Raw genomic sequence first — 72,089 nt, forward strand, 5'->3', positions numbered from 1 at the left:
ATTTGCAACTAGATTGTATATTCTGTGAAGATAGGAGTCATCATTCTTTATGTTATAACCATCCATGGTGCCTCTTCAAACCACTGATGACTGAGGAAAAGCAAGGATCTGGATAAACTACAGACATGAACACAGACCTTTAGCGCTACACAATGTTTCAGCAATTAAGTCATTACCCTTAATTTTATAAATGAGCAAAAAGACCCAAAAAAGTAAATTATTAACTTTTTTTACTTAAAAAAGTAAATTACCAAAAAGTAAATTATTTACTTTTTTTAAAAGTAAATTAACTTCCTAATTAAGAAGTTATCTGTAGGGGCGCCTGGGTGGCTTAGTCGGTTAAGCGTCCGACTTTCGCTTAGGTCNCAGTAAGTTAAATGTCTGAGTCTTGGTTTTGGCTCAGGTCATAATCTTACAGATTGTGAGTTCAAGCGTGGTGTTGGCCTCTGCAGTGACAGTGCAGAGACTGCATGGGTTTCTCTCTCTCTCTGTCCCTACCCCCGCTTACTTGGGCATGCTCTCTCTCTCTCTCTCCCTCCCTCAATCTCTCTCAAATTAAATAAATAAAATTTAAAAAAATAAAAAATAAACCAGAAAAAAACAGAAAGGGAGGGGCGCCTGGGTGGTTCAGCTGGTTAAGCATCTGATTTTGGCTCAGGTCATGATCTCAAGGCTTGTGAGTTCCAGCCCTNTTAAAAACTGAACCATGGGGCACCTTTGATTTTGGCATCATTATTCTATTACTTATTAATTATTAATAAATTATATAATACTCTATTTAGAAAAACCATTTAAAAACTCAGTAAGTTAAATGTCTGAGTCTTGGTTTTGGCTCAGGTCATAATCTTACAGATTGTGAGTTCAAGCGTGGTGTTGGCCTCTGCAGTGACAGTGCAGAGACTGCATGGGTTTCTCTCTCTCTCTGTCCCTACCCCCGCTTACTTGGGCATGCTCTCTCTCTCTCTCTCCCTCCCTCAATCTCTCTCAAATTAAATAAATAAAATTTAAAAAAATAAAAAATAAACCAGAAAAAAACAGAAAGGGAGGGGCGCCTGGGTGGTTCAGCTGGTTAAGCATCTGATTTTGGCTCAGGTCATGATCTCAAGGCTTGTGAGTTCCAGCCCTGAGTCACGCTCTGTGCTGACAGTTCAGAGCCTGGAGCCTGCTTTGGATTCAGTGTTCCCCTCTCTCTTTGCCCCTCCCCTGCTCACACACACTCTTTCCCTCTCTCTTTCTCTTAAAAAAATAAACATTAAAAATATTTTTAAACAGTCAAAAGAAAAACAGAGATGTAAGTGGGATCCCAAAGACATCCAGCAATGCCTGCTCTGATCAGGCAGAAGTACTGTCCTGGAGAAAGAACTTCAGGCCAAAAATAGAGAAATCCAGCAAAAGATAAAATATCAGTTTCCTTTGCTGTTGTAAATTGGATCCACAGTCAGTCATTTCTTCCCAGTTTTCTGTCATTATTTCCTGAAGCGGAGTAAGTTACAGCAATCCACCTCCAGATAGGTGATTTGATTATCTTTAGCATGTGGAATCTTTTACTCTCATAATGCTTATCAGCTCTGGCACAAATTGAACACATTAATCACCAAAAAAAAAGAAGTCTGCAAGAAGGATAGCAACTAGTAAGTTTCACTGATAATGGAAAAAATGTTTTGTTTTTTTTTTAAGAACCACATTGCTAATATTAAGTTGAAAGGAAAAGACAATTTGGGGGAGGGGGAATGATAACTATAATAATGGAAGAAGTGAATTTAAATGGATATTAGGAGAACTGAGAAGCACTCACTCAATCTTCAGGGACAAACAGTATTTAGTAATTATTTACATTTGATTTTAATGAAAAGAATATTAGACTCTCCATTTGGGGCTTTTTTTGAAACACGTAAAATTTGAAAGAGGGCTGAAAAATCTGAGCTCAGAGATCTGTATCTTTTCCCAAATGAACATATGGATGTGTGTCTTCAAATGGTTAACGCTTATCTCGGCACAGCTGGAAATACTGCACAAATCAGAGCCTTTGAACGTTGAAAGCGAGCGTCTAACTAAAGCACCACCGGAGAAGGGGTGCAGGGGGGCGAGGAGCGCCTGGCGGCAGCTGCTATCAGTAGCTCCTTCTTATCCCCGCGCCCAGCCTGCAGGGCTGGGCTCGACCCATCTATCACTGCACAGAACGAGACCGAGGCTTGTCTCTGACACAAATGTCCTTTTTCTGTTACCTTGCTATTATGCCTGGCAGCTTCTGGTCCATGAATTCCTGCATGCACTGGTGTTCCGTGGAACTGCTGAGAAACCTCCGAAAAGATTCAACGTATCTGCTGTGGTCAGAAAACAGGCTCCTCATGGAAGATGCCATGTTTGGTTTCTGGTGGAAGACAGAGAAGGAGGGGAAGCTTTAACTTCCCCTCCTTCTTTTCCCAGTTCCCTTTCTCTCTATTCACCGCCACCAATTCCTATCTCCCCTCCCCGCCCCCATCAGAAAAGCCTGCTTTGAGTTTAACATGCAATGAAGGCTGGTGTGCAAATCTCATTCTTACGTCAGTTATTTGTACAGGACTTTGAGCTGATACTTTAACCCCTACAGTGTTCTTTTGTAAGAAACACTGTTTCTTTTGTAGTAAAGCAAAGCAATAAATCCACTGCTAAAACTTGTTTTTAAATGCCTGAAGTTCAGAAAGTCATAAACACTGACTCCAATCTAATCACTTCCTGTTTTGTTAGCAGTGGCCAGGAGTGAATTCCAAGTGGGACAGTGGCTGCTTTAAGGGCCAAAGGCGACATACACAGGGATAAACAGCCAGTTACAAGGCTGCAAACCACTTTCAGAAATATACCCCTGCTGAAATCTTTGAGAGAAGACTGCCCTCCACCTCCACGCTTTCTACAGGAGAATTTCTTTTCTTCACCCTTCGTATCACATGAACTATTTGCACTCATCCACTGCATTTCTTCAATTGCTGGTTTGTTACGATTCAAGAAGTCTTCCTTAGCAGAAACCATCCTGGAGGGACCTGGAAACTATTATTTAGAAGGTGTGAGAAGCCTGCTCTGCTGTGGGGAAGAATCAGGGGAATGAGAGAAAAGTCTTAGGGCACAAAATGCAGAAGGAAGGGTAAACGCCAAGTTCATAAAAATCATTCCCTAAATTCTTCCGAACATGGGATTTTAGAAACTTAGGGTTGGATGAGCCTCTGGCAGCCCAGTGGTGTCACCCGTCCAAGATCCAAAGTGTTATGTGCTGGAGCTTTTACTTGGGAAATGGTGTTGAAGAAGACCACCCCTTCTCCAGCACAGGATGTTAATAATAGTATCCAACTCATGGAAGAGTTGCAAGAATTAATGAGTGAATTCATATACATCTCTTAGAGATGTATCTGCCTAAGCCATTCCTGTGCTCTGATTCAGTTCCAAAACTGCCCTTAAGCATTCAACACACTCCCAAACCCTCTTTTAGAAGCACTTATGGTCTCACTGCGCTTAGAACTGTGCTTCTATCCTAGGAGAAAGTGGGAAATCCGGAAAAGCAGATTCATGTGGGTGTAGTGTGAAACTATGTGTCCTTGGCTGAAGGACAAGTTTCTGTTTGCTCATCAGTAAAATGGGAACAATGAATTAAATCTAATAGGGTTTTAGTGAGAATTATGTGGATAACACTTATATCATGCTTAGCACATTATCACTGCTCCGATAAGATGCAGGATGGTCCCTTCTGCAATAAGAAAAGAAAACAAACAAATATACAACAACAACAACAAAATACTGAAATTGAGTTTCATATCATTTTCACATGTCATGAAATATTATTCTTCTTTGGATTTTTTCCAGTCCTGGAAAGATGTAAGTTTTCTTAGCTCCTGGGCTGCACAAAAACGAGTTGCTGGGCTGGATTTGACCATCAGGCCCTGACTTAGCAACTAGGGCTACATAGATAGAAATACGTGCTACTCAACTCCCATGTCTGTCCAACCAGCTGTGTCTTCCTCTCACGTGCTTCTGTTTCTTCATTACCACCTTCTGCTCTTCTCTTTAGAACTCAATCCAAATCATTCATTTACATATTCATCTACTAAACAGATATTTAGTAAGGGTCTGCTGTGTGCTATTCCGGTGTGAAGAAATGTCATTGACCTTAACCTCAAAAGTTCCTACTAAAACCTGCTTTTAATTAAAACTCATTTTTCACCTGAGACCATCACCTGCATCGCTTGTCAAATCTTCTCTAACAGTCAACTCTTCATTTATGTTTCGTTAAGGATTTCCTCCCCATTCTCACTGCCTCTATCCTCCTTGAGATTCTGGCTATTGTTGTTGCTTTCACCTACTCTGCTATTTTCTTACTGGCCCTTCTGAAGGCCTTAGGAGTCTCACAGATCTTCACCAGTTTTATTGCCACTGCCAAATTCGGTTTTTTAAAGCACAGTAATGATAAAGTCACTTCTCTCCCTGCAAAATGTGTACTGTCTTTCCACCATACCCCAGGTTAAGTCCAAGACTCACTCTGCCCATCACCCTCTTCCCCTGCCCCAAATCATCCAGACTTCTGTTTCATTTTCCTTTGAACTTGGCCAGTGTGACCCTTCAAACTGCTGCCTCTCTGGATACATTCCTGTGCTTTTCCTTCCCACCTCTCTCTGCATAATAGCCCCTCCTTCAGTTCCTCCTCTTACCCCACCCACTGAAAATATTCCCACTCTTCATATGCTGCCACTTCCATGAAGCCTTCCATATTTTCCCCAAAAGGATTAGCACTTATGCTCTTAATTTCTGAGCCTCTTACAACTTTGATGGCATTTGTCCTCATGTTAGGGTTTATTAATATACTTGCCTCATCCCTCTTGCTGGTCCCTAAGTGATTGGTAGCTTATAGAGACAGGAACTGAGTCACAACTCTCCCTGATGTGTGTTGCCCACAGCAGGCTTTCAGTTATTTTAAATGACTATAATTGTACGTGATCATTTTCACTATTGAGCTACTCTCCACCATCAGATATTCCTCATCCTTTACATTATTGGGAGACTCTAACTGTTAATAATACAACTATAATTCCATTTATCAAGTTCTTTTATGTGCCAGGAATTACATGGATCTTTTCTCACTTAGTATAGGATTTTTCACTTTGCAGCACCTCTGTGGGCTTGCCTATCTTACATGAGAAAACTAAGATTCTGAGAGGTTGGGTTTTTGGCTCACGGATGCCTAGCAAGGAAGAAGCAGGACTGGGAATGTAATTCTAATCTGTCAGATCCCTAACCAGTGCTCTCACAAACTCTTTACGTTCAGCCCAAATCTGCCTCCCTGTAACTTATACAGGGTACTGCTTAATCTAAATGGAAGGATTCTAATTTCTTCTCCATATAACACCTATTGAAAAATTTGAAATTGGCTCATAGGACAGCCCTATTCCCAAAGGGATTTCTTTCTTAGTTCCATAATCCTTAGTCCATTTGGGCTGCTATCACAAAAATGCCATACGCTAAGTGGCTTACATAAGAAACGTTTATTTCTCAGAATTCTGCAGCCTGGGAAGTCCAAGATGAAGGTGCTGGTAGATTGTGTGTCTGGTGAGGACCCATTTCTTTAGATAGTCATCTTCTCACTGCCTCTCCGCATGTTAGAAGGGACAAGAAAGCTCCCTGGAATCTCTTTTCTAAGAGCACTAATCCTATTCAGGAGGACTCTACACTCATGAACTAATCACTTTTCAAAGGCCCCCACCTCCTAATAGTTAACATTGGGGGTTAAGCTTTCAACCTGTGATTTGATGGGTACACAGATAACTGGTCCATAATAGTTACTAATTATTTCCTTTCAAATATAGATTTATATAATTTATATAATCCATTATGCTAGCTTCCCCCTTTGGACAAACTAATTTGTTAAAGTTTCTTTAAAAAATTGGTGTTGTAGGAGCTCCTGGGTAGCTCAATTAGTTAAGAGGTTAAGCATTAGACTTCAGTCATGGTCTCAGCATTCGTGAGTTCAAGCCCCATATTGGGCTGTCAGTGCAGATCCTGCTTTGGATCCTCTGCCTTTCTCTTTCTCTGCCCCTCCCCCCCTCAAAAATAAATAAACATTAAAAAAATTGGTGTTTGGAAATAAACACACATCCCAAAAGTTGCCTAAGCAATAAAGATTATTACTGTCTAAGTTAGACTAGACTAATATTTCCAAATGATACTCTGTCCAACCCAAGTTCTTTCAGATGTTACTACTGCTTTCCAAAAAAAACAAAACAAAACAAAACAAAACAACAACAACAACAAAAACGAATTTGGTAGATTCCTCTGGACAGTCATAATGCACATTAACATTAAAAAAAATGCACATTAACATGGCATTTTGGCATTTCGCTGATTAGTCTTTCAGCCTCTCCAAAAAAGGGAAATCTTGTTGCTTTCAGCATGACTTGCATTTGTCTAAACACTGGTTTCAGCAATCACAACTTCCTTTTAAAATTGCAAATAGAGGGGCACCTGGGTGGCTTAGTCAGTTAAGCTTCTGACTTCCGCTTAAGTCATGATCTCAAGGTTCCTGAGTTTGAGCCCCACATCCAACTCACTGCTATCAACTCAGAACCTACTTGGATCCTCTGTCCTTCTCTCTCTCTGCCCCTTCCCCCCACTCTCTGCTCTGTCTGTCTGTCTGTCTCTCAAAAATGAATAAATATTAAAAAAATAAAATTGCAAATAGAATATGTTTCATAATCCATAGCACATCTGAAATGTCCCTGGAGATTAAAACATTTAGTTGGGTAATTACTAATTTTTGAGAGTCCTCTTTCCGGCTCTTTTTTGAAAATGGGGGCAACAGCCTGGAACACCTATCATTTACCATGACTTCTCAAAGTTTACTGGCAGTAACACCATTACTCTTATAAATTATTTTGGTATATTCTGATGTGATTCTTCTAAGCTGTGAAAGATTATCTTAATTAGAATTCTTAGATGTTCTCTTACCTGTTGGGGTTTCTGTCCTCTGTTACTTACCATATATTAAGCTGTTACTGTGTCAAAGTATCTTTCACACATTATCTCATAAAACTTAATCCTCTGGGAATGGAACTATTGATATGATCAAGCAAGACTCAGAACAAATAAATTGTACAAGGTCATATATCTTATGAAAGAAGAATCTGGATTAAAATTCACATTGTTTAACTACATGGACCATTTTTAAAAATTATATCATACTACATCTTAACACTCTGTACCTTTTCGACATGAAGATTTTTTTCCATATTAGAAAACTCTGGAAGCAACAAAAAGTGGAGCAATTCTGTATTCTTCCTGTCACCTATTAATATACTACTGTCCATGCTAGGTCAAAAAGCAAAGGGTTTCCTTTGTTTATTCTTAAAAAAACAAATTTTTTATTTATTTTGAGAGAGAGAGGGAGAGAGAGAGAGAGAGAGAGAGAGAGAGGGAAAATCCCAAGCAGGCTCTGCACTGTCAGCACAGAGTCCAATTTAAGACTCAAATTCATGAACCATGAGATCATGACCTGAGCCATAATCAAGAGTTGGACACTCAATTGACAGAGCTGCCCAGGCACCCCTGTTCTTTTAAAAAAATTATTATTTTTTTTATTTGAATATAGTTGACTCACAATGTTACATTAGTTTTAGGTGAACAACATAGTGAATTGACAAGTTCATACATTATGCTATGTTCACAAGTGTAGCTACCATCTGTCCTAATATATCACTATTACAGTATCATTCACTGTATTTCTTATGCTGTGCATTTGATTCCCATGACTTATTCTTGCCATGACTTAGAAGCCTGTATCTCCCCTCCCCTTCACTCGCTTTTTTCAACCTCCACCCCCTTCCCTTCTGGCAACCATCAGTCCATTCTCTGTATTTATAGGTATGATTCTGCTTTTTGTTTATTTCCCTTTATTCTTATTGCTCTGAATGTGCTATGCCAAAAAACAAACAAATACACAAAAGAAGAATAAACAATAGCAAAATCCTGAGGACCCATTTTATGGCACATAACATTCTTCGGCAATCGCCTTTCACTCCGTCTGTAGTCATTTGAACACTGTTTTTATTGGCCTTTATCTTATCTTTCTATATATGGCCCATAGCATAACGTATATGTAAATGATAATGGCAATATTATAAATTATCTTAATCAAATAGTTAGAAGAGTCCCATTTTATTTTCTCTTGTCAAACATGGAGGAGGAAGATATTTTATGCCAATTGATTGGCTTATTTGATGTGCTAGTTTACTTGAAATTTAACAAGCAGTTGGACCCAACTGGGGTCTTGAAGGGAGGTTTGAAATCATAGTACATAAAATATTAGAGCTCAATTTGATTCCTAATGTCAGGCACAGATGACAGATATCAGAATCTTACTTTTAGGGGTGCCTGGGTGGCTTAGTCGGTTAAGCGTCCGACTTTCACTTGGGTCATGATCTCGCCGTTCGTGGGTTCGAGCCCTGCGTCGGGCTCTGTGCTGACTGCCAGCTCAGAGCCTGGAGCCTGTTTCAGAGTCTGTCACTCCCTCTCTCTCTGACCCTCCCCTGCTCACGCTGTCTCTCTCTCTCCTAGAAATTAAAAAAAAAAAAAAAATTAAAAAAAAAAAGAATCTTACTTTTAGTAGGACATTTGGCTAAGTTTCTTGTAAGTGTAGAAACAAGCTAAGAAGTGAGAAACTTGAGTTCTATATATAAGCTTAGCCTCTTACTAGGTAAATAACATGAGGTAAATGATGTAACTGCTTTAAACTTCCTTCCCCACCCCCTACCATCTCAGCTATGTATAAATATGGGGGAAAAAGGTAGACTAGATGGCCTCTAAGGTTTCTTGAAGTTCTGATTCGTCTTCATCTTTTAAAAAAGATAAATAACTTCAGGCTTATGAAACTAAAATTAGATGTATTCATAGCTAGCAGAGCCCCTGTATCCAAAGACAATCAATGAATCATAAATGATAACCTGAAGATAATCTCTGGGTAAGCAGCCCCTTGACTTTATGTGAAATATCCCTGGCCACATTTTATCAATAGAAGTTTCTTAAGCTCACACAACTGGTAATAATGCCATATGTCTTGTTTTTAATGGCATAGTTGCTTCAATTGCTCTTTATTAGCCTGGAGTTTATAATGACTTTGTTTTAATTAACTTAGAACAGAAAAATTAAAAAGGCCCAAAATACCCAATAAGAGAGAAGACAAACCAAATGAAATAATGCAGAATAAATATTTGGGGAATAATTACTTGGAAGTAAGAGGGTGGATGGGATAGGTAGACAGATAATATTAAAAAATATAGAAGAGTAACCAGTGATATTCTAGAGACTTAAGAAATGTCTAAGGGTAGGGATAAATAATGAGACAAAACAAAAAAGAAATAGAGAACTTAGTTACTATTTAATAATCCAAGATTTTAAAATCACCTGGAAAGGTCTAGATTCCCTTCCAAAGATAGAAATTGGCAAATGTTTAGAACCTGATATATTATCAGGAACTAGGAAGTTATGATAACAAAGCAAACTTAAAAAGAATGCAATTCATCAAACAACCTTTGCCTGAGTCCATAATATAGATCATCTCAATTACTGTCTCAGTGACTCTAAGAGATAAGCCTAATGTGAATTAGGGATCTGTGAAGGTTAAGGGTTCATGTAAGAGAATGTTTAGAAAGAGAGTGGTAATGGTAAGCAGACTACTCTGGCATTTGGTACAGAGGCATTTGTTCAAGTATATGATGGGTTAAAACATTCTCCCATCTGGGAAGCCTTGCTTGTGCATGATTCAGATACTAAAAGGATACACATGCCCATGAGGCTGGAATATTTCTTAAAAAGAATCAAAGCATAATTTACATATAATAAAGTACACAAATCTCAAGTGCACAGCTTGAGGAAGCTTTATGTGTGTTTACATCCTAGAAGACTAATTCATGTTTGCAGTTAATAATACAGCCCCCCCTTCAGATAACCACCATTCTGATTGTTATCCCCATAAATTACTCATTCTTGTTCTTAACTTCCTACAAAAGGGCCACACAGAATGTATAATTTTGTGTCTGGCTTCTTTTCATTCTATTTTTGAAATATTCCCATAATTTTTGTGGGGTGGGGCATCAGCAGTTAATTCTTTTTATTGCTGAATATTATTATATTGTATTATTTTTTATCTATTTTTCTCTTTATGGACACTTGGGCTATTTCTGTTGGGGCTATTATAAATAAACCTGGTGGAAACATTCTTATACATGTCTTTTGCTGCACTCGTTTTTGTTACCATAAGTGAAATTATGTCATAGGATAAACAAATATTTAGTTTTAGAAGATAGTGCAAAAAATATTTGCAAATGTCCACAATCACTAGCAAAATATAAAGATATTAGGTATGCCACATCCTCATCAATTCTTGATATTGCCAGTCACTTTTGTTCTATCCCTTCTGGGGGTATATGGTAGTATGTTTCAATTTTCATTTTCAACTGATAAGTGACTTTGAGTCAATTTTCAAATACTTGTCGGCAATAAAAAGTGTATAGTCCTTTATGAACAGTCTCTTAAAATCTTTTGTCCATTTTAAAAACGTGTATCTTTTGCTTCTTTTCTTATTTGTTTATATTAGATTTCTTTATATATTTTCTAGATGAGTCCTGTCGTAGTATGCACACGTGTGAGTATGTATATGCATGTACACATTATTTCCATATATACACATACATATATGTAATTTCTCCCAGGTTCTGGCATGCTGTTCATTTTTTGATAATGTCTTTTGAAAAACAGAAATTCATCAACTTACATTTTTAAATCCTTAATCTACAAATGTATTTATTTAATATAATCAGGAAACAAAAACTAACCATGTGCCTTTTTTTTTTTTTAATCTTTATTTATTTTTGAGAGACAGATTGCAAGTAGGGCAGGCACAGAGAGACAGGGAGACAGAGAATCCAAAGCAGGCTCCAGACTCCAAGCTGTCAGCACAGAACCCGATGTGGGGTTCAAACTCACAAATTGCAAGTTCATAACCTAAGTCAAAGTCAGACAATTAACTTCCTGAACCACCCAGGCACCCCAAGCATGTGCCTTTTAGACCTTTAGCCAGTGGTATGGTGGAGTTTAAGGAATTCTGAGAGCTGGTTGATATCATATCAATAGCTTGAAATCAGCCATGGTGAGAATATTTACACTATGGAGATGGACAAACACTGTGAGTCAGGATTTTTTAATTTTTCCTGGAGGACAGATTGTTGAACAGCAGCACACAGATGCTTTTAGCCCTGTGATTATTTGCAAAGCCACTCAAAGGTGGCTTTGAGCCTTTTGGTAAACCAGCTGAACTATGGCAATGTGGCAAAGGTCTCCTTTTTTAAGTCTCTAGTATGACCTTGCTAAAGAGTTTGACCACTCAAATTCTGAAAGAGATGGTACTCTCTTCCAGCATCTCTTAATTAACTGGTTATTCTCTTACTATGATCTAGAAGCTGATCTCACCATAACTCCTGGGTTTGCCACTAACTAGTATGACATTGGACAGGTTATTTATGTTCCTTATGCTTCATGTTTTAAATCTGTGAAATAGGAATAATAATATCTCCCTAATAATATTTTTGTAAGGATTGAATAAAATAATGTGTTTAAAATGTTCAGTATAATATCTAATCCATAGTAATCTCTCTGGAGTGATATAGATTAAGCTTCAGTTCCTTCATTTATAGGATGAGAGCAATAATATTCTATTAGCCAGTTTCAGTCCAAATGGTAGAATCTATGACATAGCTTCAGAGGGTGGTTCAGAGGGAATTTTTAATAGTGACAACCAATTGAAGGTCTTGGAAGAGCTGAAAGGGCAAACAGAGATGGTGAAGCAACGCATCAGGAAGCTCTCACCACCTGTAGGGCTGGAAGAATAAAGGGAAGACATGTGTTTCCAAAACTCTGGAGCCTGGCCTACCCAGTAAGCACTACAACAATGGACAAGACACAGCTACTCTTGGAGATACTGCCTGAAACCGAAGGAAATGGACAGAAATACCCAGCATCTTCCCTCTTTGTATTCTCTCATATTTGCTAATGTCCCCCTTTTCTAATAAAGCTGAGTGAAAACCAAGTTGGCAAGAAAACATGAGTGATGTAACGTGCAGGATGTAGACCTCTGCAATACTGAACAGATCAAGAGAAAGGCCAGAGTGAATTTGACAGCAGCTAGTGACCAGTACAAGTGCTTACTATGTTAGTTTATTGTGAGACTTAAATTTAAAAAAGTATAAAAGTATAAAGCAAAACACCTAGAACATATTAAATGCTCAATGACTGCCAGGCAATCACAGTAAAATAGTGAAAATAAAGGTATTTTCACTGTATCATGATATTATTATAGCTACTATGATATTATATGTTGCATATTATATGATATTATTATAGTTAATATGATAGCTACAGGGTTAAAGGAAAGCTGGTATTCATGAAATCTTAAAGAGGAGAGATGATTGACTATGATCATTAACTCCCCCAGGACATGAGAAAGATTGGCTTTGTTTATGAGGAAGGTATTTACTTAGAAAATATCTCTTGGGAATTCATCAGTGTTCATTAAACTCATGAGGGAGAACCATCATTGGGCACCTGGGACTCCTCAAGCCTCTGAAAGTTCCAGAGTTGGCAATGGGCAGTCAGGAAGTCCCTCTCTCAGACAGTCATAGGAAGTGGAGTAGTGTGTGATGCCCTGGTCCTTCTTCAACTCTAGTCCCTAGTTCCCTGTGTGACTTGGAGCAAGTACTTAACTCAGTAGGAGTTCACTTTCTTCAAATGTGAAGAACTAGATCCTATCATCTCACTTCCTGTTCTAAAATTCTAAGAATACTTGAGTTTAAACCTGTTATTCAGAGAGTAGCTAATATTTCCTGTTGGAAGCAGGATACCACTTCTTAGAAATTTGGCGCTCTATGTACCTCATTCTCTGACTCTTTGGTACCCCCTCTTCTCTAAATCCAAACCTATTTTCCATTTTTAAACATAGATTATATCATCAGAATGCACTCTTTGGAAAACATAAGGAAATCATAATAATTACCCATATGCTCTCAGGCAGTAGAAAATAATTAAGATCTGTTTATCAGTATGGCTAATTAAAAACAAAAAACATATGTGTCAATGTTTGCTTTTATTATTTCCTATGTAGGCCTGTGAGAGTTTTCACTTATACGTATATGACTTGAATAATGAGCTCCTTTCCTAGGATGTTGTGTAAAACAGACGTATACTGAGGGTGTCAGCTATTTTCAGTAGCCAGAAGATGGTCTCCCATAAACACAATTGTCCTTCCATTTCAGAGTTATCAATGGTAAATGCATTTTGTGGAATCAAGTGAAACTTGCAGCCAATAAACACATGGTTAAAGAAGGAGGCAGGATATATGCAAAGTGCCTACAAACCGTCTCTATTTGCCTAGTCCAAATAAATACTTCCGTTGATCCAGTTCTAGTACAAGTGAAATGCAGATTGGGTCAAGGATGGTGAAGATATGTGACAATGGCTTGTTAGCTTTTGAAAACTTGATTTTGGGAATCCTGAATACATACGTGAGCTCTCTTGCCTCTGGAATGTCATGCCACCAAAAAAAAAAAGGTGCAGTGATTTTTGCCTCCCACACATGCCTGCTGCATAAATTACATAGTCTGCTTTTAACTTTGGATGCCAAAGGAAGGTCTGGTTGGAATTTCCAAGTTGGTTAAAACTTCACAGTATTTGCAGTATTTGGCCTTTGCACTCCTTAGATAAACAGCACAAAGCTCACCTGTTTTTCATAATATTGCTGTTAGAATCATTTTTCTAAAGTTCATTTTATCACCTTTTTGTCTCCAGTCAGGATAAGAGATGAATGCATATTGGAATTTAATTTGTTTAGGGAATTCATTTTGTTTAATTTGGCTCTAAAATACTCACAGCAATCCAGTAGTGAGAAGAGATAGCTCAAACTCCTTAATAGCCAAATCCAAAGAGATTTCCATAGTGAAAGTGGAGGGAGATATTGATGATACTCAAACAAATGAGTTTAGAGAACTCATGGAATGAACGGAAACTATGTATGAAAACTCAAATTGGAATTAGAATTCAAAGCAAGTTCTCAGTGAATACAGGGCCCTGCACACTGCTGCTAGGTGGCAGACAGAGGGAAGAATAAATGAGCTCCAGCTTTTGAGAAACTTAATTAAAAGTTATATCAAACCTGGGATTCTCCGGAAAGAATTTGTACTTACTTTAATAAAGGCTGTTTCTCCTTGCGAAGCAATTCTAATTTTATACCAGGGTTGCAATTTCTGTGCTGAAAACGGTCTTTCTATGAGATCGTGTTCATTTTTGCAAACACAATATATCCCCACCCCCAGGACCTTCCTCTGGCACCCAGACAAGAGAGCATTTGCCAAAACAATGATAGGGATGCTTCGAAAACAATAGCTCTTCTTTGAACTTTATTACTATGAGCTACAGTACAACAAAACTCCAGACCAAGGGCGATGCTGAGATAGGAAGAAAACTGCATTTACCCACCAGATGGGAGATTTTCATTTCCGATTTTAAAATTGTGATAGCGACATAGAGCTGGCTCAGTGGTTGACAGGGTTAGAGGTCAGAGGAGGAGCAGACTATAAAAGAGCAACAAGAGGGAGTCCTTTAAAATATTTTTTTAATGTTTATTTATTTTTGAGAGAGAGAGACACACACACACACAGAGCACAAGTTGGGGAGGGGCAGAGAGAAAGGGAGACACAGAATCCAAAGCAGGGTCCAGGCTCTGAGCTGTCAGCACAGAGCCCAATGTGGGACTCAAACCCACAAGGTGTGAGATCATGACTTGAGCCAAAGTTGGTCACTTAACCGACTGAGCCAGGCAGGGACCTCAAAAGGGACTCCTTTTGGAGTGATGGGCTCTGTACTCTGAGTGCCATGGTAGTGGTATGTGTCAAAACTCCTGGAACTCTATGCCAGAAAGAAGAGATTTTACTCTAGGCAAATTAAAAATTAAACAAACCAGCAAACATGATCAACTTTGACATTTTTAAAAAGTGCGTCTGTTTGATTTTATATGTGTGCACCAGTAGACTTGACATTTACCCAGTACTTCTTGGTTACTATTTCAAAGCCTCTTCCCTCCCTCCTCTCCTTAGTTTCTCTTCTTTCCCAGGGTTTGCGATGATTTCCTGATTTCTCTTCTTTTGCAAAACAAAACAAAACAAAACAAAATCTTTGAGGACCAAGGCCTCAAATTAATGATGACAAGAATTCAGACCAGGGCAAGAGCAATCTGATAGTGGAGAAAATGTGCCTCTGGGGAAAGATTTAGAGAACATTGTCAGGGGCAGGGGTCTAGATAGGTTGGCCTGAAGGGGACATCTTGCAAAAACAAAGGGTGGGGAATAGGGAAGAAATAAATAGAAGGATATCATAATAATCCTACCTTCTTTGTAAAGTGTGTCATGGCTTATGATAATCTGAAACTAGCTCCTTTTAATATTCTGTCACCTTGCTAATGTAGGTAGAGTCATTGCCGTCATTTTACAGATGAGAAAACTGTGGCCCAGAAAAGTGAATTGTCCATGGTCACAGAGCTAGTGCATGAAAAAACTTGTACTTGAGCTGGGATTCCTGGTTCTAAGCACTGGTGTCAGACTACAACCAACCAAAGGTAGCCCCTGCTGTCCAGAGCTCCAGACATCAGTGTCACACCCAGTGAAATCCTTGAGGTCCTTGGGGTCTGCTGCCCGAAGGACATGGGTAGAAAGTGAATCAACAATCTCCACTTTGGGCTTGTTGTTTAGAGATGGCATTACAGCTAATTCCAGGTTGATGGGCTCGTTCTTATCCCTTCAGTTGGGTCTAGAAAAGCCACAGAAATAGGTAGCTCAGACATGATAGTGTTTTTCAAGTGAAAGACCACCTCCACAATAAGCAGCATCAACTTGAAAATCCAAATGCAGGAAATAGTGCCTGAGAGCTCATCTCCCATGTGCCGAAAGAGAGAAATTTGACCAATTCAGGGATGAACACGTAAGACAGGTTTTCTCTTATGAGGAAGGAGGTGGTTAACTAGAGATAAATATCTTTATTTATTCTGTGCCTTGTTTCACAAATGGTTGGAGAGAGCTGACTAGGAAAGCACAAATCTAGTCCTATTAACCAGACACAGTTCAAGAAAGATGGGCCCCAGCACTTCCTGAGAAATTTCCTCAAGAGACTGGTTTTGCCAAATGTTGTATGTTTTGCCTTCTGTAGTGGATTCAGTATTTCTCAATATGTTTCAAAGTATAAATAGCAAACCAGTTGAGCAAATGCCCATCTGGTTGTCTGATCTCCTCTTTAAGTGGAGAAAAAGAAATTGTCTTTGACTTGAGAAAAAATGTAGAAGAGTGTTAGTGGCTCCATTCTAGACCTGATCTGGTCCTACTAACTCATCAAAGAGCACTGGAGTCATTTCATCAGAGGGATGGTCCTCGCCCCCCATATTCCAGTCTCCTTCCTGGCCTCATCCAGCCTATTATTCTCTGATATAATTTAGATCTTTTCCTTCAAAGCGTTTGTAAAATCTCCCTCATCAGGCTGAAACGCCAAGTGGGCAAGGAAGCATGTGTTTGAGCTCTGATAGGATCCCCAGCGCCTCTCGCAGTTCCTGGCACATGATAATAAGTTAAATTAATAGACGGATTGGTTTGCTATGGAGTGCCCATCACTGTGTCTCAGAGGAGCTGTGCTGCCTTCCCTTTGTAAGCCAGAGAAAGACTTTTCCTCTCTCTTTTTCATTCCTCACTTTGCTCAGTAGGAAGAATGGATCTCATGTCAGTTAATTCTGGATACATAGGCAGCTCCCCAGGGGTGGATGTAGCATTGGGAAAATATAAAGCCACCCATTTCTGCCTTAAGAAGAAAGACAAAAGGTTTTCTCTCGTGAAACTTGGACACGCTGGAAGGCAAAAAATTTAGGATGATTATTCCTGGAGTTTCCTCCATTTTGGTGTGAGAAACTCAGTTTCCTAAAAGTAAAATTGTGCAAAACATTATGGAAAGAGCACTGGGCTTATTGTAATCAAATCCTAAAAAACAGACCTGGAACTACTTTATAGACCAGTTTAGCCAGTGGTTTTCAATGTTCACTGCATATTAGAATCCCCAGTAGACACTGATATAAATGTATGGATGCCTGGGCCTCAGTGCTAGGGATTTGGATCCAATTGCTCTCTGTAGAATTTTGTCACTTAATTTATCTTTGAAGCCCTACAGGTGATTCATCTGGTTTCAGAATGACAAACATGAAGCAAATGTATAATATGCATGGGTCACTTCATTTCAGCCACCCAGCACAGGATGCCTTCTCTGTTCAGGGACCCCCCACACTCCACCCCAGGTTCACCAGCTTCCCTCACAGCTAGAGCCAAGCCATCAGGGCCTTCAATCAGATGCAGTCCTGGACTCTGAACGGGAACTGGAGACCCCAGGGTTCAAGAGTCACAGAGACTTCTCTTTGCTGGCAATGGCTGTGACGCCAACAATGACTTTGGGGCAGCAGCCAAATCAGGCCCACTGTAGTATGACTCTGGGGTAGCAGCAGCCTTGTCACATCAACCACAGGGCATCATCTCAGGTGTGGTTCTGGCCTGGCTTCTCCAGGTCTCCCTGGGAGACCAGCAAAGAGAGGAGTAAAGTAGTCTTTTTTGCCCACATTAACTAGACCCAATTTGTATTGCTTGTAAAGAAAGACCCTGAATACTGCAAATGTTTTTTTTTTTTCTTTTTCCCTCACTTTATTTCTTAGAATCTTCTAGTTCTGCAGGTATCTCAGGAGCAACAGAGTAAGCCAGGCTTGCAGTTTTCTGGAGTCCTTGTCTCCTTCAACCAGAGCAGCTCAATTTAACACTTTCTTATGAAAAAAGGATTTCTGCAAAAAAAAAAAAAAGTTTGGAAATTACATTTGGGTGGCAGAGAAGTTCTTTAGTCTATCAAATTCCATTAAATTTTCTGGATTTGCCCTAGATACCAAGACAGAGCTATTCTTCCAGATGTGGGTAGAAAATTCTAGTAGTAAAGTGAGCCAAAGTAACTGGCGCTTCTCCTCCAACATTCCAAATCTGTCCATTTCATATTTGTAACCAGGAGTCTGGAGACCCAGTGTAAGTCATATTTCTGCCACTTCTTGTCCTTGTCACCATGGGCAAATATACATTATTTCCACTAAAATTAAATTCCTTCTTCTGTAAGATAGAACAACTAATACTTTTCTGTCAACCACATGTAATACCTCAAATGATATAATAAATTCAAATGGTATAACAAGTAAAATCATTGTATGTACTTATAAATCATTCTGTGCATGCAAGATGAAATTATTATTATCATTATTGTCATCATGAAATCTTAAATCAGTTGGTGAGTTTGTTTTTTGATATGAATGAACTAAACTAGTTTCTCTGATGGAAGAAAGGGCTAGTTCTTATCACAGGGGGATATATAGTCTTCTGACATGGGTCTGTGGTTAAATTTTGAGGTGATACTGAAATCTGATATAATTTTTATACCTCAGTGGCTTGTATCCTTTGAATTACTTACTTGCTTTGGGTATATTATTTGCAGAAATCCAGCATTAATTAAAATGGTTGTAGGACAATATCCCTTATATTTTCATTTGTATAAACTTGTGTATTTATCATTATATACAAATATCAATCAAAGAACAAATTTTATTAAGTATCTTCTAAGCACTATACTATATGATTCCATGGTCATATAAAGGTGGATCAGCATGGATTGTTAGTCTTGATTATTAGCCTGAAATGCATGGATTCTGCTCAGAAGTTAAGAAGCCTTTAGGAGGGGGCACCTGAGTAGCTCAGTTGACTGAGTGTCTGACTTTGGCTCATGTCAAAATCTCACAGTTCATGAGTTTGAGCCCCACATCGGGCTTTCTACTCTCAGCAAGGAGTTCACTTCAGATCCTCTGTCTCCCTCTCTCTCTCTGTCCCTTTCCCCACTCTCTCTCTCAAAAATAATAAACGTTAAAAAAAAAGAAGCCATTGGGAGTATTTGAGATGTTTTATATGATAAACAGTGTTTTCTCAAGTAGTAAAGATTAATGGTAATAACTATTAAGGAATTAGAAGGGTGTAATATAATTTAAAATTCCAAGCTTAGGAAATTGAGAGAATGGCATTACCCATAGAAAAGAATGTCTGTCTGACTGTTTCAGATGAACCTTTAGAACATGTAAAAGTCCTTCACATATGGTCGGATTAAAAAGAGGAAGTAATGAGTATAGTATATTCTTGACTTGTATCCACTTTTAACAACCACTGCCACCTGGTGGCTTGTGACCCTGTTTCCATCGAAGGGAGATCGATTCAGCACACTTGAGTAGGGCTGAAGCCGAATAGAAGCGACACTGACCTGCTATACCAGAGATGTAAGTTTTTGGAGCACAAGGGTTAAGAGCCATGTAATCTTGTTCAATATTATAACATATCTAGACTGTAAAGGCCATCTAGGTATAAATATCTATATTTTAATGATTTCTTACAAAGCTCACAGCCAAAGCTGCAATCCAGCAAGATTTCTGATAGCGGTAGATATGGATTAAAACTGCAGTTCCCATCACATGTGTTTAAATTACTCCTCTCTGGGGGCGCCTGGGTGGCTCAATTGGTTCAGCATCCGATTTCAGCTCAGGTCATGATCTTACAGTTCGTGAGTTCGAAGCCCACATCAGGCTCTATGCTGACAGCTTGGAGCCTGGAGCCTGCTTCAGATTCTGTGACTCATTCTCTCTCTCTGGCCCTCCCCTGCTCATGATCTGTCTCTGTCTCTCTCTCAAAAATTTAAAAAAAAATTTTTTAAATTTTAAATTACTCCTCTCTGTTCCCTTTTGATTCAGTAAGCCTCGTATCTCTCCTGAATTACTGAGTAATGAAAGACATATAGAAACCACAGTAGTTAAGGAAAGAGGAAGTAACAGGTGGGCAGACAGAGTCACAGTGAGAAAGGCAATGAAAATGGCGTAAATAAACAACAACATGATGAAACAGCATCATGGTCTAGGCACGTAGCTGCTGTGCTCTTGATTCTGAGAGTGAAGAAATATTTGTTTTCAGGGCCAACATTCCATCACTCATAACTTCTTTTTATTTCCCAAGACAACAGACCATTTTACGATTTCCTGATACCTCACTTAATGCCACTCTCTATTTGGGAATTCCACCATACTATCTATACATTTCTTTCAGAAACTCCTTGTTCAAAGATTCCTTGTGCTGGAAAGACTTCTAAAACTCTCCCTGAGAAAGATAACATTTCTTTCCTCTGTGTTACAACTCTGCATTCTGTTTTCATGTTACTGTGTTCTCACCAACTCCTCATTATACTCCTATTGAAATAATGTGTATCATATCTGTTTAAGTGCATATGAGTGCCGCCATACTTTGGCCTTTAGATCAGATACTTTACCTTTCGGTTCTGTATCCCAGATATTCTGTTGGTTGACAGCTTCTAGACTACATAATGCCACTTTCCCACATCTCAGAGGAGAACTCTGGGAGAAATTGAATTTTAGACACAGATTCTCTGAGGGTTAGGGGATGAAAACAGAGTTTATATAAATGTCTGCATGTTTGTAACATCCATGAATACTGAGCTCCTAAATAGTTTCTTAGGATCTCACTCAGGGTGCATAGGTAGAGTTTGCCAACAAGTTTGGCTTTTTCATTGAGGTTCCTCTTACTGGTAACATGTAGACATATTTCTAGGATGCTTTCATCTCTCTAAAGAGGACTTCACTGTTGCCAAGGGGTATAGCTCTTGACTGCTAGTCAGTGTTCTGGAATGAAGGCAAGACAAGATGTCCAGAATATGTTAAAACAGTGGGAAGAGGAAGCAGAAGAGGTAGAACCAGAGAAATGACATCATGAGAAAGATTTGCTTGAAAGGCACCATGAGTCAAAGAATGTGGGCAGCTTCTAGAAGGTGGAAAAGGCAAGAGCATGGATGCTACCATAGACCCTCCAGAAAGGAAGGCAACCTGCCAACACTGCTTTTTAGCCTAGTGAGATGCATTTTGTACTTCTGGCCTCCAGAACTGTAAGATAATAAATCCAGGTTGTTTTAAGTCCCTAAGTTTATAGTAATATGTTATGGCAGGAATAGAAAACTAAAAAAGCCAACACTGTATTGATTATTTATTCCCCTTGCTTGGTTGTTTTAGTTTAGGACATTTACTCTGGTCTTGGTGCCCTTGTCCCTAATTTCTGATTCCCAGGAGTCTTCCCTTCCTACAGGATACATTCTCTGCTTTGCTAGAACACCAGTCACCTCTCCATTCTGCACGTGGACCAGTCCTGCTTCCTTACTGGCTTGGAGTCCAAGGACTGCAGAGTGCGCCTGAGTTAGCTCTGGCTGTCCTCCCTCACACTCACCATCAGCCCCTAGAAAAGGGTATCGACAAGGACACCAAACCTCCTGAAACTTTTTGACATCATCCAGGGACAAAGAGGGTTTCACACCGTGTCTTCTTTTCCCCCTTCAGGTTTCAAACACACTTAGGTGACTGTTTTCAGCACATGGATGAATCATAGTTATCTTGACTGAACTCTCCACGCACAGTTTTCAAACAAAAATGCTTTCAATTACCCAGCTCTTCTCTGACTGAATCCTTGATGTCAGCCAGAAAAACAACCTGCTGGGGTCCAGTTCTTGCCAACCCACAAAGAACTATTAAGTAAGGGTGTTTCTCTTAGAGTTGCAAAGTATTGCGGACTGCTGAAAACGGGGATCTTTAGCCAGAGATCTGAGGGGGAAAGAGTAAGAGGGTCTATCAAGAACATAAATAATGACTGAGAGATCCCAAAGCGGCCTGCTGTGTGCAGAGGGCCATTAGTAATGAGGGAGACACCAGGAGTAACAGGAGAGACCCTCCAGAGGCAGGACTGGGTAAGCCAGGTCAAGTTCATTTGAGTTCAGAGTCTAAGTCATATGAGAAAGTGCCTGGCTTGATAGCAATTTGCCCCAATTACCCATTTCCCTCTGACCTCAGACTAAAATCTAATTATACTCTGCATGAGAGGAGGCCTGGTAGGAGTTTAATGTCCACAACCTCTCTCTGATCTCTTTTCCAGAGCACTAAGAGGTGGCCTGCAAATGTAAACGAAACCTGCAACTGGAATTTTGCATTAGGCTGGCAAAACCTCATTTTAGGAGACAACCATACTGTCAGGGAGAAAGAGCAGATTCCCCTGTCTCCTATGATTCTCCAGGGTTGTTTTTATTAACATGGAAATTTCCAAGGCTTCAGGCAGGGCTTACATGTCAATGAAAGAGCTGCCTCGCCAGCAGCAGAGCTATAATTGTCTTCTCTTGTTCCTGAACTCAGCACTTGGCTGTTCATTAATTACCGCCATACCCCATGAGCATAGCATTTCCCAGCCATGAGCTCCTGGACTATTCCTCAGTAAAAACAGTATCACCTGCATTAGCGTTGCGGCTCCTTGCTGTAACAGACTTCTAATTATAATTTTATTCATCTTTTATTTGGCACATCTATATTGAACTTCTGGTGCAATAAGCCACTTTATTAGCTGTTGTGGAGAACATGGAGATCAATGGGCTGGAGTCAATGCCTCAAGGTACTGAAAGCTGGCAGCTGGAGCCACCCTGGAGGAAATACAGAATGTGTGACTATCACCTTGGTATTAAGAATACAACCCCCAAATTACTTGCCTCCAATCTAAGCCTTCTAGCTTTACTATCAACATTTTTTTGTTACTAAATAATTTCAGTTGCTAAATAGCAGATTCAAGAAATGTTTGGGCAATGAAATTAGACTCTGTTGGATACTGTGCTTGGTGGCTGATTCTCATAATAACCTTATGAGGAAAATGACATACTTTCCTGTTATATGTAGTCTGCATTTTCCAAGTTTTCACGGGACTCACAAGTGAGGTTAAAAAATTGTCTATAACCTATGTTTTACATCCCTTTTCCTACACTCACCCATGAAGGACTTCCAGGAACGTGTATTTCTAGTCAGATAAACCATCATTCATGCAAAATGGACTCAATGCTGTCCATTCCTGGTGCTCCCATACTGTGGCCTGTGAAGATGCCCGTGAAGATGAGGATGTTTGGGCTGGATATGTCAGTGAGCTACCCAAGGGCACACACTTTTAAGACAGATGTGGGCCACACTTTGCACTTGTGACTCCAAGTGCAGCTTCTTCCGTGTTAGCGCTAATCCATCTCTTGTCTCAATACAAAAATCATCATGTATTCCCCTCATGTATATTAGTATGTACTCTAACAGTCACACAAGGTAGCAGAGAAGGGCAAAGTGAGGGGGTTGGGCCTGAAAGAAGTCCCAGAAGACCAAAGGGCAGCAGTCCCTGAGAACAGCAAACACAGGGACTCAGTGCGCAGGCCTGAGGAGGAGGCATTGTCAAGCCCAGACCTCACTGTTTGTCTGGGATGCACATAACTTGAATGATATTACGTACTTAAAATCTAGTAGTATCTAGTACATAGACTACAAACTCCATCACTAAGCAGAAATCCATGTCAACATTAACCTGTTGCCCACTCTATGCCAAGCATATGTGCCATTGTTTGATCACTTGCGTGCATTTACACAATCTTCACAACAAGCCCTTAAAGCCATTTGGGGCAGAGAATGTCTCTTGCTTCTTTTACCCCCTAACTACCTTGCTCATGATGCCTAATTAGTAGACTTTGATGTTTTAAATTCCAAAGTGAATGGAAATTCAATGATTATTAACCAAATGGAACCTCCTTGAATAGGGATAGTGCCTTTCCCTAGGATGTAAATCCAGGGTATGTCATTGTAATGAACAACTCTGCAGTCAGTGATATGGTGACTTCAGACTCCCTTCTCTCTCTTGAAACGTTAGTGACTGCATTTTGCTTTTCTTGTTTTGCAGGACTAAGGAAGTCAATCCTGGAAGCTTCTTGGAGAAAGTGCTCCTCTACTGCCCTGAAATGTCTCTTCTTGGAAAGACACGACCTCAGAAAAGTGAGCATTGACTTTTCCTAAGGTAGTGAATATTTCATTCCCCTTACTTTAAGCAGGTATTAAATCACATATTATTCCTGCTTGATGCCTGTCTGTTTGCTCTTAGCTCCTTCCTCCTGCCTCATCTTCAAGTGAGAGCTTCAGATTGCAAAGGAATTCTAACTGCACTATTCTTTTCACTCTTGACATTTCTATGAGCTTTGACAAGAAGAATTCTGTTTCTCTGTGCTTACCAACTGAATTAGTGTGGACAGAAGGGCACATACCACACACCGTTTGCAGGAACTATTTCTTCTGATCAGTAATTTTAAAGCAATACACCTCCTCAGGCCCTTAAATATGTCATCCCGGGAACTGCTGCTTCCATTCTCCCTTCCCCTTTATCATCCATGTGTCAGACAGACATGCCTTGGGCCTGCTGGGCATCTGCTGTTTACCATGAGCCCCTCCCTGCCCCCGCCCCCTTGTAAAGCCCTCGAGGAATGACTTATGGAAAATACAGCAGGTCACAGGGAATATGATTCAAAAATGTTTTCGCTCCCAGCTTGGCAAAAATAGGTAGTAAACTAACTAAAGGTTTGCTCACTGTGGGCTCCGCTCATAAGCATAATATTTAAAATGTAAAGATAGGGGCGCCTGGGTGGCTTAGTCGGTTAAGCGTCCGACTTTCGCTTAGGTCATGATCTCGCGGTTCGTGGGTTCGAGCCCCGCGTCGGGCTCTGTGCTGACTGCCAGCTCGGAGCCTGGAGCCTGTTTCAGTCTGTGACTCCCTCTCTCTCTGACCCTCCCCTGTTCACGCTGTCTCTCTCTCTCCTAGAAATAAATAAAAAAAATAAAATAAAATAAAAAAATAAAATGTAAAGATAAATAACTCCTTCTGCTCTTCTTGGTTTCTAAAGTGCTCAGGATAACTCAAAATGGTGATTTTGTACGTCCTATTTAACCAAACAAAATATTTGAGAGATAGCTGTGGACTGGACATTTTATATCAGCTAGGAGGTATTTTGATGAATAAGGCAAGGACCAGGTAAAGCCATAGACTTTTGCGGGGAGACAGACATATAACAGATAAAGCAGAGTGTGGTTAGAACGATAGCAATGCTGTTTACCAGTCAGAGTACAGAGAAGGGTCACTTGATGCAGCCTAATCGAGTGCAGAAAAGAAATTCCCTGGAAAGAAGAGGCACCGGAATTGAGGGTTAAAGATTGAGTAGTTAGTATCTTTTAAAAAGGAAAGAGATTGGTAGAAAGGAGAAAAAAGAATTCTTAATTCTATTGTCCTCCAACTTGTGTGTATTATTAGCACACCCTGGGAATCTCTAACTACTGCTTCTTTAGAATTCATTACACCTGCTGAATTCCATGGGCCTCTGCCCCCTTATAATTTCTATGCATTTGCTTAATTAAGACTCTGTGATAGACTGGGCAGACATTTCCTGGCAATTAATAATCAGCTGGAGGAGCTTAAGTCTGGAAGCAAAGCTGTGAAAATATGCACTTATATTTATATAAAAAGTAGTCAAATTGTTACATTTTCCTGTTTTGATCAACCAGAAGTTGAAAAGCCACATTGTTGGAGTTGACAAGCCACATTTACAGTTTGGTTCTTTTCCTAATCACTGAAAACCATCCACAAATAAACAGGGAGAGCGAAACACACACTGTGTCTTTTGCATTAGGTGTTTGGAATCCAAGTTAATTTTTGGAGAACTTTCCTAAGAGTAGCTGCTGGTTAATACTGGGATTAGGTACTTAGGGTTGTGGTGCATCCATCATAAAGACCTCTACGAATGTCCTTAATCAAGATATATTTGACAGGATTCTGCCTAGAGATGGTAGAGAGGTATTATAGAGTCTGGTGTTTGTCATATCAGATGCTTAGGATTCACTGATTCAAAGCATAATACTTAAATTATGCACAGAAATGACCATATAGTATGTATTATTTACACCTAGTATGTATTATATTCACCTATTGTGAATTCACAGAAGACTCCAGGCTTTGCTCCAAGTGTTTTTCATCTGTAACAATGTTAAGGCTTTGGAGACCCTTTCCTACTTACGTTCTTTATAAGTGGACTGATTTCTTGCATCCCCTCCCACCATGTGGATTGAAGCATGACACTGAAGTCTTAGGAACCAAGAGCAAATGATACAGGACAAGTTCTTTTCAGACAGGAAGGAAAAGTAAAAACAATAATAATATTTTTTTTTAAAAAAAGGAAAACGCTCACTCCTTCTTGCCTTAAGGGGATCATAGAAGGAGAAAAAGAGAAAGCAGAAAGCAAAAAGGCTCTTACTTCTAATTCCCCACCTAAGAATTCTATACATCAAATGCAGAAGTCTTAGGAACATAGAAATGAGTGAGAGACAGCATGTAACTATCAAAGGAACAGCTTTTATTGCAGGACAGACTGTCGGGGAGGCTGCAGGCCCCTAAAATGGTTTGTACTTCAGCCAAAACCAGATCCAATGTTGCACTGAAGCAGCTCTGTGGGGCTGGTGGAGATTGCAGGGTAGATTCAGATGCATGAGCCTGAGGTATGGGCCTGGCTCCTCTTTGTCTGCACTTGGTATGACAGGAATCCAGAAGTCCCCATGTGCCCTAGAGGGGGAGGAAGTGTGCGGCAACTTTGCAAAGGCATAGGATCAGAGAGAACAGGAGAAAGTGATAATGGAATTGGGGAGCTCATGTGAATGACTGGAGCCATGGACTGCAGTGGTGGGTGCCAGTGTTTCATTCCAAAAAGAATAGTGAGGGGCGGCTGGGTGGCTCAATTGTGTGTTGGACTCTTGATTTCGGCTCTCTCACTCTCTCTTAAAATAAATAAACTTGAAAAAATAAAAAGAATTTGGAGAACTAACTAGTCACAGATCAGCAATTGCCAGTATTGGGGAAGGTGGATCAGTTTGTCCACAGCAAGCAGTATAGAGCATAGGTGAGCCTGCCCTCTCCTTCACCAAAAGAACAGAGTAAATCCTGTCATATGCCCAGGGACTTTGCAGGGAAGATTAGGGAACAGGGAGGGAATCTAAAAGTCTGAGCAGAATCTAGAACAGATTCTATGACCTAAATGACTTTCAGCTCCTGGGTCAGACAAAGGTCACGTGATTACCTTCACTATCAATGGGAGTGTGAATTTACAAAGAGTAGACTAACTACAGAACACCGAGAAGCTACATTTCTGCACCTGTATTTGACTATGAGTACATTTGCAACCCTACTGTACATATGTTTTCTCACTGAATTCCTAGAACATTCCTGTAAGTAGGAATCACTATTGTCCAGATGATAAAACAGACTCGGAATGATCATGCTACTTATCCATAGTTTCATAGCTACAAGTGAGTGTGGAATGGAATATAGATTGTTCTGAATCCAAAATCCATGGTCTTCTCATGATGACTCATGATTTTCTTTCTTCTTTTTTTTTTTTTTCTGAATATAGAAACATCTGATACTTTGTACTTGAAGGAAAATAACTATAATAAAGGGTGGGGATTCCCTGTGACTTTTGTCTTTGGGGACTCTTACTAGGACCCGCAGGGAGATATACAGGAAGAAGAGTTGCCTTCTAGTAGGTCTGAAGTTTACTGTGGCATAACCAGATGGGTGTAGGCAATGTGCCCACAGATGAGTTAACATTTGAGCTATTTTGTTGGAGAAATGAAGAAACCACAAAAATATTGATTATTCAAGAGGTAGCAAGCAGCATGTGGTGTTGGTTTACTTAGAAGGGAACAGAGCTTAACAATTCAGTGCAGTAGACAGTTTTTAAGCTTCTACTCTATACCTGGCACAATGTGAGAATAAGATGATACATATTCCATAACCGGGTACCATAGATTATACTAAAGCCAGTGCACTGAAACTGGTCTTTCCCCCTGTTTTCAAAGCAGCTTCTTTCTTGCTCTAATCTTTATGAAAATAAAGGCAAAATCTGCACCTGTGCAAAGGAGATATGGCAGAGAGCTCTCAGGAAGGATTGAGCCACTTAATAAATTTGCAGCCTCTTTTCACCTTGTCATGATCTCACTCACTGTACTACAATATCTGTGGCCTCGATCACATATTATGCTTGTCTTATTTTCTTTAAACTCTTACCCAGTTCAGCTTTGTTTGCCGGCTCTTATGCAACCTACGCAAATGAATTCTCCTTGGACTCTTCTGGCTCAGACATAAATTGTAAAACAGCAACTCTGGCAATGGCCCATTGGACATGTTTCAGTGCACTCATATCGCAATGAACTGAGTCAAAAAGGCCAACTTGTTTTTACTGACAACCTAAAGACAAAAGCACTTTAGGGTAATGAAAAAGGCTTACTTTGAAAGTACACTAAAGAGGAGTGTGTGGGAAAAAATGGCATTGAGATTTTACTATTTCAGGAAATTAAAAAAATTAAATTTTAGTTTATTAACCCCAGATTGTTTTTTAAAAATTGGGCCTTCATTTGTACTTTTTACAAAGAGCAAAAACAAAATACTGAGTTTAATTCTACTGGGAGAATTAAGTGGAAAAGGGAGTGTGTTCTTGGGAATTTATCNCTGGGAGACCAGGATTCTCCTCATCATAGTGACCCTGGGAGGTCCCCTACACACTTGATCCACTCGATATCTTATGCTGAGAATAGTACCCCAAAAGGACCCCAGTGCAGTGACATGGGGGAATGGAATGGGGTTTTAGTGCTTGGGAGATAAACCTGTCTAAATTATGGTTTTAAAGTGTGCTTACAGTTTACGTGGGATTTCTTGGAAGGATAGTAGAGGGAGTGACAGGAAGACGTCTGTGCTTTGCACTGCCTATTTTTCTAGGGTCTTATCCTAGCTCTCTTGCTATCCAGTCTTATGATGACAGAAAACATGAAACACACACAGGACTTCTTCTCTTTTCTTGTATACACAGAAATACTGTACACAAATCAGATGACTCTACATGTGCAGTGTGAGGGCTTCAAGACTTCTCAGATTTAAAGTGGTTGAAGCTCTTCTCACTCACTGCAATATACGTTCTCAAACTGATACACACTGGCTTTTCCCTCATTCTTTATATCTAAAACATAAGCTGAATGTGGCCTCACACCATTCCCTCTTATATGAACACATGCATGCGCTTACTGAGTTATATAGCTGCACAGGCCAAAGCAAGTGGGAAAATTGGGGGAAGAATTTGAAATTAACATGAGCTAGAGAACATTCTGGAAGAACTCAGAAAAGGTACTTTTTTTTTTCTTTCTTTTTTTTTTTTTTACCATGTCTAGGAGTGTCAAGGGCTATAATACAGATTGGAGAGCTATTCGCCAATTTCTTTTACACTGGCCTCACTCCAGACATTTCCCAATCCCTCTTGCAAGTAGGTTACATAGGACTGCATCATCAGTCGGGCCTCTGTGGAAATGATGAGTATCCTTAGCCCCTTACCCTCCTGTGCCCAATACTCTTTCTCTTCCTTTGTTGCTGCTGAATGTTGACATGCAAGGAGACCTTGGAAGCTCTATGCTGAAGACCGTGGATCTTTGTTTAGCCTAGATCTCTGAAAGGCTGTGTATACCATGGTTATGGGCTAAATTATTGTCTTTCTCTGAAAATATATATTTTGACATATTTTGTCCAATGTGTCTCTATTTGTAAATAGGGCCTTTAAGGAGATAATTAAGGTTAAATGAAGTTGATATGACTGGTGTCCTTTTAAGAAAAGGAAAGGACACCACACCAGAGCTTGCTTGCACTCTTTCTCTTCTGAGCATGCACAGAGAAAAGGCCAAGAAAAAAATGCTAAGCATAGTGTTTCTTTTTGTTTTGTTTTGTTTACAGTATACAAAATCATAGGTAATATATACAACATTGTGAGATGATTGCCACAATTAACACATCCATCACCTCACAGTTACTATTTNATCTACTCTCTTAGCAAATTTCAAATTTCATGGTCACTATGCTGTATATTAAGTCCCCAAAAGCTTTCATTTTATAACTGAAAACTTGTGTCCTTTGGTCAACATTTCCCCATTTTCACCCCCTAACCACTACTATTCTATTCTCTGATTCTATGAATTTGACGTTTTTATATTTCACATATAAATGAGATCATACAGTACTTGTCTTTCCATGTCTGGCTTATTTCACTTAGCATCATCTCCTCCAGGTTCATCCATTGTTTTTTTTTTTTTTTTTTTAATTTTCTTTTTTAATGTTTTATTTATTTCTAGGAGAGAGAGAGACAGCGCGAGCAGGGGAGGGTCAGAGAGAGAGGGAGTCACAGACTGAAACAGGCTCCAGGCTCCGAGCTGGCAGTCGGCACAGAGCCCGACGCGGGGCTCGAACCCACGAACCGTGAGATCATGACCTAAGCGAAAGTCAGACGCTTAACCAACTAAGCCACCCAGGCGCCCCTCATCCATTGTCTTAAATGGCTGGATTTCCTTCCTTTTGAAGGCTGAATAACATTCTGTTGTGTGGATGTATATGTGTGTATGTGTGTACACACACATTTTATTTACCCATTCAGTTGTTGACAGACACTTAACTTGTTTCTTTCTCTTGGCTACTGTGAGTAATGTTGCAGTGGACCTGGGAGGACAGATGTCTCTTTGAGATACTGATTTTATTCCCTTTGGGTACATATGCAGAGGTGGGATTGTTGGATCATGTGGTAGTTCTATTTTTAATTTTTTGAGAAACATTCCATAATGGCTGAGCCAATTTATATTCCCACTGGCAGTTCACAAGGGTTCTTTTTTATCCATACCATTACCAATATTTGTTATCTCTTATCTTTTTGATAATAGCCATCCTAATAGGTGTGAGATTATATCTCTTTGTGGTTTTGATTTTTATTTCTCTGATAATTAGTGATGTTAATCACTTTTACTTGGCTATTTGTCTGCCTTCTTTGAAAAACAAAATATTAACACTTTATCAAGTAGATGGCTTGCATGTATTTTCTACCATTCTATAAGCTGACTTCCTCATTTTGTTATTTTCTTTGCTACACAGAAGCTTTTGTTTAATATAGTCTCATATGTTTGTCTTTGTTGCCTGTGCTATTGATGTCATAGCCAAAAAAAATCAATGCTAAGACCAATGTCAAGGAGCTCCTTCTCTGTTTTATTCCAGGGGTTTTACAGTGTCAGGTCTTGCATATAAGTCTTTAATCAATTTTGAGTTAATTGTTGTTTTTTTTTTAGTGTAAGAATCCAATTTCATTTATTTGCATGTAGATATCCAGTTGTGCCAATACTACTTTTTGAAGACATTCCTTTCCTCATTGTGTATTCTTGATACCCATGTCAAATATTAGTTGACCATATATATATAGGAGGGTTTATTTCTGGACTCTCTAGTCTGTTCCATTAGCCTATGTGTATATTTTTATGCCAGTGTTATACCATTTTGATTATATAGTTTTGTAACATAATTTGAACTCACGAAGTCAAGAGACAAGATCACTGTATAATGGTAAAGGGGTTAATTCATCAAGAGGATATAACAGTAAATATACATGCACCCAGCACTGGAACACCAAAATACATAAAGCAAATGCTAGCGGAACTGAAGGGAGACATAGGCAGCAATATAATAATAGTAAATGACTTCAATACCAACAATACCAATTTCAACAATGAATAGGTCATCTGGACAGAAAATCAATAAGAAAATAGTGTTCTTGAAAAACACTGCAGACAAAATGGACCTAATGGACATGTACAGAAAATTCTATTCAACAGTGGCAGAATACACATTCTTCTCACATCACACAGAACATTCTCCAGGATTAGATCATATGATAGATCACAAAACTAGTCTTAACCAAATTTGAGAAAATTGAAATCATATCAAGTATCTTTTCTAACCGTAATGGTATAAAACTAGAAATCAGTAATAGGAGGAAAATTGGGAAATTCAAAAATGGGTGAAAATGAAACAACAGACTCCTGAACAACTGACATAAAGGCCTAATGTTAACTTGTCTTAGTCTAAAGAGACTTCCAGCACAAGGCTGGATGAGAGACAGATATAAATGAGGAAATGAAAAGTGCAGGCAGGATACTTATAAAGTTCATACATTTGTAACATTCTTCAGAGGTGGTCTGTACAAGTTGGAGCCATCATCTCAATACTAATGAGTAAAGATAATGTTTTAAATGTAGTCAAAGAACTTTCTAACTAAAATGAAATGGTTCCCACCTGGTGTTTAGAGAGTAATGGAAGGAGACTTAGGGGAGAATATATGGATTTAAAAAATACATATTATTTGACCACAGAAAAATAAAAGCTCAACCTAATCAGTGTGTAGAAATGTATAGAAAGTAAACCATCTTCTAAGCATACAAATGATTTTACAGGGGCTGGAGTATTGGGAAGGGGAGAGGGTTTATCTCCCAAAAACTCCTTGCAACTTTACAAAACTTTTATGTTTATCAATAGGAAGTATGAGTTAAAGCATCCTGAGAAACAAGAGCTTAAGGTATTCCACCACTGACTTTAATAGACTTTGTGGCTTTTGGTAAGTCCCCATAAACTGCCTGGGCTTCAGTTTGTTCATCTGTAAAATGAAGATACATATATTTAAATAGTTTATACATAAGATATGTGTACGTGTATTTATGAGCAATAGGAATTTATATTTACAAAAATAAAGATTTCTTAGTTGTGGTACAGTTGTAATAAAACAAAAAAAGTGAAACATTTTATTTTCATGACAGTTAGTTCATCCCATCGGGTAACTTTGGTCTTCGTGCAATATCATCTCCAGCTTCCAAAGCATAGATCTGTTGCCTCAAAAACAAGAGCACCTAACTATAAACACTTTTTGTATTTGCCTTTTAATATAAAGAAAAAAAGGAATCAATTTGTATGATTAGCTGACAGTCATGTCCCTTGAAAGACCAAATTTTCTGAACATTAATTTTATCTTCTTATCATTTAGAAAAGTAAGACACAACATAGGTCTGCAGTATTCCCAGCCTAAAGCCTCCACCATCACAGTAAGAATTAGATCATTAAATCCTCCCAAAGAGGTGCAGTCATTCTAAAGTTATCATAACTCAACAAAAGCAAAGGGAAGACTTAATCGAATTTTGATTCCCAAGACATAATGAGGTTGGTTAATTTAGAAATGGATAATGACTCCATGAGACACATTTAATATCTTCACCATCAAGAAGCATCTCAGAAAAATCCAGAACATTAATCTCTGGGTGACACAGATTTGGTAGTATGCATGCTCCATGAACTTGTCTTTCCCTTCCTGAGAAATTGATACTGCCCAGGTCACAACTCCATTCAAAGCAGCAACATACTCTGAAATTTTATCCCACACTTCTAAAGAGTTGAACAATCTGAAGAAAAAAATGAAAAAATATTGGTGGCAGTTGTGGAGGGTGATGGGAAATTTCTTGGGCAGGAAGTATTTTTACATAGAGATAAATCATGCAATGGCACTTTTTGAACTATGAAGAAGAAATAGTTTCTTTTTGTTGTTGCATTAAGAATAAAACACTGATTTAAATTCCAAATACAACATATTCTATTAATTTATAATCTTAAAAAAATAGAAGTTCTTTAACTGTCATGAAAAATAGTAGACAAAAGAAAAAGAAAAAGAAAAATAGTAGGCAAAGTGTACACTCATGTTCATAGCAGTGCAGTCAAGAGGTAGAAGCACCCCAAGTGTCCATCCATAAATGACTAGGTAAATAAAATGTGGAATTTGCATATAATTCAGCCATTAGAAGAAATGGAATGACACATGCTATATCATGGATGAAACTTGAAGACATTATGATAAAGGAAATAAACCAGTCAGACAAAGACAAAGAGTTCATAATTCCACTTATGTGAGGTATCTTAAAGTAGTCAAATTCATAGGAACAAAAAGAAGAATGGTGATTGTCAAGGGCTGCAGGATGGGGGGAAAGGAGGAGGTGTTCAATAGATATAGTTTCATGTTTGAAGGTTAAAATGTTATGGAGATTGGTTGCTCAATAATGTGAATACACTTAACACCAGTAAATGGTATACTTAGAAGTGGTTAAGATGGCAAATTTTATGTGTATTTTACTACAATTTTAAAGATTAGTAAAAGAAAATGTCAGATAAAAATGTATTACTAATCATGGCTTCCCATTACAAGTGTTTGGGGTTTCATTGTAGAATTTTAGGTTATTTACTTAGTCATATTTTATTGCATCATGGGTTTGTTTTCCTACTGAAAGATGAATAAAATGAGGGAGCTTGGAAGCATAAGTCACTTACAGGGGTTGCACTAAAAAGATGAGTCCATCAAATCTGACTTTGAGAAGAGTTATAAAAGCTGTGCCACTTCCCTTCCACTCCCTCCCGTCTCCCGGGGCCAACCAACTTCTCAAACATAAGAGAAGAAACTTAGGAAAATTACTTCCTATTATTCCATTAGACTATGTAAATGAGTTGAAAGAGTTATTAAATTTTAGTCAGCCAGTATACTATCGGAGCTTGGGTTATAAGCCACTTTTTACTCTCATAGTCCCTGGCAAAAAATAGGTACTCAGTAATTGTTTTGTTTTTTGTTTTGTTTTGTTTTGTTTTGTTTTCAAGAGGCATATGGTGTTTGCCCTTCCTGGTCAGGAAAGAGAGTAATCAAGCAAACAGGTTTAAGCACATTTGTAAGGAAGTTATATGGTACATGGCTCTGGGACTAGACAATTTAGAAACCCTGGGTTCAGTTGCTGATTCTGCCATTTACTATCTGGGTGATCCTAAGCAATTCACTTAACTCACTTAACTTCCTTGTTCTTCATTTTCCTTCTGTGTAAATGTTTATATTAATAATAAACAATGTCTGTAAAATGAAGTTTAGGAGCCTACATGCCTTCTAGTAATGATCCAAGCATTTGTCCTAGGGCCTCAATTAACGTAGCTGATGGTTTTTATCCCTAGATAATAGCAAGGAGTAATTCTAGAGACAGAAATCCTGAAAATACCTCTCTGCAAAGGTAGATTCAAAACTGGTCTCCCAAAGGAAAGCTGCAGAATGTTTCTCTCTCAACCTATAGTTTGATAGAATAATGCGGTATCAGAGGAAACCTATAAAACTGAGGACCATGACTCATATCATTATTTTATTAAGGACCTAAAGGAAATGACTAATAATATAGATTTTTAGAAATCGCTCCAATATAGTTTTTATTAATTATTAAATTAACGTTTATATAGTGTCTATAAAGTCTGCATATAAAAGAGGCAAAGCGTTACCCACCATCTATAGCCACGGTAGTTTTTAAAGGAATCTCTTAGAGGGGCACCTGGGTGGCACAGTCGGTTAAGCGTCTGACTTCGGCTCAGGTCATGATCTCGTGGTTTGTGGGTTCAAGCCCCACATCGGGCTCTGTGCTGACAGCCAATTCAGGGCCTGGAGACTGTTTCAGATTCTGTGTCTCCCTCTCGCTCTGACCCTCTCCTGCTCACGCTGTCTCTCTTTCTCTCTCTCAGAAATAAATAAAAACATTAAAAAAAAGAAAGAAAGAAAGGAATCTCTTAGAATAAGAGGCCTAGACTCAACCCATAAATAGAGTTGGAATGTGATATTTGCTTTTGTTGAGAGTGCCGCTTTCCCACTTCCAGAGCTGCTTTTCAATATGCTGTTAATATGCAGAGTTGACCAAACTGTCTATGGAATCTGCATTCCTACTCAAATCAATGCCAAATATAAAACCCCTGCATTAGTTTGCTCAGGCAAATGTAACAAAGTGCTGCAGACTTTAGGTGGTAAAAAACAACAGAATTTTCTTCTCTCACACTTGTGGTCAGAAGTGCAAAATAACAAGAACATAAAGAGCTGGCACGGTCACCCTCCCTTGGGAGTCTGTAGGGGAGAATCCTTCCTTGCCCTTTCTAGTTTCTGGTGGTTCGTTGTGTTTCTTGGGTCATAACAGCATAACTTCAGTCTCTGCCTCTGTCTCCACATGCCTTCTGTCCTGTTTCTCTGTGCCCTTCTCTCTTCTTATAAGGAAGTCAGTCATTGGATTTTAGGGCCCACTCCAAATCCAGGATGTTTTTATCTCAAGATTCTTTTTTATATCCTAATTATATCTACAAAGACTCTACTTTCAAATAAGGTCAAGTGATGTTCATCTGGGTGCACATGAATTTTGGTGGGGGAAGACACTATTCAACCCACTACATACACCTCCTTCCCTTTTAACTAATTTCTATTTGATTAATAATGCTTAAGATCTATTTAGGGACAAGAGCATCTAGGGTGAATTCTGAGTTTCTTATTAGAAAACATAATATAGCCACCAGCAGCCAACAGAAAGCATTGGTCAACAGACATCCTTCCTCATTCCTCATGTTAGAGAAGAAAAGACTGAGACATGATGACATGAAATATGCTTTGTGGGTTTATGTTTTCTTGTAGCTTCTATATATTTCTATCTTTTACGTTGAGCTTTTTTCATATCTTAGTTTTTACTGTTAGTGTAAATTAATGGTTGCTTATGCTTTACCATTATTATTATGATTATGATTATTACTATTATTAATTTGCACCCACTGGTGTGTGTGTGTGTGTGTGTGTGTGTAAGTCTTTTTCCTATGGAGAAAAAATACCAAAATTTAAAAATTAGGTCGACAGAACTGACTTTATTATATACCTTTGTCCAGGCATGGAGCTAACAAATAAGAATGATGAATAAAGCTGTTTCTGCTCTTAAGGTTCTCATAGGCTACAAAAGAGAATACAACTTTGCAGTAAGACAAATAAACACAAACCATGGGGAATGTTTCACTCTACAAAGGTCTTCCATTTTCACCAATTGTGAAAGTTCTCAGGTAACTGGAATTTTGTAGAAGAAAATGCAAGGAGGTCATTGGTGTTGTACCCTGTGTCATCGTGTCTGCCCAGAACCACAGGAAACAAGAATCTCTTCTGAGAGCAGACTATGACCACAAAGAGTCGTTGTCAATTCTTTTCTACTCTAAACTTTCCTCAACTTGCACCCTTTGTGAATCTGTGCATTTGGAGAGAAATCTCCCCAGTTTGGGGCCATGTCAACAGGTAAGAAACAATATTTTAATAGTTTTGTACATATTCTTTCATTTTTGTTATCTTATCCTTAAATACAGCTTCTGTCTTCCTTGGCCCTTCAAAGTCAGTGCTTTGTCTGCGTGAAAATGCCTTACTGTGTTGGATTCTTCCCATCAACCACAGTGTTCATTTCTCTTGCATATTGGACCTTCTATGATTCTCCACATAAAAGAACAGAGTTCAGAGAGCTTTCTCTCTCAGCAGGACTTGGCTGGTCTAATTTTCCTTCTTGCTTTGCTGAATTGGATTCCAATATGTCAAATCTTAGATGCATCAGAGGATTTGTCTTTTTTGCCTATGCCTTTAATTGCACTTTATTCCAGCTATTATTTTTCATTTAGCTTCTCAGGCTTCTTAGTTTCATAATGTATTTTTGGACATCATTTAAGTAAGGAGATATCATGGAAATGAAGTAAGAAGGAAATGAACTTTAGCACTCTGGGTCAGGTCTTGTTTGTTTACCATTACACATTTGTTTTTGTGTCTTTCACATACTACATTTTTGTACCTGTGAGCCCTAAACAACAAGCTGTTATGTACTTACATCGATGAATTATATGTCCCCGAATCTGGTGTTAAAGCAAATTCTGTGGTAAAGAATCAACAGTAATTAAGACACTTAAAGAATCTGTTTACAATTATAGCTGAAGATCACTGAAGGTGCCTCTCATAAATCCTGTACCTGTTGCTGACCTCAAATGACTAAAGTTTATTCAGATTTCCATTTGACCACCATTTCCTCCTATTTTCCTTCCATGCAAAACTACATATTTCCAAAGAAATAGACCAAGAATTTACTCTTGCATGTATTAATACAGTTCACTCTAAGAAAGATACAGGAGAGGGGTGAAGATTACAACGGCAAAGCTTACTCTTTGGGTGGACTCATGAAGGGCCCATTTCCTCACAGACTATGAGAAATTGAGTTTGTGCATTATCAATAAACGAACAAACTGGACTCATCCACCAATGTGAGTGCTGGATGGGGCTGGATTCTCTCTGTTCTATTCCCCTTTGCTCTTTAACATAGGAGCCATTTTGACTGTAGGAGCCAAAATCTCTGTCTCTTGGTCCACCGTATTCAGTAGAATATAGTCATCAGACAAGACCAATGACAATGGAACATGCCTGTAGGTTTAATGTTTCTTCCAGGAGAGAAATTGTCACTTCAGAATCCAGACTTTGAAGGCAGACAAACCAGAGCTTTAAAATTCCATCCCAGACCCACCTAGCTATATGATCATCAGGAAGTTTATGAAAATGCTTAAGGTTTGGCTTGGTAAGATATAAAGTAGAAATAATCATTTCACCAGCAAGTACCATGTCCTGATGGGGACAGCTGGCATGCTAAAGAGAATAACTGCTTAAAAATCAACAGTAAGAAAACAAACAGCCTGAATTAAAAATGGGCTTAACAGATACTTTGCCAGAGAAGATATGCAGATCATAAATAACCACATGAGAAGATGCCCCACATCATATGTCATCAGGGAAATGCAAGTTAAAACAACAGTGAGACACTACTACATACCTATTAGAATGTCCAAAACCCGGAACACTGACAACACTAAATGCTGGTGAGAATGTGGAGCAAAGAAACTGAATCTTTGCTAGAGGAAATGCAAAGTGGTATGGCTACTTTGGAAGACGGTTTGGCGCTTTCTTAAAAAACTAAACATATTCTTACCATATAATCTGGCAGCCACATTTCTTGGTATTTACCTAAAAAAGGTGAAAATGCATGTCTACCCAAAAACTTGCACATGGATATTTATAGGAACTTATTAATAATTGCTAAAACTTGAAAGTGACTATCTGTCTTTCAGTAGGTGAATGGATAAATAAACTGTGGTATAGACAATGGAATATTATTCAGTGTTTAAAGTAAATGAGCCCTCAAGCTGTGAAAAGACATGGGGGAAAGTCAAATGCAAGTGAAAAAGGCCAGTATGAAGAGGCTATATACTGGATGATTTTAACTATATGACATTCTCGAAAAGGCAAAATGGTGAAGATAGTAAAAAAAAAAAAAAAAAAAAANATTAATAAAAAAAAAAAAAAAAAAAAATCAGCAGTTGCCAGAGGTGGAGAGTGGAGGGAGGGATGGATAGGCAGGGCACAGAGGATTTTAAGGCAGTGAAAAAACTCTGTATAATACCATAACGATGGCTATGAAATTATACTTTGTCCAAACCCATGGACTATATGACACCGAAAGCAAACCCTAATGTAAACTGTAGATTTTGGGCCACGATGATGTGTCAGTGCAGGTTTACCAGTTATATAACAAATGCACCATTCTGGAGGGGTTGTTGATAATGAGGGAGGCTATGCATGTATGGGAGCAGGGGGTGTATGGGAAACCTCTGTACCACCCTCTTTATTTTGCTGTAAATCTAAACCTGCTCTAAGAAAATAAAGCTTTTTTTTTTTTTCAAACAGCAATTGAAGAGAGTTTAAAGAATTCGTTTAGGGTATAGACAGAGTTAAAGGAGCCCACCAAGAGTGGTGAGGTACCCAGGGACTAACTCAGGCCTGTGAAAGCAGGGGAGAAGGCAGATCTTTTGAGGTGAGTTTGTAAATGGGAAAGACTGCCCAGTAAAGAACCATTAGCGAGGGATCCTTTCATTGCCAAGCCACTGCCTAGCATGTTGGGGGTGGAATGTGTGCTCCTAAGGCTCTTTCCTTCTGCCTTCTGATCAGTCACCTGGCAGTGTGCTCCATTGGCTGCATTCAACAAAAAGTCAGAAGACAAAAGAGGACAGAGAATAGAGGTCAAAGAAGTCAGGTTCCTAGACACAAACTCTGGTCAGAAAATGATGAAGACAAGGGGAGAAAAATGATGAAGAGGAGATATGGAGGGGCAAATGGAGACTTTTCAGCATCTTCCAATATTAGATGCTTGTTTGTCCAGAGTCTCTGGACAGTATCTCTTCTTTTGAGTAACCACTACTTTACACTCAACAAATTGATGAGACTCTTTATTATAAGCTTGGAATAATAAAATGGGACCACAACCAATCGGAGAATTTCATTCTCCTGAACTCCAGTAAACCAATCAGAATAAGCATTGGTATTTAATACAGGGTTTGTGGAAAAGAGAGCCTCTTTCTCATTTGGATTATGAACCTTAAGGATGTGGACTTATGCCAATGAAAAATCATCTTCCTGGCTATATAGTCTATTTATATTATACATATAAATAGTTATATAATATAATAGTTATAATTATAATACATATTGGCCTGACAAGGAAAACAATGCAAAGAGAACACAGAAGAGTCTGGAAATGGAGGAAAAAAGAGCTATCTTTTGAGGCTGAAGATAGATTAATTTTTTAATACCTGAATACAGTTTCATTTTTTAGCACTCCAGTTATATACATCTTTAATTTTCTGTGTTGAAAGTGTTGAAAAGGCAAACAAGGAGGTGTGAAGCATCCACAGATTGGCATCAGCAGGAAGTATCTATCATGCCCAAGTTGGGGCCCAAAGGTATGCTTTGGCACTACCAGATTCCCAGTAGGACGTGGAACCATGGAGAAGGAGCTGCCCAGAAAATGCTGAGTCTGCCAGACCAGGACCATGGCAGAGACAGCACTACAAGAGCTGAAGCGAGAGAGGAGATGTGACCACTATGGAGCTACTGCCTTCAGCACAGAGTAGAAGAAACTGAGAATATTTCTTCTCAGTAAGAAGATGACTTTCCCTTTCCTTCCATCCTTTGATTCCAGTGCTCTTCCCCCAACTAGTTGAATCTAATGGCCATTGGTAAAGGGAGCCTGGGGAATTTGATTTGTGAAGGTAAGACTCTGCAATTCACAGCAGAATAGGAGAAGGGTAGGGGGACCTTTCCTATAAAAATGCCTTACAAATTTTGGTAAAGGATGTACAACTTGATTTTGTTCTCAAAGTCCAGAGAATGGCAATCAAGGTATTTACTGCTTAGGGACTTCAGTGAGTTACTATTTAAGACAAGGCTACTCTGTCTGATATTAAAGCTCATTGAAAATATGACCATAATTTATGGGCAGGAAGTAGCATGACAGAGAAATGTGAATGTAAGTTATAATCCAGTCATATTAGATGACTTTCTCTTCATTACTGTGTAGTTTTCTGTCCTCCCTAATGATACCCCTCTGCCAGGCTTACCGTCTTCTTCCCCATCTCTATTGAAATCTCACCTTCACATCACAAATTAAGTGCTATTCCTTTGAGAAACTTGCATTTGTTTGCCCAGACTTCGTTTTGTCTTTTTTCTTAAAACTTTATATCACCCTCATGGCTTTTAATAAATTGAATCTTATATTTTAGATATTGAAACTTCTATCTCATCCTTTGATAATAGACTATGGATTCTCCAGTGTAAAGAGTATTTTCCCTAAGTTTGTATACTTCATAGGAGTTTTGAGTGATCCTTTGTTCATACTAGTTCCCTCATAAAGATAGGTTGTAATAGATGGATATCTGAAACAGTAACAGAAACCTAGATTCCAATATTTTCTAGACCACATTATGGTGACTTGCAGAATAATACTGCTCAGTTTTCTCATCTGCACTATGAAAACAGATTAGATTAATTCAGAAGTCCCTTGTGGTCCTTTCTTAAGTCTCTAATTTCAGTTAGAAGGTAGAGGATTAAATTTGTAAGTGGCAGTTTTATAATTGTTTATAATTTCTACTTTGGGAAAGCTAACATTCCAAGATCTAACTCTTGCTAGATTATTTCTCAGAGGTTTCCATGGGGCTAAATTTATCCATACCTTAGACAGAAATAGAGATGTCCCACTATTCTCATTCTACTTTTGCTTTCCTTATCACTTTTTTTTTTGTGGTGATTATGCAGTTTGCATCCAAAAAAGCACCTTATTTTATAAACACTTTGTAAAGCATAGCAAGAGATAAAGGAATAAAAGATAGCAAAATATTACATTGTATAAAGGGATACTTCTCCTAATGCATCTACAAAGAACCAAGTTCATAAATGTTAGTATGTCAGTTATGATGGTAAAATATGTATCTGTATAATACATGTGATATGATGGGCTCTATTGGAGTGGTTTTGGCATATTTATTAAAATTTATTTTTAGGAAAATAAAAAATATAATGTATGCTGTAAGCAGTCACATGAAAATGGATAACTACAAAAGCAAGCATAAGAGTATTCAGCAGAGAATTTTGAGCCTGAACAATCAAGTTTCAGACAAATCTTGTGTGGTTCATAATTTTAGCCCTTTATTATGCAAAGCTGCCAATTCAATTTTACAATGCAAAGAAATGTTTGGCATGATTATCAGGTTATATTTACTGTTCTGTGGATCTACTAAAAGATGCACTATCTTGAAAGAGTCTGTTCAAATTACCTCTGAACACACTTTTAGATCCTCCATGGTAAGCAGAAGTTGACAGAGTAAAATATATTATTCTGAACCAGCATCAGCATGTGAGGCTTTAGAAAAACTAGTAGAGCAAATGATGATTCAGTTGCAGAGCCAGACAAATGATTTCCAAATCAACAAATTCAGAGAAAAACTTGCTGATCCCAGTTGAACTGCCACGTGTTGCCATTTCCTTTGACATGTGTTTCTGTAGAAAAAAATCTCTTCTAGAACTTTTCTCACCCGTCAGAATAGTTGTTATTTCTAATCCCTGCCTGCTGAAAAATCAGGAAATCAGAGGACCCGTTGCTAAATCCAAAGATGAGAGGTTGGTGCAAGTTTGAGAAACTGGGAGAGTCCTAAATTCTGGACCTTTATTCCCGTTGCAGCTTCTCTGTCTCCCTTTCCTTTCCTCAAACTGTTGTCTATGTTTGCTGAATGCCCTTCCCCTCTCCCTCTCCTTCTCCCTGCTCAGTGTACTCTGTTCAAGCTTTTGTTCCCATGTCTCCACCAAAACTCTTTTTAGTCACCATCAATGACCTCTGCTGCAATGGATGCCAATGTTCCAGTCTCAGCCCTAATCTAACATGATACAACAGCATGAAACACAACTGATTACTTCCTGCTCCTTGAAGCATTTTCTCTTGTCCTCCAGAACTCCACAATCCTAGTTTTTCTTATCTCCTGGGATTCTCTTTTTCAGGGTCCTTTGCTGATATTTCCTGGCTCAGCCCTTAAACTTCTCTCCCTCTCTCCTCGCTGACTTCATGAGTTTATCTAGTCTTGTGATAATCCCCTAATGTATCACTTTACTCCAGACCTCTTCCCTGAGATACAGAATCAAGGTTCCAGCTGACCACTTCTTTTCTCTTCTTGTATATTCAGTAGCTTTCTCAAACTCAGCATGTCTAGAACCAGACTTCCAATATTCACTCCATCCTCACCAAATTTGCTTCTGCACAGCCTCCCCTAACTCCATTTACATTTCTGTTCAGGAACTAGGGTGAAACAAGTGAGTTGCTTAGGCATTAAATGTAAGACCTTTAGAGTATCATGCAAGTGCTAACCCTGCTTTTGCATGACCCTGAGAATGAGTGCCTCCTTAAATTTGGTGCCCTCAAGGGTCACCTGGGTAGCTTAGTCAGTTGAGCTCAGGTCATGATCTCACGGTTCCTGAGTTCAAGTCCCATATGGGGCTCTGCACTGACATCTTGGAGTCTGGAGCCTGCTTCTGATTCTCTGTCTCCCTCTTCCTCTGCCCCTCCCCCACTCACACTGTTTCTGTCTTTCAAAACTGAATAAACATTAAAAAATTTAAAAAACATTGGTGCCCTCAACCCGTCACGTACCTCACCCTAGTCCTATCCTGCTTCTCCTTGCTCAGTCTAAAAACCTCAACATCATCCATTGTGCCTCTGTTTCTCTCACTCCTATGCCCAATCTATGAGGACATCTGGATGGCTTTACCTTTAGAAAAAGAGCGTAATGCCCTGAGGCTGCTATTCAGTAGAAAGCCTCCAGGAAGAGGCAGCACTGGACTCTGGGACAAATTTTAGACAACTCACAGCTTCCAGGAGGAACAACTGGCCCTGAGGGTTGCTGTGGGTTGGACCTTGGCAGTCATGAGATTGGAGCCCCAGGTTTCCATCTAGAAACACTTGCTGCCCTGGGGCCTTCAGGGACCTAGACGGCTATAGATTTGCGGTCTGCACATGTGCAAGTCACTCTCGTTTCTGGCCTTGGTCAGTCCCTGCCCTGTATGCCCTGCTGTTTCCATCATACCTGGCCAGGCCTCTGGGGCAGGTAGTGGGAGGGGAGAGGCATCCACCAGTACCAGAGTTTGCATAACAGGTTGTGTGATCCAGACTCCTTATAGAGAAGTCTGGGTTGAGGGACCTTTAGCATCTGAACAGCCCAGGGGTTTCTCATCCCAGGATTGTCTGTGGGCCCCAGGAGAACATTTGAGAGCCCTATAAATTATCCTACCACTGAGAAATGTGGCCAAGACCTCAGGCCTTATTCTATTCTCTGAACTTCCCCTGATGACCAACACATTCCAACCCATCCTCTCCCTACCCCTTCATCTGGACCTGTACGTACTCTCCCCTACACACTGGAGGTGCACCCTGTAAACGCCAACCATGTCGTTTGCCTTCCCAGGAAACCCCACGCTCCACCCATCCAGACAAGGCCCTGATGGAGGTCTGTTGACATGCCCCCCAAAGAAATATGTATTGCACACTTTCTTCCAGGCACTTGTAAAATTTGCTTCTCCTTCCCATTGAAGTAAGGCATGGCTGTGTGACCAATTCTTGACCGTGCTTTACAGCTGGATATGATGTGTGCCGTGTTTGGCCAGCACATTTAATTGTCAGTTAAGATGTTCTAGTAACTTATTTCCCTATTGCCATAATTGGAGATGCTCCATATGGTAGGAACTCCATTAGGCTGACCCCTGGAATAAGGATAATAGAGCAAAGCCGTCACAGAAATGCAATGACCATGCAGCAGTATGACCTAGAAATAAATCTTGGTGCTTTGAAGCTAAGATTTCAGTATTTGTACCATAGCATAGCATATCCTATCCAGATTAATATAATCAGGTTACTTCTAACTTGAAGGTAAGATGGTTAAATAACAAGTTTTATACAGTAGAATAAATAATGAAAATAATATCTAAGCTTCCTGTGAAATGTCTAAACTTTGAGAAACATGCTTTCAATTACTTAGAGGGAAACACGTGCACACACACGTACTCCTGATATGACTTAGAGGCTTCATTTCATACAGCAAATAGCCTGGTGGTTTTGATTAGATAACTCTAATGATGTTTATAGTTACACATCTACCTGGTATGAGCCTTATTGTGCTTGTTCTTTCTCATCCAGCATGATCAGTACCTGTCTATTGGCCGTGAATTGACCTTTGCGAATTAAGTCAGCGTGAAGAGTAGTGTATATAAAATGGGGTATCAAGGTATTTGGCCCATTTAGTGAAGAAATATTTACAAATGTTGAAAATAATGGAGTAACTTTGTTTTGTTCATTTAAATATAATGCTTTGTTTAAGAGAAAAATAAAAATTCTGAGATTATTTTCACAAAGGAAGGAAACTGCAGAAACCGAATGCATCATTTTGGGAACTACTTTTTCCCCTCTCTGCTAACAGTGATATATGCAGATACAAGTAAAAGCCACTGTGTTACAACCTGATTACTACCATCTCTGTTAAGCAGGTGAGAGAGAGTAAAGGCAAAAATGACAACACTTGCCCTACAGGCTGCAGCCCGTGTTTGATGCAGCTGGAGCCCAGGGCCCATCTGTCTACGGGCCCCAATTACTCTCTGCCACACACTGAATGAATGACCTTCCAGACATGTCACAAGTACCATCTCCTCTGTAGAGCTGCCCTGATTCCTCCTAGGAAAATTAGTTGCTCAGTTTTCTTTATCATGCTAATTATATTGGATACATAATTATGGTACTCATCAGGCAGGCTAATTCTTTATTTACATGTCTGTCGCTCTGACTCAACTGTGGGCTTTTCAAGGGCAAGTGCTCCCTCTTAGTCATCTGTATCTTCTTTAAGACCTGTACTTGCCATTTTGTTGGCACATATTGATAATGTGAGAAAAAGTTGGGGGTTGTATTTAGGTGGAAGGAAATAGGGATAAATAAAGGGGGGAAAAAGAGAAATAAAAGAAGGGAAACAAATGAGCAAACTGCAAGGAGGGAAGAAAAGGAAAGAGTTGGCACATGTGTGCCTTTTGTCACAGGGCTCCCTGGGATGGCACAAGCTTTAGCACCAGGATAACGGTAAGACAACCAAGAGAGGCTATCTCTGGGTGAGGGTTGGCACATTTCTCATACCCAACAATACAATCGTTTAGTTGGCTAATTCCAGAATATATTGCCCTAATTCAAAATGTGAGACTATTTATTGCCTGTAATGTTACTAAGTAACATTAAAAGCTAAGGAGAAATTAATTTTATACTTACACAGAATAGTTCAGTTTGATAGCTTATTCTAGGTTTTTTAAATTAATTTATTTTGAGAGAGAGAGAGCATGAGCAGGGAGGGCAGAGAGAGAAGGAGAGAGAGAGAATACCAAGCAAGCTCTGTACTGTCAGTGCAAAGCCCGACATGGGGCTCTATCTCACAAATGGTGAGATCGTGACCTGAGCCAAAAATCAAGAGTCAGACGCTTAACTGACTGAGCCACCAGGTGCCCCTATGCTAGTTTTATATATAAGGAAACTCAGCTAACTCATACTGTTTGATAAGTTAGCTTGATACATTTTATGGAAAGACAGGTGAGACGCCTTTAAGGTGGTCTGGAGGAAGTCTGTAGACTCCCCAGGGGTCTCAGACTTCAGTGGGGACAGCCAGTACCTCTAAGTTGCAGTTATTCGGCCCTTCTCAAAGAGTTGTGATTTTTTATTTTGCATAAGATAAATGACAAAAAATATGCTGTATTTTATACTTAATTTAAATAATGAAAACTTTTGGCTTAAAATGGAAATATTATTATGGGAAAAACTTGAAGTTTTATGAGTTATTAAATTGGAAATTCAAAAATGTACCTAAACTTTAGAATTGTGATTATGATTTTAATGTTCATTTACTTAAATCCAACAATACTATTCCCAAAACTTTATCCTACAGAGACATTAAAACATGTGCATAAAAGTATGGGTAAAAAATGAGTGGCAAAATTATTTGCAGTCATGTAAAATTCAAAATAATGCAGATAGCTTTAATAGAGGATTAAGTAACTACAATTAATGGAGAATATATAGTAGGTTTTAAAAAGTGTCATTTTGAATGACAAAAACCCCAAAACGATTCTAAGATACATACTCAGTGAAAAAGTTTCAGAACCACATGTATACTATCATTTCATTTCTGCAAAGCAAACAACAAATAAAAACAAAAGCCATATGCATATGTATGTGTACATACACACACACTAGGACACTTTTGTGAATTAAAAGGGGCACTGCCAATATTTATATCTGAACCATCAGCATGATACAGGAGTGCCTAGAAGAAATCAGGGTCTATAAACACCTTAATTTAAGGGGCTTTATATTCTGTATTATACATTTCTTGTAAGTTTATTTTAATAGTAATGGTGAACATACACTATATATACTAATAAAATTAAATTTTCCATATTTAAAGTATCTATGAGAAGAATACAGAGTTAATCTTAAACTTAGATCTCAAGTATGTTACCTCTAATTCTTTCAGAACTTCCTCTCTTTGCTCCAACACCTTTAGGTTGAGCGGTTTTCTTCAGAACATCCTCCCGCCCCCTATATTTTAAATTCATGTATCACCAGAACATTCTTCTGTTCTCTTATTGTCAGAGCAGTCATTAATCCTTCCTGAAAGTCTGACCATCACAGAGCTCCCAGGCTTGTCAGTTTTATCTTTCATTATCCAAGTATTCATAGCAGCAGATTATTGTATAGTATTTATTATTGTCCTTTGGATTTTTCCAAAGATAAATTTCAGTATCTATTTAAATTAACCAGGGGTGACCACTACCTTTTGCTGGTTTCTGTTGCTAATGAGGCCAAGGCACGGGCCTTTGCTAAATTCCCACATCAGTCTGGTTGACTGGTTGTATTTTTGGTATAAGTTTCAGGCCACAGGACAGTCTTGCAGATAGTGCTACTGGTCACATGAGTCCTGGACAAGAAAGTGCAGTGGTAAGATCAATACAAATTTGTTCCTCTAGCAAAACACAACAATTCAAGGCATATGCATTATTAATGCTGCATCAGAAGTATTATCTTCATATTCAAAGACTAGCATATAATTATGAAGGACAGAAATGTAAGAATATGAAATAGCCTGATGATGGAATTGGTTCATTTTTATTATTAGAAATCCTATTTGCAATCCAGAGAAGAACAACTGAGTAGATAAAAACATGTCAGACAGTAGGTGACAAAGAATATGAGAAAATTACAACTTTTCCCCCACTAAAATTAACAATGTTTTGTACCTTACTTGACTGACTGAGTAATCTGGGCTCTGCAAAGATGAGGACTCAGAGAGATAGTCTTTCTGCCACTGTTTCCATCTGTGATGCAGTTAGTCTGGAATTTGCATGCTCTACTGGTCAGTATGACTCTAGCAATGCTCAGCAGAACAGAAGCACACGTTCTCTCCTTGAACAAATATCCACTGAACATGAAATCAGACCTCTTCTCATATTAGAGGTATATTTCAGAGTAAGTCAAAGGTTGTGAAATTAGCATTTAGGTTTTAAAAAATAAGTTTTCATATGTAAAAATTTGCCATGATGATGATCAAGCATATAAATTAATATGGTGAAATTTGATCCAAAATCGTTGGCTTCTTAAACTGGAATGTGTTGTCCTATGCCTTGTCCTGTGCTTCAGTTGGAACATGTTTAAAGCTAATGGGCAGGAAGATGGCAGAGTAAGAAGCACCAGAAATCTGTCTCTTTAGATGCCACCTACACCATCTGTCACCTAGACAACAATTGTACTGGCAGAATCTGTCTGATATAACTATTTTGGAACTCTGGAGTCTATTGAAGGCTTAAATCTTCCAGGAGAATGCTTGGATGGTATGTAGCAGTTGATTATCAATTTTAGCTCTTTTCACAGTAGCACCTACCCATCCCCACCCACAACCATGTGGCAGGCAGCAGTGCACAGTGTTCTTGGAACAGATTTCACACAGCTGGTGGGATCCAGGGTAGACAAAAAGCACCCTGTCCTCTAACGACTACGGATCTGTGCTCTGATCACTGATTGCTGTTTGAGATCACAGAAGTATGGGCAAAGTATGTTTTTGTAGTTACCTCATTGTTGCAAGCCCCTTTATCTCCTTGGTGAAGTAACTTTCAGGACATTTAAAGGGCCAATGACCTTCTCCCCACTTCATTTTTTTTTTTTTAATTTTCCCCTCTAGGGAGCCGTATGTTAAAAATTAGGATACTCAAAAACAACTTCATATACTCAGCAGGTTAGAAAGAGACCACACCTGTCCAGGGGAAGAGTCAGGAAAGACCTTAAGTTTATACCTCAGGTTGATCTTCAGTACAGAGAAAGCTTCTATCAATCAGAAAAACAATAACAATAACAGAAAACAGCAAAATCTGGAGGGGGAGAATCTGATGTCCAGAGTGACCATAGATTCAAATAACCAGCTTTCAACAACAACAACAACAACAAAAATCACAAGGCATATAAAAAAACAGGAAAACATGACCAATTCAATGCAAAAAAGAAAAAGAAAAAGAAAAATGAAACTATCCCTGAAAAAGACCCCATGGAAGATATACTAGTCAAAGATATTTTTAAAAACTGTCATAAAAACACTCAGAACTAAAGGAATATGTGAGAAAGTTAAAAAAAAAGGATACATAAGCAAAATGGAAATATCAATAAAGATAGAAAATCTAAAGCAAAATAAAAAGAAATTCTGGAACTGAAATATACAATAACTGAAATAAAAAATGTTAGTAGAGGGATTTAAGGCATATTTGAGCAGGCAGAAGAAACAATCGGTGAACTTATAGATGGGACAATAGAAATTATCGAGTCTGAGGAACAGAAAGTAAAAGGATTGAAGTGAGTAGGGTGTAGGTGGTGCACCATCAAATGAACAACATCATTGTAGGAATTCGAGAAAAGAAGAAAAGAAAGAAAGGGACAGGGAGAATATTTGAAGAATATCTTTGAAAGACAAAGAGTGAATCTTGGAAGCAGGAAGAAAGAAGCAAATCATCATATACAACTGATCCTCAATAAGGTTATCAGCAGATTTCTCATTAGAATCTTTGGAGACCAGGGGCGCCTGGGTGGCTTAGTCGGTTAAGCGTCCGACTTTCGCTTAGGTCATGATCTCGCGGTTCGTGGGTTCGAGCCCCGCGTCGGGCTCTGTGCTGACTGCCAGCTCAGAGCCTGGAGCCTGTTTCGGTCTGTGACTCCCTCTCTCTCTGACCCTCCCCTGCTCATGCTGTNAGACAGTAGGCTAGTATATGCAAGGTGCTAAAAGAAAAGGAAAAAAAAAGCTGTCAACCAAGAATTCTATATCCAGCAAAACTCTCCTTCAAAAGTGAGGGAGAAATTAAGACATCGCAGGTAAACAAAAGTTGAGGGAGTTCGTTACCATTAGGCCTGCCTTGCAAGAAATACTCAAGGCAGTCCTACAGGGTAAAAATTACTGTCCTTAACAGTAACTCAAAGCTATAGGGAGAAGTTAGTCCCAGCAAAGGTAAATACATGGGCAATTATAAAAACTAGTATTATTCTAACATTAGTTTGAAACTGGAGTTTTTGTTTTCTGCATGACTTAAAGACTAATACATTAAAAAAAAACCAATTAGTCTAAAAGATAGTATTATTACAAGTTTTGTTTGTAACTCCAGTTTTGTTTTCTATGCAATTTAAGAGACACATGCATTTAAAAGAATTATTAGTTTATGTTTTATGGATGCATAATGTACAAATGTAATTTGGGGGACATACACAATCAAAAGGCATGGGAACAGATCTGTAAAGGAACAACTTTTGAATGCTATTGAAGTTAACCTGGTATCAATTAAAAGTATGGTGTTATGACTTTAAGATGTTAAGTGTAGTCCCCATGGTAACCACAAAGCAAATGGGTATAGAATATACACAGAAGGAAATAAGAAAGGAACTGAAATATTCACTATTAAAAAATCAACCAAACATGAAAGAAGACCTTAATGCAGGAAATGAGAGACAAAAAAAGCTATTAGGCACATAGAAAACAAATAGCAAACTGACAGAATTAAGTCCCTCCTTATCAGTAATTACTTTAAATGCAAATTGATTAAGCTCTTCAACCAAAAGACAAAAATAGACAGATGGATTAAAAACACATAGTCCACTCACTCATTAATTAAATTTAAGCAAACAAACAAACAAAAAGCAGAATTAGAACTATAAATACAGAACATAAACTGATAGTTACCAGAGGAGGAGTGGAAGCAGAGGTGGAAAATGAGTAAAGGGAAAAGGGAGATACCGGCCTCCAGTTATGGAATGAGTGAGTCATGGGATTAAAAAAGCAGAGCATAAGGAATATAGTCAATGATATATTGACTTGTGTCAAGCCATGACTTGTGGTGAACACAGCATAATGTATAAACTTTTCAAATCACCAAGTTGTATACCTGAAACTAATGTAACATTGTGTCAACTATACTTACATTTAAAACAAACACATTGTCCAACTGTATGTTGTAACCAAAAGACTCACTTGAGATCCAGAAACACAAATAGATTGAAGTTGTACAAGGATGGAAAAAGATGTTTCATGAAAACAGTAACAAAAAGAGAGGAGAGATGGCTATCCTAAATTTAGATAAAATAGACTTTAAAGTAAAAAAAGATTACAAGGGACAAAGAAGTACATTTTATATTTTTTATACTTATTTTATTTATTTTGAGATATAGAATGTAAAATGGGGAAGGGCAGAGAGAGAGGGAGACAGAGAATCCAAAACAGGCTCCACACTGACAGCAGAGAACTCGATGTGGGGCTTGAACCCACAAACCATGAGATGATGACCTGAGCTTGGATGACCTGGTTGGATGCTTAACCCAGTAAGCCACCCAGGTGCCCCACACATTATATATTAATAAAAGGCTCAATACAGCAAGAATATATAACAATTATAAGCATATATACTAATGACAACTACCACTATATATGAAACAAAAATGGACAACATTGAAGCAAGAAATAGACAATAATATCCCACTCACAATAATGGATAGAACAACCAGACAAAAAGTAAGTAAGGAAATAGAGGACATAAGCAACATGTTAAACCAATTAAGTTCAACAGACATGCACAGGCTACTCCACCTAACAACCACAGCATACACATTCTTCTCAAATGCACTGGGATATACTATATGTTAGGCCACAAGTTAAGTCTTGGTAGATTTTAAAAGATTGATATCATAAAGAGTATCCCCTTTAATTACAACAGGGTAAAGTTAGAAATAAATAACAGAAGAAAAACTGGAGTCACCACAAAGTTGTAGAAATGAAGCAATATGCCTTTAAACAACCAGTGAATCAAAGAAGAAATCACAAAGAAACTCAGAAAATACTTACAGGCAAATGAAAATGAAAATGCCACATACCAAAGCTTATAGGATGTAGCAAAAGTGGAGCTAAGGAGAAAATATGTAGCTATAAATCCTTACATTAAAAAACAAAAACAAGATCTCAAATCAAAAACTTAACTACACAACTTTATGAACTAGTAAAAAGAACAAACTAAACCAAAGCTAATGGAAAGAAATAAATAATAAAGATTAGATCAAAGATAAATGAAATAGAGAAAAGAAAAATAGAGAAAATTAATGAAACCAAAAATTGATTCTTCAAAGACATCAATAAAATTGACAAACCTTTGGCTAGATGGACTAAAAGGAATAAAAAGGAAGACTAAAATTACTAAAATCAGAAATTAAAGCAGGGACATTACTTCTGATTCTGTAGGGGGAAAAAAGGATTATAAGAAAGTACTATGAATATGTACCAAGAAATTGGATAGCCTAGATGAAATATACAAATTACTAGAAACAAAACTCCTACCAAGAAAAAATCATGAATAAATAGAAAATCTGAACTGACTTATAACTAGTAAGGAGAATGAGTCAAAGTTGAATTCAGTAATCAAAAACCTCCCAACAATGAAAAGCCCTGTATCTGATGGCTTTGCTTATGAATTCTACCAAATCGTTAAACTAATGCCAATCCTTCTCCAACTTTTCCCAAAAAATTGAAGAGAAGGAAACACTTAACTCATTCTATGAGGCCAGTATTACCCTAATACCAAAGCCAGGCAAAAAAGAAAAACTACAGAGCAATATACTTTATGAATATTTATGCAAAAATTCTCAACAAACTACTAGCAAGCCAGATTCTGCAGCATATTAAAAGCTTTATACACCATGACTAAATGGAATTTTTTCTGAATTCATGGATGGTTCAACATATGAAAATCAATGTAATATATCACATTAACAGAATGAAGGACAAAAACCACATGATCAATCTCATTTGATTCTGAAAAAGCCTTTGACAAAATTCAGCATCCTTTCATGATAAAAAAAAAACAACACTAAAACAACTAGTAGTATGAGGAAATTACCTCAATATAATAAAAGCTATATGTGAAAACTCACAATGAACATGATACTCAATAATGGAAGACTGAAAGCTTTTTCTGTAAAGTCAGAAAGAAGTCAAGTATGCCTGCTTTTACCACTTCTTTTTGACATAGTACTGGAAGTTCTAGCTAGAGCAATTAGGCAAGCAAAGGAAATAAAAGACATCCAAATTGGAAAGGAAGAATGAAATTATCTTTGTTCACAGGTGATATGATTTTGTATGGAGACAACCCTAAAAATGTCACAAAAATTGTTAGAACTCTCAAATGAATTTGGAAAAATTGCAGGATACAATAAATGCACAAAAATCAATTGTATTTTTGTATACCAACAATGGACAATCTGAAAATGAAATTATAAATACAACTTCATTAACAATAGCATCAAAAATAATAAAATACTTAGGAATTAACTGAACCAAAAAGGTGAAAGGCTTAGACAATTAAAAGTATAAAACAGTGCTAAATAAAATTAAAGAAGACACAAATATTGAAGTATAATTAACATACAATGTTTTTATTAGTTTCAGGTATATAATATAATGATTCAACAATCCTATACATTACACAGTCAATACTCACCTTATTAAACATATTATTTATCCCCTTTATTTTACCACAAAGAAGACATAAATAAATGGAAACACATCCCATATTCATGGATTGGTAGACTTAATATTGTTAAAATGTCAATACTATGCAAAGCAATCTAGAGGTTCAATGCAAGCCCTGTCAAGATCCTAATGACATTTCTTTGCAGAAATAGAAAAAGCCCATTCTAAAATTCATGTAGATTGTTAGTGGACCCCCAATAGCCAAAACAATTTTAAAAATGAATAAAACTGGAAGACCCACACTTCTTGACTTCAAAACTTACTATAAAGATGCACTAATCAAACCAGGGTAGGGGGCGCCTGGCGGGCTCAGTCAGTAGAGCATGCAAATCTTGATCTTGGGGATGTGGGCTTAAGTCCCACACTGAGTGTAGAGATTACTTAAAAATGAAATCTTAAAAAAAAAAAAAAAACAGTGGGGTACTGGCACAAAGAGAGGCATATAGACTGACAGAAGAGACTAGAGAGCACAGAAATAAATACTCACTTATATAGCCAAATAGTTTTTGACAAGAGTGTAAAGACCACTAAATGGGGAGAGGACAGTTTTTTTAACAAATGATGTTGGGAAAACTGGATATCTACATGTAAAAGAATGAAGTTGGATCCTTACCTAACACTATATACACAACTTAAGTAAAAATGAATCAAATACCTATGTTTCAGACCTAAAACCATAAAACTTTTAGAAGAAAAAATTAACAAAAAAGATTTACATCGAGTTTAGCAGTAATTTCTTGGATATGACATCAAAGGCACAGGTATCAAAAGAAAAAATAGACAAATTGAACTTCATAGAGGTTTTAAAATTGTGCACATTGAAATACATCATTAACAGAGAACAAAGGGAACCTATAGAATGAGAGGAGATATTTGCAAATTATATGTCTGATGCAAGATTGGTATCCATAATATATAGAGAACTCTTAAAACTTAACAATAGTAAAATAAATGACCTGATTAAAAAATGGGCATAGGATTTGAAGAGACATTTCTCTGAAAAAACAAATGATCAATAAGCACATGAAAAGATGCTCAACTTCAGTAATCATTAAGGAAATCAAAATCAAAATTACAATGAGATACCATCTCACATCGATTGGGACAGCTACTGTCAAAAAAAAAAAAAAATAGACAACAACAGGCACTGGCTAGGATGTGGAGAAATTGAAGCCCTTGTATACTATGGTGGAAATGTAAAGTGGCACAACCATTATGGAAAACTATGACAGTTACCCAAATAATTAAAAATAGAATTACCATATGACCTAACAATTCCCCTTCTGGGTATATACACAGAAGAGTTGAAAGCAGATGTCAAGGAGATATTTGCACATTCATGTTCATAGTAGCATTATTCACAACAGCTAATATATGGAAGCAAACTACATGTACACTGATAGGAAAATGTACATGTACATGTACAAACAAAATACGGCATATATATACAAAGAAATATTAATCATCCTTAAAATGGAAGGAAATTCTTCAATATGCTATGCCATGGATGGGCCATTGAGTGAAATTAAGTGAAATAAACCAATCACAAAAGATATATTCTATATGATTCCACTTATAGTAGTCAAAATCATGAAGACAACAAGTGGAATGGTAGTTGCCTACAGCTGGTGTTTAGGAGCATGGGGAGTTACTGTTTCATGGGTATAGAGTTTCAGTTTTACAAGATGAAAGATTTATGGGGAGGGATGATGATCACTGCACAATGTATGAATGTGTCTAATAGATCTTATATGTATTTTACCACAAAATTTTGAAAAAAAAAAGTGCCAATGGACACCATTTTTTATGTTTCAAAGAAGACAAATAGAGTATTATAAGGGCATGTGCATCTAGCATCTTTGGAAACTCAGATAAGTAAATATTTCAAGAAAATAAATATCTCAGTTTGCCTCATTATTTTTGAGACATATTTATTATTTTCATTATAATGAAAATGTATCCAAAGGGCCTTAATCATTTATTCTTTGATCAGAGAAATTTGGATATAATAAATGTGAGTTGATCTTCTCTTTATGACTAAATATCATCACTGGAAATTATCTGCTTTGGGCCTATGTTTTTAAAACGTAATGCTCGTTGGGTTTTTAAAGTATAGTGCCTGCCCCTGAATTAAATGATTCCAAACTTCTTTATAGTTGTTGATTTTACTACCAATATTTTCTCCTTCTTCACTTCCCTTTTGTATTTCAATATACAAAGTTCTGTTTTTTGTTGCCAAATGAATTAGAGGAATCTATTGTTACCAAGACAAATAACCATCAAACTAAAAAGTAAATGCAATGATATGTTTTTGTAGGTGGATAAACTTACTATATGTATAGCAGTACTTTTCAGTTGTGAGTATACTTCACAATCATCTAGAGGGCTTTTGAAAATACAGGTTGCTTGGCCTACCCCGCATTTTCTGATTCAGGAGGTCCAGAGTGGGACCTGAGAATTTGCATTTCTAACAGTTTCCCAGCTCATACTGATGCTCTGTGAACCACATATGGAGAACTGCTGCACAGCAAGGTGAGATAGGGATCGTTTGAAATATCAGTAAGACTTTGAGGTTTTAAGAAATGTTGGAAATATCTAGAAGTCTACAAGTAGGAAAAGGAGAATATTACTTTTCACATTATCAGATATTATATCTATGGAACTTGTAACACACAGAGTGAGAGCTGCTGAAAAAGAAAATCTAGGAATTTGTATAAAATGGTGAATTACAGTTACATGTCAGTTTGCTAAGAGATTTTAGGAAGACATATTAAATGCTTCCATTGTTACAAACTGATACCACATTAGACAGCCTTGATCTCCAAAAAACATCTCATGTTGCCTCTGTAATAGGCTATCCTGGATGGACCATTGGTTTGACCCCGTGTGGCATGCCTAATGTTTCTATATTCTAATCCATTGGTTGCTACTAAAATGCTTTGCCAACAGATTTTGTTCTCAGATAGGGCACAGCACTGAAAAGAAAATCACTTTGCAAATCCAGTGATTTCATGGGCCACTAGGCTCTCTGCATTCTCTATTACCCAGTTTATCTTTTGTTCATTTAATGCATCACAAACAACATTGAATTAGTTTGTTGGACAATTAGGTAAGATATTAAACTAAAGATGTACGTATAAATATGTCAAGTGATTATTTTAAGAATACATCTGTAAGGAGTAACTGGAGAAGGCACTTTGTGAAGGTTTTTTTTCTCCCTGCTTTCTCTAATAGGTCAACAACTCCCAACTTTTATAAATAATACACCTTTTTCTAAAGTGTAGACAGCAAAACAATTTTTCTGTAATGAATGCTTAAAAAATCATTTCCAAGGAAATTAGCTCTTATAAACATCCTGGAAAATGTCAGTTAATTAAATTGGTGTTTGTTAGAATGAACATCCCAAATCAAACCCACTGTTGCAAATGTTAGCCCAAGCGTGTTTTCTAGTCTCTGAAAGTCACTTCCTTTCTACGCTGTGGCTGCCTCAAGCTCTCCTGCAATTTCACCATTGCCTTGTTTCTCAGCACAAATCCGGAATGTTGCTGGGGAGGTTTGCATGGCTGCATCTAGAATGCAGCTAGAAACTGTGTTTGACCCTGTTTACTTTGCCTCTGCTCTAATATTATACCTTAGTCCTGGTAAGTGGATCTCAGTCTGTTCTGAAGTCTTATTTTCCTGCTCCCAGAAACCCAAGTTTGATGATCAAGTTTCAGTGTGATCACTGTTTCTGAGGCCCTCTTTTGTTGTCTGTCATTGCTCTTCTCATAAAGGGATACACTAATCCTAGATCCTGACCCATTAGCGTGGACCCTCCTCTGTAATAACAGATACTTCTTACTCTAATTTGACATCTGTCTGTAAGAATGAATTGTCTCATATTCCATCCAACTGTTTGGAAGGGCCAACATTTCATTTTAATGCTTTGCTGATTTCTACTTGCCTGGAGTATAACCTGCTATCACTCTGTTGTACTGGGCATGTTGCTTTGGTCTCTATTCATATCTGTGATGAGATCCATTCACCCACATCCTGTTCAGTGATTGAGTCCTTTTCCAAAGTCTAGCCCTTTCTCACCTAAGCTGTATGGCAGTAAGTAGCTGGACTTAACTGGTTTGTTAATTCTGGGAACAGTGAATGCTAATTGGATATCTGAAACTATATTGGCCACTGGAGAGATGAACATAGACAAGACACCATTTCTCTCTTGAAGAAACTCATTCTGGATGACAGAGAGGCAAACAATTGAAATACAATTCTTTAACACCAGGTTCTAAAAACCTTTTTCACCAAGATACAGTACCTTAGGTCAGACGACTGCCCTTCCATAAACATTCATTCTACTAATGTTTGCTCAAAACCTACTGTGTGCCAGCCAGAGGCTCCTTATGAGAACTGTGAATTAGACCCAAACATTCACTGTGGCCCAGAGTGTCTAAAACTTTTACCTCCTGGATACTAATGATTCATGTCTTCTGCCCCTAAGAAATCACCAGGAGACTTTATAGTAACCTCTGAACCTGGCTCCTGCATCTTCAATCGCCAGGTGATCTACCTTGATTGAACCCTGATGACCATATGGGGTTTGTAAGTTCAGTCATTCATTGTTCAGAACCTCTGAATCAAGTATCAACCTATTGCATTTCATCCTTGTGGATTACCTAGAGCCGGATATCCTGAAGAGATGAAAGTTTCATGAGTCAATTGCAGTACTTGTTAGAAAGGTAGGAGACCCTGGTGATAAATCTATCATAGCTTTCAAAAGTCAGCATTATCCCCTGAGTGGCAGAGTTATCTTAATTTTGTGTTTCTGGTGGAAATGACCACCAATGCATCCCTACAGCCTTCTAAACGATCGGAGAGACAACTGAGTGGCTCCCAGAACTGAGTGACTGCCCAAGGACTACTAAAACTTTCTTTACTCTGAGTTGTGAGGGCTTTACGTGGTCTTTGACTGGTGGAATAATACCTGGACCTGATATGGACATAATAGGGATTCCTTGGGACCTCCTAGAGAAATGTGAGATTGCCCTGGTGCCTCTATCCTTAACTTCATAACTAATAGACATTTTGCCAAGCCCTTTCGCTCCTCTCCCCCAATTCTAAATCAGCCCTAGCCTATTAGAGGATAATTCTGAAATAAGCCTGAAAATAATTTCCCTGTTCATCAATGTTCCTGAAATTTCATGAAGATCTGAAGAGAAGAAGCAGGTGTTTGGCTAGGGGAAGGTAGAGAAACCAAGGTGAGGAGAAGGCTCAGAGGCAGTTTTGTCAGCACAGGGCACCCCAGAGACCTGCAGCAAATAGGACTAAAGCACTGGCTCCAGGTACAAGAATGGTCCTACGTGTTCATTTCAGTTGTGCTTCTGAGAGGGAGATTCGGACTCCACCTCTTCCCCTCTTTTACATTCTACCTCACGACATTCTTCACATATTCCAATAAGAAAAAGCATGTTAAAGTGATAAAAATATTTTAAGAAGTTATGTAAATATATTATGAAGATAGATTATAGATTATAGTTCTATCATTTATCATGTTCTCGTTTGCTTATTTGCTGAGAAGCTTTTATGAACTTTCAGTTAATTATTTTTTCCAGGCATCCCCCCTTATTTATCAGCATGCGTGTCTTATTGTCTTATTTAAGTTTTAAAGTATCATTTCCAAGTTAATAAGATGTTTCAGAAATCTAGCTGTGTCCTTTATTTGCTCATAATATTTTGTCCGGAAAAGTTGTTCTTAAAAAACTAAAAGCATTATTTATAAAATTGTGATATGATCAAGGCCAATTGTAAACAAATGTTTGCAGGCCAACAGAACAAGTATGTCTTCCAATACAGGTGACTTTCCCAGTGTGCTGTGATAGTTTCTTAAAGCTGTTATGAATTATTCCATAAACCCATATTTGGAGACTTTTAAAAATGCGATTATTGGCCTGAGAAACCATTTTGTCTCCAAAGGAACATTTGCAGGCTGTCGTGCAAATCTGCATTTGAGCTACTTTCACATTATGATCTTAGTGAATTCTTGACCAGATGGACTTGAACAGCTGCCGCCCATGCCCGGTAAGTCCCTTTGCTGGAGAAGACAAAATAGCTCATTTGTTTGCAGTTCCTTCCTGGAAGTGCACAAGGGCAATTTGCTACATTGTGAATTACTTCTATCAGAGCAACATTTTCCCTGAAAGGCCATAGCTCATTATGCTATTTAGAAACAAACAAAAAAATATGCAGTTTTTTTTTTCCTGGAGTCTTATAATTTGTGCCCAGAAGGGACAAGTCTCTTTTCAGATTAAATTTTTAAAAATGTTCCTTAGTTGACATTATGTTCAAGCTGACATAGAAGCCTATAATGAGAGAACCCCCTCTGAAATAATAATGCCTTACATTTGTATAGCACTTTATATTCTTCAAAGTGCTTTCAGACACATTATCTCATTTGTGATAACACAAAACAACTCAGGAAGGCAGGGAAGGTGGGTGTTTTTATTCACTTCTTTATAGATAGAGAAATCAAGTCACTTCACAAATACTATCTGAGTACCAACTCCATTGTGTTATATTCAGTATTACAGGGGATAAAAACACGTATTCCTCAAAGAGTAATCTGTTTTTGCAGGTAAGACATGAAAACACAAAGCTAAATAATACAAAAAACGTACAATATGTTTCAAAAGATGATGAGGCACCTATGATGAGGATTCAGGAGGTGTTTTAAAGCAGGTACCACCTAGAATATATACACGCTTGGAAGGAGGCTTAGAATGTGTGAAATCCACGAGCATGTCTGCTCTTTGGCATTACAGTCACATACCCCTATAGCTATAGAACGTAAAAGATTTTGGCATTCATCTAGTTTATCCTGATTCTCAGTGCTGGGACTGTTTCTATGGCACCCCAGGCAAAAATGTGGAACAGCTATAGTTTTTAGAAAATTCTATCTCCTAGGAAGTCGCAAAGTTGGTCTCTGTAATTCTGTGCCTTGCTGACTAGAGCAACCTTACTGATCTATTTTCCCTTCCTGTGGAAAGCCATTAATACATCTATAGACAGTTGTAAGATCCACCTTTAGGTTTTTCTTCTTTCCATTAGGTCTTTGAACTTCTCTAGGTACTCACAGTCATTATTATACTGCTGGACCCCTGTCTTGTTTGTCCAGATTATCTGTAACTTTGCCATCCAAAATCGATACCCTATTGGAGGTAGGTAGAGTCCTATGGGATTCTTACTTCCTGGGCTCTAAACACTGTAGTGATCCTTCTGGTTCACTTACAGCATGTAAACTAATACTGCTAGTTATGAAGATTTCTCACGCATAATAGTAACTGTCACGTAAAAGCTGCTTCATTAAAATGCCTGGAAAGAGTTAGGAATGCTTTCCTGAAGAACAAAGGTCACTTCCATTGCATGACTTTTTTTTCCTTTAAAAATTTTTCTTCTTTTTCTTAAGTCTTTCACGATATATACGTATTCACCCAGATGATTCTTTCTTAAGGAATGAATACCAAATTCCAATATAACAATGATCTGTGGTATTTTGTTTCTCACTTTTATTAACTGGGAAAATAAAAATTAATAGCTTATGCAAATTAATAGGCCAATACTGACCTCTGGTGTGTAAGGAAGAAATTGCTTACGGGGTGAACTAGTGGACACTTGGGAAAAGTTTTATATTTAATATAAGAACATCTTTGCCCAAGCAAAGAAGTTTCCTAAGTTATAATTACAAATGTGGAAATTGGGGAATGTAAAACTAACTGAATGGAGAGAATTTCTCTATTTTAGTCCCTTCTGGTAGGAAGTGAAAAGTAAAAGAGAGAACTGCTGAGTAGAACAGCCCCATTACATCATGTTTTTGCCCGATTTGGTCCACGTTTAAGCAACTCTAACCACAGTGAGTGGAGAAATGATCTACACTCCCAAACTTGACTCCACACAAACTGAATTTTCTTTAGAGGCCTGTTGTGAATTTGTCAGAGTTTTCTCCTTAGATGGTTGTGTATTTCTCACCTGCTATGCCCCCAAATGCCTCCCTACTTATTTCAGACACAAGGTTCCAATGTCATCTTTTTCTATTCTTATTTGCTCTTATTCATTCTCCCGGAATTTTCCCAAACTCTGCCATATGTCTTTGATATGCTTGTTTTGTAACTTAAAAATCTAGCATTTGTTAGAGTGGTTCTCCTTTCACATGGCCCATTCTCCTCTCTGCTTTCAGTATGTACCCGTCTCGTTCACTCCACACTGAAGCCAAATTATGCATCCACCTCTCCCTCCTTGGTCCCCTTTGTGCAGAGTCATTTGGGAGTGCAGAGCCAGGGCTGCAGGCTGAGTCAGTCACCCTGCGGACAGAGGTGTCAGCGCTGCGGGCTCTGACCTTACTGCCACCAGCAGCTCTTGTTGGCCTACTCTCTCCAGTAGCAGGGCCTGCAGAATACTTGTAGGGAGAGTATCACTGGGCCCATAGCCAGTGGACCCAGATTGCAATTTAATCTTGACCCTGCCACTGACTTGCTATGGGACCTTCTGCAACTCAGTTTATTTCCTAGACAGCTGACTTCTATTTCCTAATCCACAAAAGGGCTGTTAGACGAGGTGATCACTAACACACCTTGCGATGTTCTAATTCTACAACTCTGTCAATATGGAATTGGGAAGCCAGCTTGCAACCCAGGACTCTTACTGCCTACAGCTCCTTTACCTCCCTTTTCCTCCCCTCCTCCTAGTTTGTTTAGGTGTTTCTACTGCGTGCATCCTATGTTTACTAAACCACTGTACTGATTACACTGCGCTGGATCTCTTTGTCTTTTTTCTTTCATTGACCAAACATAGGACAGGCTGTTGTAACTATTGAGTGAATGAGAAAAGAAACAGTGTTTTATGTTCATCCTGCAAGTCTATATCTGACCTGTATTCCTTAGAAGCTCCTGGGCCCTGGAAGCTTTGGAGTCCGCAATGACCTTTTGTCCTGATTCTACAAACTAGAGAATATGCAAGAATGTTGTTTCTCAAAGACTCTCAAAGGTGATGAATAGCTATAGTTCATGCTGCAAGAAAAGTGGAGGACACCAGACTGTTAGTAGGAGCTGAATCACTCTGCATAAGAATGAGAAGTTTTAGTTCCCCTGATCTGGCAGACTAGGAAGAAGTGGGTAAGAAGACACTGGAGTAGAAGGATAAAGTGGAGCTGGTTGAAAATGATGCTGGGTGAAGGCCCAGTGAATGTTTCCAGTTCTTGGGGTGGCCATAGGATATTTTTAAAACTCAGAATTAAATTTGATTTGACTAAATTTGCTTGCTTATTCAACTCACAGTTTACAATCTCCAGTAAACTCTACTGTACTCACAAATGACTTGTCTGGGTCATTTATCTGCAGCAGGCACTGAAGAGGATGAGTGGTACCTCTGGGTCTGTGGTTCTCCACCTTCAGGGCACATGAGAATCATTTCGGAAGCTTTTAAATACTAGATGCCGACACCATACTTCAGAGGGTTACAACAGACTCTCCTGAGAGTGGGGCCCAGGGATCATTGTTTCTTCACAGAAGCTCAGGGGAATCTGATGTGCAGCTGGGGTAGTGAACCACTGGGAGGGTGTGGAGGAGAGCTTGCAGGCATCAGAGCAGAGGCGACATTGGAGTGAGTAGTTACACCACAGTAGACTATGGGTGCAGTCGTCGATATGAACTCATCCAAGAAACTCCTCAGCAACCACACATGCTTTCTTTTTAATCAACTCTATGTCTCATTGTTGACAGTAACTATTTTAATTTTATAAATCTCTACTTTCCTCAAACCTGTGCTCCTCCCGGTTCTATTGGTAGTCTCAACAAATGGCCTATTTTCTACTTTTCACAGATATTTGGTGCCCCAAGTGAAAAATACCTTAATTTTCACCAAATTATCACCAAATCTATAAATTAGTTTTCTTGTGCATTCTCTCTCTCCCTCTCTCCCTCTCTCTCTCTCTCTCTTTTTTTGCCTGTTCACCAGTATTTAAGCATCCAAGAGTATTCCTCTTTTTAAAGCAAAGATTCAGAAACACCCAGGTGTGTGTGTGTGTGCACATACATGTGTGTTTGTGGTAAATAAAACTCTGCCAACAAAAGACCCCTCTGAACCAATACAGGAAAGAGAACACAGTTGATTAGTAAGTAAGAATGAATAAATTTGCATGCATGTAAGATATCAAAAAATGTGACAAAAAGCCTGGACAGATTTTCATATACTTTATTTAGCAAGGCAGACAGAAGGAAAACTTCTCTTATCTCCTCAAGAGACAGAGGGCCATACCTGATGATAGTCTTCTTTTTAAAGTCTTCCAAGTTAATTTTAGAGATACGTGTTTATAGTTCCAAAGATCAGAAAGTCCCCAAATTTGTACTGTAAAATCAAAAGGTCAGATCTCTTTTGGGACCTGTTAAGATTTCAAGGAGACATTTTAAGGGGGAAAGTGTGAGGAGATTGCCAACCCCTCCTCAAAGAAAGTTTTATTATTTTATCCTTACAGTATATGTTGGTTGGATACATATATATTCCTTAGCTTTGTTCAGTAAAAGGGTCTAAAAGCAATGACACTCTATCAGAACACCTACCACCTAGATCTTGGTATCTAAATGCCATGTTTCAATAAAAGGAGTCAATAATCCTTGAAGAAAATGTTTAATTCCTGGACTAGTGTAGGGAAAACACAACATAGGCCCAGTATATCTTATAGTCCCAGAAAATAAGACAGTGGTTAAAAAAATAGAAACTAAAAGTAAAAAAATGGGTGCTTGTTGGAAAAACAGCAGCTATTCTGAAGCGTAATTAAAATTAAAACATTTTGAGCAATAAAATAATTAGATTGTTGGATTTTGTTCCATAGAATAGAATAAATGCCCACAAGTCTATACTCATAAATAATTGAACAAATAAATAAATGGGGCAGGAGAAGATAGCACTTACTTAAAAAAATCTAAATAATAAATGTAGACAGAAAGAAGGAGGTGGATAATCACTCCTGGGCAAGTGCCACAGTAGTAGTCTTCAGTCAGATCCACAAATGGATGCTCAAATTAGCCACAAAATTTGAGGTAAAAGAAATTGTCTCAAATAATCTCCCCCAAGATATTTATTAGCTACAATGGTAACGATAGTACCTTTAATCCAGCAGACACAACCTTAGCTAAATGATCATGGTAAATACTGTCGGAGACCAGCTCCGGCCGGGATCCCGGGGTCCCTGAAGGATGGACGGTGTCGGCGAGGGAGGGGTGAGAGAGGCCTGAGAGTCTTTCTGGTCACCGGGCAGGCATCTCTGCTCTGACTGGGGCTGAACTTTATTTTACAAGTGTTTGGGGGATGGCACAGAAGTGGCATTTGCCTTAGACAATGATTTCTGATAACAAACTTCTTTGATATGTAAGAATTTCCCAGAACATAGATTTGTAGAAGACTCATGCATAACCTTTATCAATAGTGATTGAGGTAGGGGATTTAGATGCTTATCTTATGAGGAAGGAAGCCATCTTCAGCATACCAGACAATGTTTTTAGCATAAAAGGGTGAAGTTACTTCTCTGTGAGCAGGAGTCACAGGTCTTTCAGGAGAACACCTCTGCTCCCATGATCACAAAAGGAGAAGTTCCTCAATAGGTTCCTCCTCAGGGAGCAACCAGCATATTCAAGGCCAAAATAAGTCACTCCAACTACTTGATAACAAATGTCTTGAGGTGGGGGGTGGCTAGTGCTCCAGGCAGAAACAATTGGGTGGGGGTGGATATCTGCCCTTAACTCTAAATTAGACTCTTTGTCTCAGGGCTAGACTCAAGCCCCCTTTATTATGTAAGTCTTGGATCTGCAAAGCCCTTAGGAAGAGCCTTTTAACAATCATCCACAATGTTTTCATCTGAAATCTCTTTGGAAAAGGCAGGGACATGTCTTTCCTTATGAGCAATCTGTGTGGGGAATATCGGTCTGATCTGGAAAATTGTGAGGCCTGATCAATACTAGCATCCTCATTTCCAGCATGAGCCAGTAGTAGCAGAAGGAGATACCAGTTTTCATTTCTCATGGCAGGAGCTGTGCAAATGCTACCATTTCCTCGCTGTTGTGACTGTCATCCAGAGAGGCCAGTGCGGCTCCCAGCAAAATACCATCAGTAACAAGACATACTGTCACTCTCATATAATCCCTGCTATGTTGTACTGTGAAAGGAGCATTACTTCTGATTTTTCCTGCCCAAAATGCATATCCTCAATCCAATCAAGAGAAAACATCAAACAAACCCAAACGAGGGACATTCCAGAAAATAACCAACGAGTAGTCCTCAAAGGTGGCAAAGTTCTAGAAAACAAAGATTAAGGAACTGTCATAGACTGGAGGAGATGAAGGAGACAGGACAACTAATTGCAAAGTGTGATCCTACACGGAACCTGAAACAGAAAAAGGATGTTAGTGGAAAAATAGCTGAAATTTGAATGAGGCCCCTAGCCTGGTTAATACTGTGGAACCAAAGCCAATGCTAGTTTCCTAGCTTTGATGAATCTTTATAGTTGTGTAAGATAAAAACATCCACGAAAGTTCTGTTTGGTGTATACAGAAACTCTCTGGGGAATACAGATGTAGGGAGGGGATCGCTTACTGTGAATGTGAAGGTCTTGAATGGGGTCTGAGGATTAGATAGTAGCAATGTATGAATGACAGTAAAAACAATGCTGATAATTCGTTGTGGATATGTAGGAGAAATATCTTTTGAAAGTTACATATCCCAAAGTATTGGACCTATATGGCTACTGGTCAGCAACTTATTCTTAAACGATTCAAAGAAATATTATTTTGTATTATACTTGCAAACTTTGTCTAAGTTTGAAGTTATTTCAAAATTTAAAAAAATTTTTTTTGGAAAAGCTACAATTGAATAATGAGGAAAAAAACATCATATTTGTAACAACCAAAACCTGAAATCAACCCACATGTACATCAGGAGAAAAGATAAACTGCCATATATTTGCATACGGGATAGCATAGAATAATGAAGAAATATGCATTACTGCTATGTGAAACAGCACAGGTTATTATCACAAATAATGTCCTGAGTAAAGTTATCTGACAGAGTTGCTGGGTAAGTGTTATTTTCTAACTTGATGCATAGTTAAATATCTTTCATTACTTTGTAAAAATTCATCAAGCTCAAAATTTGTCCTTGTATGAACATATGTGATATTTGAATAAAAGTTATTTAAAACAAATGTTTCACATACATGTGCACACATACATACTCAAAAGCTGTACCTGCTTTTAGTGTCTTTTCAAAAAATTTCATTTAACTTAACACCTTATGAGTAATGACTTCACAGGATGTGATTGGTCAGTCCACATTTTAAAGCTCTCCTCTATTATTTCCTTTAGTGTTTATTTTCATTTTCTCTGTTCAACTCTTTCATGACTCCTTTAGGTGGGCATTAGTATTTGTGGATTTAATTTCCATGTCATTTAGCATTTCTTTCACATTTTTTACCTTTTTATGTATTTTAAATGTATTTTGGAGTAATAACTCACTGAGATTGATCTTCTAGATTACTAATTCAATACAAAGACATTGTAAAAAAAATACAGGGGGATTATGTACTCATGCATAGAATACTAGGTGCATATTTTTTTTAATGAGACAGATATTGGTCCTATAGTATACAGATGCTATAGTGTATAGGGATGTCATTTTGCCCTTTTAAATGAAAAATAGTACAATTTATATAGTATGATGCTTGAATTTTTAAAAATCTCTTTAATTAAAAAATGTATATGGTCTGTGTTTCTTGGTATATTGCTAGAAATATGCTCTTGGGTGCATGCAGTTGCAAATAAAAGAAGAGTAACTAATTAATAGTGACTTAAGCAATATAGTAACTCAGTTTTTCTGGAAATGCCAGCTACCAGGTTTTCTGCAGCAGTTCAAAAATGTCATTAAGCACCCAGCTTTCTTCTGGCTTTCTGCTCTGCTACCCTTAGCATTTGTGGTTTTCATCCTGTGTAATTCCTCACAGTTAAACGATCACTACCACAACTCCAGTAATTATGTCTTTAAACAACAAAGCCCAAGAAAATTTAAAAGTGCATTTACTTTTTGCCTTTTTTCTTATGAGAGCTGAAAATCCTACTCATAAACTCCCTCCCATTAGAAAGTATTCTAATATATCTGATTAGCTACACCAGGGTCAGATGTTCATCTCTAAACCAATCACAAGCAAAAAAGAATTAAATCAACATTTGTATTAATTAGATTTTGCCACAATAATGCAGCTAAAGAAACACACTAACATGTCAACAAACATATGTTTATTGTTTCTGGCTCATGAGTTTGTGGATCAATCGCAGCATTTCTACATTAGACCATAAGGAAGGTTCAGGTGTGCTCCAAGAGTCCTTCATTCCTGGAGAGCTGATGGACAGAGGAGGCACATGATTTTCATAATTCTGGGCAGGTATGCAAAAGGAGAAGCAGAAACACATGATGCTTCCTAGTAGTTTTGCTTAAAATAGGCACTCTGTCACTTCCACCCACATTCCACTGGTAAAGCAGTCTTAAGAGCCAAGCCAAAGTCAATGCGTCAAGGAATTACATTTTCCCTCACTGAATCATGGCAGGGTGGGGAGGGAACAAAGAATTATGAACAAATAATACAGTCCATCACAACATTCATTGCTTAGGCCAATCACGGTCCATCCCCTTAGACTGGGAAAGGAATCCTTGTTCTCTGAAATTGTTGTAACATGCATCAAATATTATTATAAATTAAGGGAATAAGGAATTATATCTAGCAAGAAACCAGTCAACACTATCTGACATAGTTCATTCACATCGACATTATAATGAGTAGGCCTGGGCTGGAGAAAAGAGATTGAATAGGCAGAGACTACTGTGAGGCAAGAATAAAATAGTTCCCTGTTGACTTCCACTATTTAAACAAATTAATTAGACTCCTCTTCTGATTGGGAGAAAACACCAGGTTGGAACGGCAACTCAAATATTGATGAAAATAGCCCTGGCTTATATATTTACTAAGCATTTTAATTCAGTAATTTGGAAAGAGATTCACTGCCTTCCAGAAACAATTCTGTCTTTTTTGAAAAAGGCTGAAATTCATGTATGTGGAACATTAAGTTCACAATATATCCAAGAACTCTCTGACACCTTGGGTGAAGAAGCCCCAGTAATCTTTTCTGCAGGACCACACAATATTTATACTGTTTAAATTCTGGCCCATCTACTGGCGCAGACTGTTCACTTCTGTTACTGTCATGGCAAGTGATGCAGGAAGAGAAACGTTGCTGATCTGTGAAATTAGACAATACATTAAATCTGTCTTGGTATTTAAGCCACAGTAAGTACCATGTTTAATTGGGTTTATGAAATGACATCTTGTTCAGAGCAAGGATCTGTATGGAAGAGAAGCTATAATGGATAATAAATTAAATGCCTAAGTTAACGCTAAACTGTTAGATGCCCGAGTCAGTAATTTCAGAACTGTGACCACCAACTGAATAACAAATTGACCTTCATGTGACTTTATCTGTCATTAATTTTAAATGCCTAATCTGACTTCTTTCCAATTGTATATCCCCCCAAAGACATAACTGGGAACTTTCTCTCTCTCTCTCTCCATTTCCTGAAATGATTTCCCCTTACTCTAAGCTCATAGATGGCTTCAAATCTACAATCATGGAAAATGCAAGAGTTTGTCCAATTGTTAATAGCTGGATCTAAGGATTTATCAACTGTTGCATATCTAAAGATACAAACACCACCTTTTCTAGTTTTCTGGAACCTCTAGATGTAGAAACAAAGACCTCATTTCATGCGGAAGTGCCCTACCAGGCACAGTTTTCATAAAGGAAATTTAAATAGCTGTTTTAATTTGTAGACCAGATCATGTGTGCCTAGAATCTAAGACTAATGAGCCACTTTCTCAGAGAATTACCTCTTCGAAGTAAACAAGGCCTTTTGCACTGACCCAAGAATCTGAGTTGCTCCCGAAAGACTAATTATACCAATATCATAATGGGCACATCTACAACAAAAGAATATTCTCTCCATCTTCAAAGTTAGACAAGTATTCAAATGAAATCCCATTTAGTTATCAGGATTGTCTTTAATGTTTTCCTTTGCACCTCTACAGGAACTGAAAAATTTTTTTCCTTTTAAGAAACAGTTTGAAAATCCATCGTTTTTACTTTTTTTCAATATATATAAAATCTCCCCTACAAATGAATTCAAAACTGATTTTTTCCCCTCTTGGTAATTTGATTTGAAAGGAAATTAGAACAAATCATTATGAACAGAATGATTTCAATTAAGACATAATTAATTAAATATGCAAATGTAGCATACATTTGGATGTGCAATTAGATGACCGATTACACCAGAAATCTAATTTCACACTTAACTTGCCAACCACACCCCTATCTTGAGCTATTGACCCACCACAAATGACCGCAAATATAGACCTTTCCTCTGGAGGAAGTGAGCTCGGTGGAATAGTGTTTTTGAGCGATTCTATAATCATCTGATAGAATCTTACTTAATAGTAGTCAGTGGCAGCCTGCGTGAAGGAGCTTCCTTCTTGCCTTCTTTCTTATTTTTCAACCAGAATGTTGTTTGATTTTAAATAATTAATGTGAATCTTGGCAAATTGTGAAAGGCCTCTTATATCTTGTACTTAGTAACTCTTTCCTATTCAGTTACTCTTTAAAAGAAAGTTGGTAATCAAAATGTTAAATGTGTAATAAACTACTGAGCTTTGAATAATTTAGAAATCATTTACTCATGCATTTTAAGTTGTCTTTAAGTTTTAGATACAAGTGTCTGAAATCCATACTTTGCTGTTTGCGATTATGGGTAGGAATGTCTCCAAACTAACCAAGGCAATGAATTTTACTGCCATAGGAGTAGAAGGAGTGATTTAACAAGGTTTGTAACTGCTATGTATCACTATTGACCTAAAAATTGAAGAGATTCCCATCACATACTAAAAACAATTTGCATTTCCAGAAATTCTCTTATGCTGTGTCTCTATGTATCATCTCTCAGCTCCAAACCCATACTTCATAACTTTCCCTGGGATGCTAGGTCTGGAAATCTGAAAATTCCTTTTAAGAAAGGCAGCAGACTTTTCCCCAGAGCATCACGGGAGGTCTTTTGGATCAAAGATACACTTGTAACCTGAAATGCAGCCATTTAGCATTGGGTCAGTATGTTCTCAAATCCTGTGAGTTTGATGTTTTTCTCTTCCAGTAACTTTTGAAAATACAAATGTCTATCAAAAACAATAGCAGTTTCCTTTTGGGTCACTGAAGCTTTATTATTAACAGGTTTGTGAGATAGTTTTCTTCAATAATGATGGGTACTTTGTCCTAAAGGCAGAATAGGGGTCCTGGGTAGACAAGAAAAAAATACACAGATGCAAAAAAGAGAGACACTATCAAAGCTTATTGATTTTGTAATTGTATAATTATAATTGTGTCTTATTTGGATTCTAGAGCTATTATTGACGGCGATTGTTTGATCCATTCTGTGATCTGACCTCTGGGAGCTGACTTGTAGGAAAAGAAACATTAAGAAATAGGCAGACACCTCATTGTTAACAATCTTTAACTAGGAAATCCCAAACAGTGTTTTTTAACCTTAGCTACTCATTGGAATCACCTGGGAAAATTACAAAATACCAATGCCCAGGTCCCATGTCAGAGATTTAAAAAAAAAATTCCACCCAGATGGTTTGAACATCCTTGACAAGGTGGAGAGTCA

General features: G+C 38.1%; 1 protein-coding gene and 1 long non-coding RNA gene across 2 annotated transcripts in view; both read right to left on the minus strand.

Moving 5' to 3' along the window:
- The window catches only part of HNMT (histamine N-methyltransferase), a 46,066-nt gene extending 43,624 nt beyond the window's left edge, over window positions 1–2,442 (minus strand). Inside the window, exon 1 of the mRNA XM_077767816.1 lies at window positions 2,226–2,442. Within this exon, the coding sequence (XP_077623942.1) occupies window positions 2,226–2,362 (137 nt within the window). The 5' untranslated portion in view covers window positions 2,363–2,442. The remainder of the gene's footprint in view (window positions 1–2,225) is intronic.
- A 15,340-nt stretch (window positions 2,443–17,782) lies between these two features.
- On the minus strand, window positions 17,783–48,761 carry LOC144234465 (uncharacterized). Its single transcript, XR_013335963.1, has 3 exons — window positions 48,502–48,761; window positions 48,039–48,182; window positions 17,783–17,914 (listed from the first exon to the last, which is right to left on the minus strand). It is a non-coding gene; the product is annotated as an uncharacterized LOC144234465 (long non-coding RNA).
- Window positions 48,762–72,089: the final 23,328 nt, after the last annotated feature.

The sequence above is a fragment of the Crocuta crocuta genome, unplaced genomic scaffold (assembly GCF_008692635.1).
Source record: "Crocuta crocuta isolate KB4526 unplaced genomic scaffold, BGI_CrCroc_1.0 scaffold154, whole genome shotgun sequence".
NCBI classification, from domain to species: Eukaryota; Metazoa; Chordata; class Mammalia; order Carnivora; family Hyaenidae; genus Crocuta; species Crocuta crocuta.